Raw genomic sequence first — 72,089 nt, 5'->3', positions numbered from 1 at the left:
GGAAATATTGCTGGATCACTGAGTTCCTGTTGTTCATGTCTTCTTCCTCTGCTTCCTCGTCTTCACTATCCACAGGCTCCACAGCTGCAACAACACCGCTATCTGGACCACCCTCCTGCAGAAAAGGCACCTGTCGTCACAATGCCAAGTTATGAAGCATACAGCAGGCCACGATGATCTGGCACACCTTCTTTGGTGAGTAGAATATGGATCCACCTGTCATATGGAGGCACCGGAACCTGGCCCTCAGGAGGCCGAAGGTCCGCTCGATCACCCTCCTAGTTCGCCCATGGGCCTCATTGTAGCGTTCCTCTGCCCTTGTCCTGGGATTCCTCACTGGGGTTAGTAGCCATGACAGGTTGGGGTAACCAGAGTCACCTACAAATGGCGAGGGACAAGTATTAGACACACACTAACCTGTATGGTAACCCCAGACAACCATTCCCACTGTCTTGCTTCCAGGTGCTCACCTAATAGCCACACACGGTGCCTCTGGAGTTGACCCATCACATAAGGGATGCTGCTATTCCGCAGGATGTAGACATCATGCACTGAGCCAGGGAACTTGGCATTTACATGGGAGATGTACTGGTCTGCCAAACATACCATCTGTACATTCATAGAATGATAACTATTCCGGTTTCTGTACACCTGTTCACTCCTGTGGGGGGGGGACCAAAGCCACATGGGTCCCATCAATGGCACCTATGATGTTGGGGATATGTCCCAGGGCATAGAAATCACCTTTCACTGTAGGCAAATCCTCCTACTGAGGAAACACGATGTAGCTCCGCATGTGTTTCAGAAGGGCAGACAACACTCTGGACAATACGCTGGAAAACATAGACTGGGACATCCCTGATGCTATGGCCACTGTTGTTTGAAATGACCCATTTGCTAGGAAATGGAGCACTGACAGCACCTGCACTTGAAGGGGGATTCCTGTGGGATGGCGGATTGCTGACATCAGGTCTGGCTCCAACTGGGTACACAGTTCCTGGATTGTTGCACGGTCAAGCCTGTATGTGATTATGACATGTCGCTCCTCCATTGTCGACAGGTCCACCAACGGTCGGTACACTTGAGGATGCCGCCATCTTCTCACATGTCCCAGCGGACGGTGCCTATGAAGGACAACAGCGAGCACAGAGTCAAACAACTCAGAGGTACGTACCCACAGTTTACACAGAACACCAATCATACACAAAAGGTGGCCTGTATGTGTGTTGATTCAAGGCCTAGGTATGTGTGACGCAGTTGGAAATGAAACCATGTGGGCCCCTGAAATGGCGGCTGCCTGATCTCTCAAGTGGGACAATGGGATCTGAGGTAACTGCGCTAGCGTTGTACACCGTCGCGGTAGGCGGTCGAAGACTGCGGCGCAATGCTGCATTGGTTAACATTGGACCCTATGGGTCCCAGGAGCCAATGACGATGTGCGCCGGCGGTGACGGTACGCACCTCCACGGACGTGACCTACATTTTCTATCTGTTCAATCACTCGATACCTGATCTTCGACAGGAGAGGACCTACACTGCAAGTGCTGCTGTGACCTCGGTCTGGAAGAGACAATGGCTCGAGTGTCTGGGGAAAGGGCCACTTGCCTTCACATCGGAGGAGTTGGAGAAGCTCATGGATGGGGTCCTCCTCCAGTACATGCTACTCTACGGACCTCCAGACAAACAGGTAAATACACTGTGAGCATGCTGTATGGGCTATGACTGTGTGGAGTGGGGTGGATGAAAGATGGGGGGAGATTGAGGCGTGCATGAAACGACGGTGAGTGCATGTGCATCATGGCAAGGGTCGGGATGGGGGCCTATCACTTTGATGGTGCAGTTGGTAATAACTACTCTTTTTCCCCTGTACATGTCATGTAGGTCAGCGCCCACCAGAAAAAAGATATTTGGCGTGCCATCGCCAAGGACGTAGCGACCCTGGGAGTCTACCACAGACGGAGCACCCACTGCCGTAAAAGATGGGAGGACATTCGCCGCTGGAGCAAGAAGACGGCGGAGGCTCAGCTGGGGATGGCCTCCCAACATGGGAGGGGTGCCCGTCGCACCATGACCCCCCTGATGTTCCGGATCCTGGCTGTGGCGTACCCGGAGTTGGATGGGCGCTTGAGGGCATCACAGCAGACACAAAGGTGTGAGTACACTCTCATTCTGCTGACTTTGCGCGCAGTGGAGTTGTCTGGGTGTGGGAGGTGGGCTGTGGGTTTCCCTAGGCCAGGACGAGTTCTGTAGGCAAGGCCCCTCCGTAAGGCAGGCCATGTGGCACCCCAGCCCACCTCTGTAGATTGCCAAGTACACCTAGTCATGCCCCTGTGTCATCTATGTGTGCAGATGTCGTCCATAGCCTTGTAGGCCATTTCCCAGGAACTGAACAGTGGAGCCCATGAGCGCGGCGTAGTGCAGGGGGCTTCTGTGTCTGTCGTGTCCCCCAACGGTAGCGGTAATGCATGCACTCAACATGTCTCTCTTCTGTCTTCCCACCTTTTTGTGGTCTCCCTGTTCTTGTGTGCATTAGCATCCTCAGGCGGAGGTGCAGTGGCACGGAGCAAGAGGGAGCTGCATCCCACATGGCCCTGGAGGGCGACACTACGGAGTCTGAATTCACCAGTGGGACGGAGGGCGAGGGGAGCTCCACAGTAGGGACAGGAGCTAAGACCAGCGACACGGACTCGTCCTCTGATGGAAGCTCCCTTGTGGTGGCGGCAACATTTGTGCCCCCTGCATCTACAGGTAGAGCCGCCACCCCCCCTACCAGCACCGCCCTCCCGGCAGCCCCTCAGGCTTTGCCCCGTGCCCGCTCACCCAGGAGGGTGGGCATCACCTTCGCCCAGGCACCTCAGGCCCTGCCCCAGTCACCACTGCTGCCCTCAGTGAGGAGGCCATTGACCTCCTCAGGTCCCTCACTGTTGGGCAGTCTACCATTTTGAATGCCATCCAGGGTGTAGAGAGGCAGTTGCAACAAACTAATGCATTCCTGGAGGGCATTCATTCTGGTCAGGCGGCCCTTCACCAAGCCTTTCAGACTCTGGCCTCAGCACTGATGGCAGCCATTGTCCCCACCTCTAGCCTCCCCCCTCCAACTTCCTCCACCGAGACCCAATCCCCTCTACCTCAGCCCATCCCAAGCACACCTACAGACCAACATGCACACACGTCAACACCCAAGGGTAGTTCAGGCAAACATAAGCACCACACATCCCACAGGCATTCACGCAAGCATCACACACATGCAGACACACCAACATCCACTGCCTCCACTGTGTCCCCCTCCTGCTCATCTCCCTCCTCCCTCCCAGTGACGTCTACACTCACACCTGCATGCACTGCCTCTACAGCCACTACGTCCCTCTCCACCACACCCACCACCACACCCGCTCACGTGCAGTCACCACCCCCACTACCATTCACACGTCCCCTGTGTCCTCTCCCAGTGTGTCTGTGACGCCCCCTCCCAAGATACACAAACGCAGGCACAAACCCACCCAACAGCCATCCACCTCACGACAGCCCCCAGCGCATGCACCTTCACCCAAAGTCACCAAACGTACACCTCCTACAACCACCACCTCTTCCTCCACTCCCAATCCCTCTCCAGCTACCCGTCCCAGTGTGTCCCAAAAACCTTTCCTGTCCACCCTTGACCTCTTTCCCACACCTCCCCCACCCCGTCCATCTCATAGGTCCAGAACTAGCACCTCAGCCACAACATCTCCGGGACCAGTGGTGCCTGTAGTCACCGGAATCGGGAGTGCACCGGCCACCAGGGCAGCCAGTGTGGCACGGAGCCGCAGCACAGACAGTCCCCCACCTGTGAAGCATCAGAAGTTGGCCAGTGCCCGGCGGGAGAGGGGGAAGACTCCAGCCACCAAAGCTCCCAGGGGTCCCGTGGGAGTGTGGAGTCAGCTGTGACACCTTCCAAGGTGGGGAAGGGCCACAAGAAACCTGGCAAGACTGGAAAGAGAAGCACAGCGGAGAAGACCGCCATCATCCCCGCTGCCCAGGAGGCCACCACCAGCACCAGCCCTGCTGCCCAGGAGGCCACCACCAGCACCAGCCCTGCTGCCCAGGAGGCCACCGCCAGCACCAGCCCAGCTGCCCAGGAGACCACCGCCAGCACCAGCCCTGCTGCCCAGGAGGCCACCGCCAGCACCAGCCCAGCTGCCCAGGAGGCCACCGCCAGCAAAAGCCCTGTTGGGCCATGAAGGACCTCCAGCAAAAGCCCCGTTGGGCCATGAATGACCGCCAGTAAAAGCCCAGTTGGGCCATGAAGGACCGCCAGCAAAAGCCCTGTTGGGCCATGAAGGACCGCCAGCAGCTGAGACCCTGCAATGGAGACCGACATCTCAAGCACTGCTGAACAGGGCACCGCCATCTCAAGCACAGCTTAACAGGGCACCGCCGTCTCAAGCACCGCTGAACAGGGCACCGCCGTCTCAAGCACTGCTGGCCCATGAGCGGCAAGGGCACTGACGCAACTGAGTCTGTCACGGGGTTAAGGATGCACTCTGGGCACCATGCCCCCTCCAGAACCAGTGGAGAGATGCATCCACGACCTCTATCCTTAGCAGGATGAAGCACTCTGGGCACCATGCCCCCTCCAGAACCAGTGGAGAGATACATCCACTCCCTCTGTCCTTAGCAGGATGAAGCACTCTGGGCACCATGCCCCCTCCAGAACCAGTGGAGAAGGCATCCACTTTAGAGACTGTGGCTTTGCACTCCCCGTGATTGAACAGTGGGCAACCCACCCACTGTAGAGACTTGAGAGACTGTTGCTTTGCACTCCCCAGGATGGAACAGTGGGCAAACCACCCACTGTAGAGACTTGAGAGACTGTGGCTTTGCACTCCCCAGGATTGAACAGTGGGCAAACCACCCACTGTAGAGACTTGAGAGACTGTGGCTTTGCACTCTCCAGGATTGAACAGTGGGCAGCCCACCTACTGTAGAGACTTGAGAGACTGTGGCTTTGCTCTCCCCAGGATTGAACAGTGGGCAGCCCACCCACTGTAGAGACTTGAGAGACTGTGGCTTTGCACTCCCCAGGACTGAACAGTGGGCATGTGGCCCTCTCGTGGAGTGTGTAGAGGTGAGCGTTTTCCCTTCGGGATTCCTGATTCCGCCGTGTTTTTATCCGCGGTGAATCCACCCCGGAAAAGGTGGCGGATTGGCCTGTCATAATAGTGTGGGCGGTACATTGTCTCCCGCCTGTCTGTTGGCGGTGACCGCCGCGCTGTTTGTTTGTACCGCTGTGGCGGTCGGAGTGTTAAAGTGGCTGTCTTTGTTGGCGGTTTCCGCCACGGTCGTGATTCCACATTTTTTACCGCCGGCCTTTTGGCGGACTTACTGCCGCTTTAACACCGACCGCCAGGGTTGTAATGACCACCATAGTCTGCATTTCTGTGTAATAATAGAGACTAAATAAAAACCTTGAAAAGAAATACAAAACAATTAATTTCTTATTCTTCAGTGGTCATAAGTATTCCTGTGTGTTCCTTTGTGTCTCTGCATCTTTCATTTTTTTGCATGCAAATCACTGAATAACCACTTGCTCCTTTCCTGAGATTAAGAATTGATCTGCACTTCTGCTTTAGAATACTAACATGCAAATCGCTGAATAATAATTTGCACCTTTATTCTGTAGTGTCAGCATGTAATTCACTGAATGATAATTTGTTCCAACTGTATCTTCCTTGAAAACTGAAAGTCAATTTGCATTTCAGCTTTATAGTATTATTGTGCAATTCTCTGAGGATAATCTGCTCCAATTGCTCTAATTGGACATTTCTTATTACTAGAGCTGATTTGCACTGTTGGTTTAGAGTCCTAGGGCCAGATGTAGGTAAGTAAAAAATTGCAACTCGCAATACGAGATGCAGAAAGGTGTCTCAGACACCTTCTGCGACTCGCTATGGGGTCGCAAAGACCCACCTCATGAATATTTATGAGGTGGGTCGCAGTTTGCGACCCCATAGCGAGTCTAGGCACTCACAGGGATGGTGGCCTGCTGGAGACATCAGACCACCATGTCCGTGACTGCTTTTTTAATAAAGCATTTTTTTTTTTTCTTTTTGCAGCCTGTTTTCCTTAAAGGAAAACGAGCTGCAAAAAGAAAAAATACCGAAACCATTTAGTTTTGTTTTTTTCAGAGTAGGCCTGCTCTGAAAAAATATTTTTTGGGCATTCACAAAGGGGAAGGGGTCCCATGGGGACCCCTTCCCTTTTGCGAATGAGTTACCATCCACTTCAAGTGGATGGTAACTGCGAGTTGGTTTGTGACCGCATTCGTGGTCCCAAAGCAACTCTGCATGGCGATGCGGTCGCAAATAGGAAGGGAACACCCCTTCCTATTTGCGAGTCGCAGCCACAAATTGCGAGTCGGTACCAACTCGCAATTTGCGGTTGTGCATCGCGTTTGGCCTTTTGCGCCTCGCAAACTGCGTTTTTCGCAGTTTGTGAGGCGCAAAAGGCTTGCTACATCTGGCCCCTAGTGTGCAAATCTCTGGGTGAGAAAAACAAACTCTTAAAGCGGTCTGTTTGTACAGTCTCTTCACTATTTCTGGCAGAAATGCGTAGTTCTTTATCGGTGTTGATGTCCTGATATGACGGAAAGATAAACTGGACTCAGCCAGAACAACGTGCCTGAAAGCTACTGGCTTGTAAGTTACTCTTTTCCCTTTTTGTTCCATAAATACGAAAGAGGCTTGATTATGCCTACAAACACATTCCAGAACAGATGGTTGCAAACAGTCACAGTGCGTCATTGAAAGTAGAGTTGGGTGCCAAGAGGGTTGCAAGCATTTGAAACTGCTGAGGGTCACTCGCAAATGTATGTGTTGGATTTCCATTAGAAGTTAAAGATTGTGTTTCCATGCACTGACCAGTGGTCAGCGGTAAAAGTAGTTAATTACAAAATTGTGCAACTTTGACTACACAACTGCGCTTCTCACCTTTAACCAAAAAGAAATGTAAGCGATCCCTAGATGCTGGGCAGTCTGCTTTGAGTCATGTAACCAGTCACCCTCTGCCCCCTGCAGCAAAGCTCTCCTTGTGTGCACGATGATTTCCGCTCATCACCAAAATTGCAGTAATCGCTTTCACATCAACTTTGTGCACAAGTATGACGTTTATTGCATTGGAGTGACATGTCCATACAGCAAAAGAGGCACACAGTAACTAATGCACCTGGAATTCAGCTGTACATGAAATCGATGCATTCTATGATGCATCAACACTAAATGCCACATCACCTCAATAGGTCTCTTAGGTCATAAACACACACTAATAGTCACTTTTTTCAGGGATTATTCAATGTTTCTCTATACCCCCTCCTGTCATAGATCTCTGAGCCTTAGGCCATAGCTGCACACCAGCATTCCCTTTTTTAAAGATTATTCAATTTTTGCTGCATCCCTTTGCTGCCATAGATTTCTTAGGCCATGGGAACACACAATTATTCACTTTTGTAAAGGATTATTCTGTTTTCCCTGCAGCCCCAGCCAGCCATAGGTCTATTGGGACATAGGCACACACCAGCATTCACTTTTTTAAGGATTATAATTCCTTTTTTCCTGCACCCCATGCATGCCAGGGGCCTCTTAGTTCATAGGCGCACACCTGCATTCACTTTTTTAATGAATATTCCATGTTCCCTGCACTCACAGCCTGGCATAGGTCTCTGAGCTGTAGGCCATAGGCACACACCAGCATTCAATTTTCTCCGGATTATTAAATTTTTCCCTGCTCCCCCTGTTTTCCTTTGGTCTCTTAGACCATAGGCCCACACTAACATTCACCTTTGTTAAGGATCGTGCAATTTTTTCTGCACCCTCAGCATGCCATAGTTTTAGGCCAGAGGCGAACACAATCATTCACTTTTTAAATGATTATTCCATTTTTCCCATCACCCGCCTCCCTGTCACATGTGTCTCACCTTAGAGGAACATCAAGCAAACTAAATATGTATGTTGTTATCCTAACTGAAATGTACAGTTTCAATGAATGCTTTGTTTGCTTAGGTGCAGAAGAGACATGACCTACAGTACTGCCAGCAGAATGCCGACACAAAGCAAAACCACATCACCATTTTAGTCCTCTTGTGCTTGCTTCCGCTTGTGAAGCTAAGTGCCAACTGACAAAGCTTGAAGATGGCCCAAAAGAAAGCTGTTTCTGCCAAAAAAGTGGCCAGTGAGGAGGAGAAGAAGAAGTAGATTTTTACCAGTGACATCAGGCCCTCCACCTTTTTCAGGTAATGTGGCTTGCCTGCCACACCATCTTTCAGACAGCAAGCTGGGAGCAGAATTCACATATCTAAACATCACCCCAACCTAAGCCCAAGCCACTGTAATCATTACGCCAATTAGGGAGTCTGATCTCCAGCAGGACAAGGATAGGATAATCCACCATGTTCTCCAAGCGCCCCTCTTCTGGTGATCTGGACAAAGATTAGACCCCGGCCGAGTCCAGACCTACCAGGAGAGACAAGGGATACGGAAAGTTCCTGAAAGCCTTATAGTTATGGAAATCAACAGTGATGAGGACATGTCAGTGATTATCAGTGTGGAACACAACTCAGAGGACACTGCAATTACCCCTCCTAGTCAACCTGCTCAGAGGAATGTGGCACTAGTTCCACCACTGCCACTGCCAGCCTCAAGATTTGAAAGGGCACTGCTGTTACCTCCATCCACCACTACCTCAATTGAAGTACACACCCACCTACCTTAAGTTCTTCAGGCACTGGCATACAAAAAGACTTCTCCTCCCCAGTTTGGAACTTCTTTATGAGGCATGAGGATTACATAGCAATATGCTCCATTTGCCACACAAGTGTTCATTGAGGTAAGTCTGCTTCACACTATAGTACTGGAGACCAAACACCACATATGGAACAACATCATGCAATCCGCTGGGAGGGGCACCTTGTAAATTTAGCTGGTGGTGGTGGTGGTAATGAGATAGAGGAAGTAGCTCTGAACACAGTGATAGAAGGAGGTAATGAGGAAGAAGAGGATGACAGCTTTACACAAAGCAGCCCTGTCCTCTGCAGAGTGCCAGCATCATCTACATCAGCAACCTCCAAATGGCACAAGACTCAAATGCAGACACCACTATATACAGTGATTCCCCCAGGATGCACATTAAGGGGGTCATTACAACATTGGCGGTAAATGCCGCTTACCACCGTGCAGAAGACCGCCAACACCCCCCCGCAGCCGCGGAATTCTGCCACAGCTATTACGACCCACAGCTCGGAATCCGCCAAAATCTAGACACCCACACAAGTCCGCCACACCAAAGGTCAGTGAAAAACTGGCGATAACAAAACCTCCACCGTCACGCCAACAGGAATACGCCCACACTATCACTACCCACGAATCAAGGCAGCGGTCTTTCAACCGCGGTATTTCATTAGCGGTACACACCGCCGCACTCAAAATACATACACATTTACAAAACACTACCACATTGGACAATTCGAAATACACACACCTGATACACATACACACACCACTCCCACACACCCAATACAATATAAAACACACACCCACATTACCCAGAAACCCTTACTACCACAATTGCGACTGAAGGCCAGAGAGAGACACCACCATCTACAAACTAGCATCCACAGGCACTCAACATCATCACTCACACAACATCCAAGCACAAAACACCACACACCCCTAAATATCACCGACACATCACAACACACCCCACCCCACACATCACCCACACCACCCCATGGCACCGCAAATACACCCCAGGCTCTCTGAGGAGGAGCTAAGGGTCATGGTGGAGGAAATCATCTGGGTAGAGCCACAGCTATTTGGAGCACAGGTGCAGCACACCACAATAGCTAGGAAGATGGAGCTATGGCGCAGAATCGTGGACAGGGTCAACGCAGTGGGACAGCACCCAAGAACACGGGATGACATCAGGAAGAGGTGGAATGACCTACAGGGGAAGGTACGTTCCGTGGTCTCAAGACACCAGATTGCAGTTCAGAGGACTGGCGGCGGACCACCACCTCCTCCCCCACAACTAACAACATAGGAGGAGCAGGTTTTGGCTATACTGCATTCTGAGGGCCTCACAGGAGTAGCAGGAGGAATGGACTCTGGTAAGTCAAATCCTAACTATTACATCCCCCACCCTACCTGCATGCCATCACATACCCCCACCCTCACCCCCCTCACTGCAACTCCTCACATATGTCCCCCTATCACAAACCACACATCCCAACACACAGCCGTGCATACAACAACAGAGCATGGACACCCATCACCAATGCATGGCCACGGCACATTCCCACATACACCCCTAAACATTTGGCACACAAGGTCCTACACAAGATTGCAAGCACTGGGGTACAGGGTCACCCACCCATTGCACACCATGGCACACACACATGCAATAATCATGCCTTTACACCACTGCAGGACCCCTACCCAACGTCACCGGACAGGAGGGCCCATACATGTCCACTCCACCCCCAGAAGAGGCCCACAGTGATGACAGTAGCTCTGTCCAACTGGATCTAGATGACCAGCCCGGCCCATCGGGGACCTTGGGACAGTCGGTTCCCCTCACACAGTCACAGGCCACCACAGAGCCTCCCCCCTCAGGAAACACCAGCACAGCACCCACCCAGCAGGCCCATACCTCTGTCCCCAGGACACGTCAAGCAGCAGTGTGTCCACCACTACAGGGAACCCAGGCTAACCCACCACCCCAACAACACCAGGGACCTGGGGGCAGTGGCAGTGGGCACATGGTTCAGGGGACAGAGGCACAGGAACACAGGGGAACTGGGAGGGCTGCTGTGCGACAGAGGGAGGACAGGCCTAGGGAACCCAATCTCCACGAGGCCCTCTCCAACATCATGGGAGCCTACCACCATTCCCAGGAGACGATGGCAACGGTACTGGCCAAGTTGCAGGAGACCCAGCGGCTACAGGAGGAACAGTATTTGGGGTTAAGGGAGGAACTCAAAAACATCAATACCACCCTGGGCACCATTGTAGGGGTGCTGAAGGAACTCGTCAACACCAGGAGGGACACTGTGGCACAACAAGGGGCCCCTGACACTAGCATGGACGATGAACTACCAACCACCTCCGCCGGCGCTAGTGGACAGGAGGCACTGCCACAGGACCACAACACCAGCACCCCACCCCCTGCAGATGGAGAACCACCCCGCAAACGGTCCCTGAGATCCAGGACAAAGTCAGAGAACAATGCCAAGACCCCCGCCAAGAAATTAGACCACCCTGATTGTCATCCTTTTGTCCCACTTTGTCACCCTGTCCATCCATCAACTGCCCCAGCTCCACTTCCTATGCACCTTTGGACAATGCACCTGTGAAACAAATAGACTGGACTCTGCCATGAACATTCCTCCACCATCACCCCTGACCATTTTAAAACACCCTCCAATGGTTTGCACTTAAATAAACACCCGTAAATCACAAAACAATCTGGAGTCAGTCTGTGCTTTCCAAAATGTGTATTTGCAATAACTGTGGAACTGTGGAAAACTGCTATACCCATTGTATTGTCAACATACCTATGTCACACAGCTCTAGTCCATGAGGAAACAAAGCAGATGTCACACAGTGGGACCCACATCTGTGAAATGGAAAGGGAAAGTGACAACTCAGTGTCCATACACTGGGTGAAAGTGACAGACAGATGAGAGGTAGAACAAGGGTATCAGATGTAGCATGCAGTGATGTCTTCTTACCTGTGTCTCATTGGAAATATTGATGAATCACTGTGTTTCTGTTGTCGATATGCTCTTCTTCTGGCTCCTCTTCTTCACTGTCCACAGCTGCCACAACACCTCCATCCGGACCATCCTCCTGCAGAAAAGGCACCGGTCGTCGCAAAGCCAAGTTGTGAAGCATACAGCAGGCCACGATGATCTGGCACACCTTCTTTGGTGAGTAGAATAGGGAACCACCTGTCATATCGAGGTACCGGAACCTGGCCTTCAGGAGGCCGAAGGTCCTCTCTATAACCCTCCTAGTTCGCCCATGGGCCTCATTGTAGCATTCCTCTGCCCTTGTCCTGGGATTCCTCACTGGGGTAAGTAGCCATGACAGGTTGGGGTAACCAGAGTCACCTGCAAATGTCGAGGGACAACTGTTAGACACACACTAACTCTTAGGGATATCCCCAGACCCAGACACCTAGTCACACTGTATAGGGTCCATGTCCTCACCTAATAGCTACACACAGTGCCTCGGGAGTTGCCCCATCACATAAGGGATGCTGCTATTCCTCAGTATGTAAGCGTCATGCACAGAGCCAGGATACTTGGCATTGACATGGGAGATGTACTGGTCGGCCAAACACACCATCTGCACATTCATCGAATGGTAACTCTTCCTGTTTCTGTACACCTGTTCACTCCTGCGGGGGGACCAAGGCCACATGTGTCCCATCAATGGCACCTATGATGTTGGGGATATGTCCCGGGGCATAGAAGTCAACTTTAACTGTAGGCAAATCCTCCACCTGAGGGAACACGATGTAGCTGCGCATGTGTTTCAGCAGGGCAGACATCACTCTGGACAACACGTTGGAGAACATAGGCTGGGACATCCCTGATGCTATGGCCACTGTAGTTTGAAAAGACCCACTTGCCAGGAAATGGAGTACTGACAGCACCTGCACTAGAGGGGTGATTCCTGTGGGATGGCGGATAGCTGACATCAGATCTGGCTCCAACTGAGCACACAGTTCATGGATTGTAGCACGGTCCAGTCTGTATGTGACAATTACATGTCGCTCCTCCATTGTCGACAGGTCCACCGGAGGATGCCGCTATCTCCTCACCTGCCCCAGCGGACGTGCTCTATGGAGGAGAACAGCGAGAAGAGAGTCAGCCAACACTGAGGTACGAAAATACAACTTAATTCAACATTTTTTTTAATCCGCTATGTGCCTGTATTAGTGTGAATGCAAGGCCTAGATATGTGTGACGCATTTAAAATAAATGCCATGTGGCCCCCTGAAATGGCGGCTGCCTGACCTGTAATGTGGGACAAGGGGATATGAGGTAACTGTGCTGGCGTTGTACACCGTCACAGTAGACGGTCAAAGACCGCTGCGCAATCTTGCATTGGTTAACATTGGACCCTATGGGTCCCAGGAGCCAATGACGATGTACGCCGGCGGTGACGGTACGCACTGCTGCGGACGTGACCGCCATTTTCTATATGTTCACTCACTTGATACCTGATCTTCCACAGGAGAGGACATATACTGCAAGTGCTGCTGTGACCTCAGTCTGGAAGAGACAATGGCTCATGTGTCTGGGGAAAGGGCCCCTGCCTTCACCTTGCAGGATTTAGAGAAACTAGTGGATGGGGTCCTCCCCCAGTACACGCTACTCTACGGTCCTCCAGACAAACAGGTAAGTACACTGTGAGCATGCTGAATGGGCAATGCCTGTGTGGAGTGGTGTGGGTGGAATATAGGGGTGGAGAATGAGGCGTGCATGAAACGACGGTGAGTGCATGTGTGTTATGGCAAGGGTAGGGATGCGGGCCAATGACTGTGACGGTGCGGACGGTTATATCTTCTCCTTTTCCCCTGTTCTATTCCTGTAGGTCAGCACCCACCAGAAGAAGGATATTTGGCGTGCCATCGCCAAGGAAGTCTGGACCCTGGGGGTCCACCACAGACGGAGCACCCAATGCCGGAAAAGATGGGAGGACATTCGCCGCTGGAGGAAGAAGACGGCGGAGGCCCAGCTGGGGATGGCCTCCCAATGTGGGAGGGATGCCCGTCGAACCATGACCCCCCTGATGTTCTGGATCCTGGTGGTGGCGTATCCGGAGTTGGATGGCCGCTTGAGGGCATCACAGCAGCCACAAGGAGGTGAGTACACTCTCATTCAGCTGATTCTGCACGCATTGGAGGTGTCTGGGTGGGGGAGTTGGGCTATAGGTTCCCCTAGGCCAGGGCGAGTTTAGTAGGCAAGGTCCCTTCGTAAGGCAGGCCATATGGCACCTCTCCCCACCAGTGGTAAGAGCCAACTACACCTATTCAGGCTCCTGTGACTTCCATGTGTGCAGCAATCGGGCATAGGCCTTGTAACCCATGTCCCTGTGATTAATTAGGGAACTCAAAGTGCACGGCGTAGTGCAGGGGGCTTCTGTGTCTTTAGTGTCAGCCAACGGTAGTGGTATTGCATGCACTCAACATGTCTTTCTTCTTTCTTCCCCCCTTTTTGTGGTCTCCCTGTTCTTGTGTGCATTAGCATCTTCAGGCGGAGGAGCAGTGGCACCGGAGCAGGAGGGAGCTGCATCCCAAATGGCCCTGGAGGGCGACACAACGGAGTCTGAAGCCACCAGTGGGACGGAGGGCGAGGGGAGCTCCACTGCGGGGAGAGGAGCTGAGACCAGCGACACAGACTCCTCCTCTGATGGGAGCTCCCTTGCGGTGGCGGGCACCTCTGTGCCCCCCGCATCTACAGGTACAACCGCCACCCCCCCTACCTGCACCACCCTCCCAGCAGCCCCTCACCGTGTGCCCTGTGGCCGCTCACCCAGGAGCCCTGCTGCTCTCAGTGAGGAGGCCATTGACCTCCTCAGATCCCTCACTGTTGGGCAGTCTACCATTTTGAATGCCATCCAGGGTGTAGAGAGGCAGTTGCAATAGACAAATGCATACCTGGAGGGCATTCATTCTGGTCAGGCAGCCCAACAGCAAGCTTTTCAGACTCTGGCCTCAGCACTGATGGCAGCCATTGGCCCTGTGTCCAGCCTCCCCCCTCCAACTTTCTCCACCCAGACCCAAACACCTGTACCTCAGCCTATCCCAAGCACACCCTCAGACCAGCATGCACACACCTCTACACACAAGGAAAGCTCTGGCAAACATAAGCATCACACATCCTACATTCACTCACACAAGCATCATACCCATACAGACATACCAACAGCCACTGCCTCCACTGTGTCCCCCTCCTCCTCGTCTCCCTCCTCCCTGCCTGTCTCGTCTCCACTCACACCTGCATGCACTACATCTACAGCCACTACGTCCATCACCAGCACACCCATCACCACACCCTGCTTACGTGCACTCACCACCCTCACTACCATTCACACATCCCGTGCCCTCTCCCAGTGTGTCTGTGAGCCCACCTCCCAAGGTACACAAACTCAGCCACCTCACAACAGCCTCCAGCCCATGCACCTTCACCCAAAGTCAGCAAATGTACACCTCCTACAACCACTACCTCTTCCTCCACTCCCAAACCCCCTCCATCTACCCGTCCCAGTGTGTCCAAAAAACTTTTCATGTCCAACCTTGACCTCTTCCCCTCACCTCCCCCACCCCTTCAGTCTCCTAGGGCCCGCCTTTCCAGGTCCCAACCCAGCACCCCAGCCACCACATCAGCGGGAACAGTGGTGCCAGCAGTAACCGGCTTCTGTAGTGCGCCAAGCAGCAGGGCAGCCAGTGTGCCAAGTAGCCAGACCACGGACAGTCCCCCACCTCAGATGCATAAAAAGTTGGCCACTGCCCGGCGGGAGAAAGGCAAAACCTCTGTCAACAAAGGCTCTCCCAGGAGTACAGTTAGGAGTGGGAAGACAGCTGCGCCACCATCCCAGGTGGGGAAGGGGCACAGAAAGAAAGGCAAGTCGCCGCAAACCTGCACGGCGGACAAGACCACCACCAGCACCACTGCCAAGGACACCGCCGCCACAAGCACCGCTTCAAAGGACCCCGCCGCCACTAGCACCGCTGCCAAGAAAACCGCCGCCACCAGCACTGCTGCCAAGGACACCGCCGCCACCAGCACCGCAGCCGCCGCCACCAGCACCGCTGCCAAGGACACTGCCACCACAAACACCGCTGCCAAGGACACCACCGCCACAAGCACCACTTCAGAGGACACCACCAGCACCGCTGCCAAGGACACCGCCGCCACAAGCACCGTTTCAAAGGACACCGCTCCACAAGCACCGCTGCCAAGGACACCGCCTCCACAAGCACCGCTTCAGAGGACACCGCCGCCACAAACACCGCTGCCAAGGACACCGCCGCCACAAGTACCGCAGCCAAGGACACCGCCGCCACAAGCACAGCTTCAAAGGACATCGCCGCCACAAGCACCGCTGCCAAAGACACCGCCGCCACAAGCACTGCAGGCCAATGAGCTCCGAACGCTCCGACGCTACTGAGGCCGCCACGAGCAGGATGAAGCACTCTGGGCACCAAGCCCCCTCCAGAACCAGTGGAGAAAGGCATCCACTACCTCAGTCCTTGGCAGGATGAAGCACTCTGGGCACAGCGCCCCCTCCAGAACCAGTGGAGAGATACATCCACTACCTCAGTCCTTGGCAGGATGAAGCACTCTGGGCACAAAGCCCACTCCAGATCAAATGGAGATTCATATCCACTACCTCAGTCCTTGGCAGAATGAAGCACTCTGGGCACAAAGCCCCCTCCAGAACCAGTGGAGATTCACATCCACTACCTCAGTCCTTGGCAGGATGAAGCACTCTGGGCACAAAGCCCCCTCCAGAACCAGTGGAGAGATACATCCACTACCTCAGTCCTTGGCAGGATGAAGCACTCTGGGCACAAGGCCCCCTCCAGAACCAGTGGAGAAAGGCATCCACTACCTCAGTCCTTGGCAGGATGAAGCACTCTGGGCACAAAGCCCCCTCCAGAACCAGTGGAGACTGTTATCCACTTGAGAGACTGTGGCTTTGCACTCCCCAGGATACAGCACTGGGCAAACCACCCACTGGAGAGACCTGTGAGACTGTGGCTTTGCACTCCCCAGGATAAGGCAGTGGGCAAACCACCCACTGGAGAGACCTGTGAGACTGTGGCTTTGCACTCCCCAGGATAAAGCAGTGGGCAAACCACCCACTGGAGAGACTTGTGAGACTGTGGCTTTGCACTCCCCAGGATAATGCAGTGGGCAAACCACCCACTGGAGAGACTTGTGAGACTGTGGCTTTGCACTCCCCAGGATAAGGCAGTGGGCAAACCACCCACTGGAAAGACTTGTGAGACTGTGGCTTTGCACTCCCCAGGATAATGCAGTGGGCAAACCACCCACTGGAGAGACTTGTGAGACTGTGGCTTTGCACTCCCCAGGATAAAGCAGAGTGCAAACCACCCACTGGAGAGACTTCTGAGACTGTGGCTTTGCACTCCCCAGGACACAGCAGTGGGCATGGAGGCCCCTCGTGAATTTGGCATTGTGCACTCATCCGGCTGAGGTGCCCTCCCTTCCCTTCCCCCTGAGGTGCCTGTTTTATTTCTATCTGATGCCCCTGCAGTGTTCTCTCCATTTTGATCGGGTATTGAGTGTGGGCCTCGCCCATGCATTTTGGGCCCAGTGGTCCACGGACTTTAATGGTGCAATACCTGGACTTGTATTCTTGGTGTATATATTTGTTTATAGTGTATATATATTTTTGAGTACTGGATTTTAATAGATTACAAACGTTCAAATCATTTCCTTTTGTCTTTGCATTCTTCCGGGGGGTTGGGGGGTGTAACTGTAATATATCATGATGTATTAGTGTGTGTGTTGTAGTGGGTGAAAGTGGGGGTGGGGGTTTTGCGTGTTGCGTGTGTGTCACTCTCTTTTCCTTCCCCCCTCCCCTGTGTCGTAGGTGCAGTACTCACCGTGTCTTCGCCACCGGCGTTCGTGCTCCTGGTAGAGGAGCAGGAAGACAAAGGCAGGGAGTATCTGGAGATCCGGTTCCATGGCGTCCTGGTTCCTCGTGGGGTGTGTAGAGGTGAGCGTTTTCCCTTCCAATTCCTGTTTCTGCCGTGTTTTTGTTTGCGGTGAATCCGCCCCGGGAAAAGGTGGCAATGTGGACAATCAGTTCACAACAATGAACACACATCTGGGTAACCTGACAACCTCCATAGATAATTTGGTCAGGGAACTGGTGTCTGACAGGGCACAGGCACGCCGCAGGGAGCGCAACACTGCCCGTTTAGACAGACTTTCTGCATCCATAGGGCACCTGGCAACAAACACGACCTGCCTGTCAAGGCGCACTGTCAGCCTGCAAGTAGAACTGGGGCATTTTGCAGGAGTTGTGGCATGTGGACTTGGCCGCATCAGCCATGTGGTGGATCTGCTGGAGACCAGAGGTGAGGGATATGATCAGCTGGGTGTCATCGGCATAGGAGATGATGTTGAGGTTGTGTTGTCGTGCGACGTGGGTGAGGGGGGCCATGTAGATATTGAACAGTGTCGGGCTGAGGGAGGATCCCTGTGGGACGCCGCAGATGATCTCGGTGGTTTTGGAGTGGAAGGGTGGGAGGCCGACGCTCTGGGTTCTGCCGGAGAGGAAGGATGTGGTCAAGGCCGGGGCCTTCTCTTAGATACCGGCGTCATGGAGGCGTGCTGATAGGGTGCAGTGGCAGACCGTGTCAAAGGCTGCTGATAGGTCCAGGAGGATGAAGGCGGCTGTTTCTCCTTTGTCCATCAGAGTCCGGATGTCGTCAGTGGCGGCGATGAGGGCGGTCTCGGTGCTGTGGTTACTGCGAAAACCGGATTGGGAAGGGTCCAGGATGTTGTTAACTTCGAGGTGGCGGGTCAGCTGTTTGTTGACAATCTTCTCGGTCACTTTTGCTGGGAAAGGGAGCAGGGAGATGGGCCGGAAGTTCTTGAGGTCCTTGGGGTCCGCCTTGGGCTTCTTCAGAAGGGCGTTGATCTCGGGGTGCTTCCAGCTTTTTGGGAAGGTTGCTGTCTCGAAGGAACAGTTGATTGTTTTCCGGAGGTGGGGCGCGATGGTTGCGCTGGCTTTGTTGAAGACGTGGTGAGGGCAGGGGTCCGATGGGAATCCGGAGTGAATGGAGTTCATGGTTTTGATGGTGTCTTCGTCGCTGACGCTGGACCAGACGGTCAGGCAACTGGTGCGAGTGGTAGTCGCAGGGGTGGTGGACTCGGTGGTGGGTGCGGGGGGGTCGGAGTTGAAGCTGTCGTGGATGTCGGTGATCTTGTGGTGGAAGAAGGTGGCCAGGGAGTCGCACAGGTCTTGAGATGGCGGGATGTCTTTGGTGTTGGAGCTGGGGTTGGAGAGTTCTTTCACGATGCTGAAGAGCTCTTTGGTGTTGTGTGCGTTGTTGTCTAAGCGGTCCTTGAAGGCGGTCTTCTTGGCGGTCCTGATGAGTTGGTGGTGTCTGCGGGTGGCGCTCTTGATGGCTGAGTGGTTGTCTGGTGTTCGGTGACATTGCCCCAGCAGCGGCGTGGTAGCTGTTGGGTGCGGTGGTGTGTGGTGGGTTTTCTGAAGGTGAAGTGGACGCATCTGTGGTCGGTCCAGTGTGGTTCGGTGGTGTGGTAGAAGGAGACGTGGGGGCTTGTGGAGAAGATGGGGTCGAGCGTGTGTCCAGCGGTGGGAGTAGGTGTCTTTGGTTTTTCTTTCAGAATTTTCCATTGTTGCAAATATTTGCAAATAATTCATGGAAATTCGCGAACATTCGCAAAGTTTTGCAAGTATCTCGCACCAATGCAATGCACAGTTATGTGATCAATAATTTAACTGCAGATGTTACAGTGCCTTTATCAATAATGTTATCAAAGATGTCATGAGCGCTGCAATTTGTGGGTAATTAGTTCATGGCGAAGGTGTGAGTTATAGTTACTTTGGGGCACGAGTTATAGTTACTTTGAATAAATCTAGCTATAACAGGTGAATTGCTATGGTTGTGTACGAGTAAATTCAGAACTTAACTATAACATCCCTGTAATGGTTTCTTCAGTGAATTTCTAAGTTTTTTCAATTCTATTTCTGAACTATAACGTCTCTGTAACTTTTTTTTGTGATTTGCTATGGTTTTTTAAGTAACTCTATTTCTTAACTATAACTGCCCTTTAACCTTTGTTTTATTCAGTGGTTTTCTTTCTTTTTTTTATGTATAGTATTTTTCATTACTATACGTTCATCCAACCACCGTCGCGCACGGCTTTCAGCCAGGCGCGGCGGCAGTTGGCAGCCAGTCCTGGCCCACGACCAGGCCCTGAGGCCAACCACCTATAAGTACCCAACCTTGCACCACGCACAGCCTTTGTCCATGTGCAGCAGGGGTTGCCCGCAAGGCCTGCCCTGCAGCCAGTCCCTGCGGCCAACACCCCCTAACCTCCCAACCCTACTCTGCACACGGCCATTTGGCAGTTTGGAGTTGGCCGCAGCTTATCCCTCTGGGTGTGAGAATAGGTGTAAAAGGGTGTATCTGGGGGTGACTGTGTTTGGGCGTGAGAGTGCATGCATCAGTGTCTTAGTGGGTGCGTCAGTGTTCACGCAGGTCTGTGAGTTGGTGCATGAGAGCGTCAGTGGGGCTGTGAATGGCTGCGTGAGTGTCTGAGTGTGTCTGTGAGTGGGTGCGTAAGGGCCTGAGTGAGACTGTGAGTGGGTGCACGAGGGTGGGAGTGGGTGTGTGAGTGGGGGAAAGAGATTAAAAGAAAGAGAGAGAAAGAGAGTGAGAGGGAGATATAGAGAGTTTGTTAGGCTTTGATGGATGATATACTTATAATGAGATATAGCTGCACAAATGGAAAACAAAAATGTCTTTGTCAATTAAAAACAGTAAGATCACCTTTCAGTATGAACCTTAAACATTTCCAGTTGAACACAAAAAAGGAGGGAAATGACCAGAGATACATCTTGACTCAAACCCTCGGCTCTCAGTGTGAAGGTCTGTAACTTTCACACCTAAGCTATTCTTTTTTTTTAATATAGATATTTTTTAGCCCTTTATGGGCTATTTGGGACCGCAGGGGGAGCCTCAAAGCCTCCACCGAGGTCCCTGACCATTTTGTAAATTTATTTTATTATGTGCCCTGTATGGGCTTTCTGGGCCCGTGAGGGGGGAGCCTCAAGGTCTCACCGACTGTCCCATTGCTCCAGCAAGCAGGCAGCTCCTTTTAACAGCAGTTCCCTTGTTGCTGGCGCAGTGCTTCGATCTCTGTTCCCTCATGCATACCTGTGGGCCGGGAACAGAGATGAAAACGCCGCTTTCTGACAGTAGGACCTGTTTGACAGTAGAGTGTTTCCTGTGACTTGGCTTCAGCTGTCCAAGCAGCAACCATGCCACAGCAAACAGCTATGTCCAGAGGGTGGGCACCCCAGAACATAGCAGTAGCTACCCCTGTGGGGTGGTGGTCCTAAGGGCCATCAGTGGCTCCTCGAGGGGGGCCACACGGGCCACCACCAATGGGGCTAAGGGGGTCCAAAACTGACTCTCTTTCTATTTTTTCCAGGTTACCTCAGAGAGGTGGTGGTCCTCAGGGCTGCGGGGAGACGCCCATGCCCCCCTGCACACAATCAGATGAATGCCCTGGGAAGGTGGTGGTGCCCGGGGCTGTAGCCAATGGGCCTCCCCTACACAATTAAAGCATTTTCCCCTCGGGAGGTGGTGGTCCCTGGGGTGTGAGGAGGCCATGGCCTACCGTACATATCACAAAAATCCCCTGGGTAGGAGGAGGTGGTCTCTGGGGCCGTGGGGGTATACGGCAGGCCCCCCGGCATTCAATATTATGAATGCCCTAGGACCTGGCCCACCTGGGGGCTTATTAAAAAACAAGAGCTAAGGTTTTTTTGGGGGGGGTTTTGCTGCAAATTTGCGAATATCATGAATCTGTGACAAAATGTATATTTTTTTAAATTATTTTTTGCTCTGGTGGGTTCCCTCTGGGACTCCACCACCACAGTTAAAGGGTCAGGGTGTCTATACCCTGGCCCTTTTCTTTTTTTTTATGTTTTTTTTCTGTGACATGGCTGAAGCCGAGTCCCGAGATGGCTGCCAACACTTCCTGGTTTGAATTGTCAGCCAATCAGAGCTGTGCATTTCCGTGCATGAGCTTGTCTTTTTTCGTGTATACTTTGCAGCCAGAAATATACAAATTTGGATTTCCTCAATTTTCTCAAAAACAACTTGACAGATTGCACCAAATAAGCTAAAGCACAATCTGGGTACTGAAAGCTAGCTTTTTGATAATTTTGGTGTAATTCGGTCCAGTGGTTTGGGCTGTAAACGTCAAGGTCCTATGGGAATTAACATGGGAAACACAACTTTTTTCACACAGACTTTTTCTCGGCTCCGCTTGATGGATCACCCCGAAACATCCATGCACAACATGAATCACCACAACATTTTTTTGGGAAAATGTTGTTAAGATTCTTCAAACAGTGACAAAGATATAGGCAAGTCAAAAACACTTTTACTAAGGAAACATGGTTCTAGTGGCGACCACCATATATATAATATGCTGTGGCAGCCGTTACAGGACTCTGGGACATAGACCCCATTGAAATGCGTTGTAGTGAATGGCAGGTTTTAAGGGTTTCAAAAAGAAAAACATAGAAAGGGTGATAACAGATTAACAATATAAATCATTTGTTTAGGTACCTTACTAATTTTAGAAATTGTGGTGTGCTCTAAAGTGATTTCACCCTGTGAAAAAGCCTTCTGCCGGGATTTCATGAATCATGTTTGAGAGAAAACTGTTTTCTCATAATTTTCCCATAAAGGTTATGGAAGGTGTTCCAGAAGCTAAAATGAGAGCATATTTTCTATAAATTCACACTATCTTTCTCAGCCATATGAGAATGAAGTCCGACATTCTCAGTAAAACATGTACATCCAATAGGAGAAGCATGTCTGTTGATTCCCTTGTGTTCCACTGCAGTCTCCCACATTGTTCTAAAGAACAACTAGAGCATCAACAGTCTGGCACACACTTGAAACTATCTTGTTTGAATCAAACTGGTAAAACTTAAAACATTTAGGCCCTCATTATGAACACAGCAGTAAACACTGCACCACCGGGGGTGATGGGAACAACCGCCAACAGACGTGTGGTCTGAACCGCCAAAAAATGAACCAACTTAAACACAGACAGCCTGAAAAACACTCACCGCCAGCAGAGGAGTACCGACAACGATGGCAGAGCCCGCCCACAGGCCGACGGAAAGGCCCTACCTGCCCATCAAAGAATGAAGCACTAGACCACCGTCAGTTCCGGGGCGGGAACCACTGCCCCGCAAAGCTAGGTGGAAACCAACCAAATAAAAGGACACACTCACCTTAGGCACACACAACAAGCCGAAGCAGACATGGATAGAGAGTTGCAGATCATGCCAGCCCTGCTCCTTGCCATATATCTTCACGACTGAGACCGCTGATAAAGAGGACAATGGTAAGTACGCAACCTACTAAAAAAGGAAGAAAGGGCACAGTTACATACCCACCCACCCTGCAACGCTCCCACAACCCTTCACAGCAGCACAAGCCATACACCCCACAGCAAGAGGTACTTACCCGAAACAAGGCAAATCCAACCTGCCCAAAGTACACACATGTGTCCAACACCCCCAAACATTGAAACTATGAACCACGGATCCTGAGTGTGCCATAAACAACACAGGCCACACATGAACTTTATTCAGCTCAATGGGCAATATAAGTACAACTAAAGGCCAATGGCCAGTCCAGTGTACACAGTCCGATGGGCCACCTTGGCCCCAACTTGACTCCCACAAGTGCAAAGGTACTCCACCTCATAGGGGCAACAATGGGGCATCCAGGCAACCCCAGGGAACAGGGGCAGAGGGTGGTGGGGGAGGGGACTTACGACAGGGGGGTGGGCTTTGATTTACATTTGGAAGGTGGAGGGGGCTTGGATTTTGTGCTTGCAGCTGGTGGAACGGACTTGGCCTGGGATGCAGCAGATGTTCCAGGGCCAGCACAGGGTCTCTTTCTCACAGGGGAGGTAGCACGGGAATGGGAAGGGTAGACAAGGGCAGGCTGCGAAGTGGGAGGAGGGGACAGGGCAAGGAGGTGTGCACGTTTAGGGATGAGACAGGGTGGGCCAGTGGGTTCAAATAGGTCTACATGGGATAGGAAAAGTTTCTTGAAGGTGCAGTGCTTGTGGGTGTGCATGTAGAGGGGACAGACAGGGAGGCTGAAGAGGGGGACACACTGGGGGAAGTGGATGTTGATGTGTGTGCATGTGTGTGTTGGCTGTATGTATGCCTGTGGTGGGAGGTGTGGTGCGGTTTTGAAGTGTGCTTCTTGTGTGTTGAGGTGTGGGCCTGCGTGTCAGAATGTGTGCTTTGGACGGGTGAAGGGAGTGGGGTACTGGAAGGGGTAGAGGGAGTTGGAGGGGGAGCGGAATGACCAGGGACACTGACTGCCATCAAAGAGGAGGCTAGAGCTTGAAAAAATCTCTGTAGGCCAGACACGGCACTGTGAATGCCATCCAGATAGGCATAGGTCTGCTGCACTTCTGAGGCTAGCCTCTGGATGGCATTGACAATGGTTGTCTGCCCTACAGAGATGGTTCTCAGGAGGTCAATAGCCTCCTCCGTGAGGGCAGGAGGGCTGACTGGGGCAGGGGAGGAGGTGCCTGGGGCGAAGGAGACGCCCACCCGTCAGGGTGAGTGGGCACGGGCAACTCGGTGGGGAGCAAATGGGAGGAGGTGAAGGTATGGGGAGTGGTGGAAGATGACACAGAATGGGTGGGCCCACTAGGGTCCGCCACCGCCAGGGAGCTCCTATCGGAGGAGGTATCAGAGTCACTACCTCCAGTGGTAGTTGCCTCCCCGTGGTACTCCCCTCGCCCTCCCACTCACTGGTCACATGGCGTCGGACGACTCTGCTTCCGTGGACCCGTGGGCCGCTGCATCCCCACTCGCCGGTGCCTCAGCTTCCTCGGCAGATGATGCTGATGTACACAGACAACACAAGAAAACAGGGATGGGGAGACAAAACTGGAGAGACACTTGTAAATAGCTGAATGGAGGTACATAACTGGTTCACACATACACCCACCCTGAAAATATTCCACCAGGCAGCACCTACCGCTACACACATGGCTATACCCCTGCCTAGTGGCCAGAACCCTGCTCTACAGCCATTCCCCACAGCACTGATGGACCTGACGTACTGCAGACCTGACCCTTACAACCCTACTCCCCACGGGGCCATTATGAAGATGGACATCAGTCAGAGTCCCTGCCACTAGACAGCATACATACGACCACACACACACACATCCATCAAGGAGCCAAAGTATGGTATTTGTACTCACCCCGTTGTGACTGCTGTGCAGCCTTCAAGTGCCCATCCTTGTCCGGGTACGCCACTGCCAGAATGCGTCGCATAAGGGGGGGTCAGTGCCCGACAGGCACCCCTTCCTCACAGATCTTCCTCACCCAGAGCTGCAGGTCCTCCCACCGCTTCCTGCAGTGGGTGTTCCGCCGGTTGTAGACCCCCAGGGTCCGCACCGCCCTGACGATGGCCTGCCAAAGTCCCCTCTTCTGATGGGCGCTTACCTGAAAGGGACACACAGAATAAGTAACACTGAGGTCAGATAATGGCCAATAATATACTGCTGGCTATACGTCCACTATGGGACGGACATTTTAAACAGCCTAACAGCACACACACACGCAGCATGTTAAGAACCCAGGACTATACTGTGTCACACGTGCACACATGTATACAGCCTACCACCATTACACACATCCATGCCCCCAATCCTCCTACTCACCTGTACCTCTGGCTGACCGCAGAGCGTGACGTACAGGGGCAGGACCCCGTCCATGAGCTTCTCCAATTCCTCTCTGGTGAAGGCTGGGGCCCTTTCCCCTGCCACACATGCCATTTCCATGACCAGAGGCAGGACACAGCAGTACACTCAATGGAGTACCTGCATGCACAAGAGCCGGGAGTCAAGTGAAGTGTCACCTTCGGCGGTGATCATGATACGCTAAGAATGCCCATTGACAACCATGTTAGCCAATGAATTTGCGCATGGCGGTAAACCCAGCCTTACGCTATTACGTCAACCGCTAGCGGTATGAGGTCACTTCCACTATGACACTTCTGGATTACAGGGGGCAGACATTTTGGCATTAACTACGCAGTTGTGAATTCCTCATCTGCACCATGCACCCCCTATTGTCCCCACACACCCATAGGCATGAAACAATATATATTAGCTCACCTGAACAGTCCTGTTATATCATTGTGGTCATGTTGCTATATTTTGGGTTATATTATACTATGCGTTTGTGTCGTCGACAATCATACCAGCAGTGCTGAATAGGAAACATTGTGTGCAGATGTATGCGTGTTCCTCGCATTTGTTCTATACTCCTCCTAGGTGCAGAACCTTGTGGCGAGGGAGGGTCCCATCAGTGAACAGACCACTTGTTGAATTGTGGACCATGGTGGAGCGTCACATCATTATCAATTACAGACTCACTTGTGCTACTATTCATGAACTTTGTGCATTACTGGATCCAGCACTGAGACCGGCTAATCGTAATCAGCATGCCATCCCTACTGAAGTGCAGGTGCTCTCTGCACTCCATTTCCTGGCCACAGGCTCATTTCAAGTGACATTGGGCATGGGTGCAGGTTTTTCACAGCCGATGTTTAGCATTATACTGTCCAGATTCCTGAATGCATTTGTACGAAACCTGCAGTCCTATGTGAGGTTTCCACAAAGAGCTGACCTCCCTGCCATCAAGTCGCACTTCTATGCCTTTGCCAACATACCCCATGTGATAGGTGCCATCGATGGCACCCACATAGCTATCATCCCCCCAAGAGTCAGTGCACAGGTGTACAGAAACAGGAAGAACTTTCATTCCATGAACATTCAATTGGTGTGTACTGCAGACCAGTATATCTCACATGTGAATGCCATGTTCCCTGGATCAGTCCATGATTCCTTTGTGTTAAGGAACAGCAGTGTGCCACACAAGATGGAACAAATACAAGGGGACAGAGGATGGCTCATAGGTAGGTGTGTCTGACACTTATTACCACATAGAAGACAGCCAGGCTGTCTGCCACTGAGGGTTGTCATTGACAGTCCTGTTTTGCCCCCCTTTTTAGGTGATGCTGGCTACCCCAACATACGTTGGATCCTGACACCAGTGAGGAATCCTGGTACAGATGCAGAGAGGAATTACAATGAGGCCCATGGAAGGACAAGGAGGGTGATAGAGCGCACAATAGGTCTTCTGAAGGCTACATTCCGTTGCCTACATATCTCTGGTGGTTCCCTGGCCTATGTGCCTGAAAAGGTGTGTATAATAGTGGTGGCCTGCTGCATGCTGCACGACGTGGCTGTGAGGAATTCTATACCACTCTTGGAGGAGGTGGTGCTGTATATTCAGACCTGCTTCCTCAGAGAGAGGATATGATTGATGGTGATGATGAGGAGGGGGAAGATGTACATTCCAGGACCCAACTGATACAACTCTACTTCCAGTAACTATGTGGGACTAATCGATGAGATTTCTGTCTGTGCAGCATACTGTCAGTGTGCTTTTTCATCTATGGGGGTGTTGAGTCAATAGTCATTGCCACTGTGACCAGGTCTGCATAGAACATATAACATTATAATATCATAGTTCGACACATCGGTAGGCACAAAAACATGTTATGCGTGGGTTGCAAATCCTGCTGCTCAGATAAGAACAAATTATTAATAATACAGTTGCATCCATACTTCAATTTGTTTCAACATAATGACAGGGGACATTGTAACTGGTGTTTTATTGGGTGCAGGGATTACATCGTGCAGTTTACAGTGATGGGAGTGGGCTACTGGTGGTTGTGCAATACGGCAACATGGTCGCAGCATTTGTTGCCAGTAGTAGTATGTCCATCTATGTATTCCAGTGTTTGGTGTTGTTTTTACACGGTTTGGTCATCGGTTCAGTGGGACACTTGGAGGACAGTTCTTGTCAGAGTCACTTCTTTGAGGGGGCCTTGGTCTTGGCAGGCATTCCCGTGCCATATCTGGGCCTGAGGGACCGTTTGGATGCCTGGTGTTGGCCTGTACAGGTTGAGATGCATGTTTCCTGTGTGTCCTGAGATGGTGGAACATGTCCAGTTGCTGCTGCTGATGTTGTTGTCCGGTCTGTATCCTGGCCTGTAGTAGGGGCTTCCTGGTCTGTGTGGGCCTCAGGCTATGTTGGAACAAGGTGCAGCAGCGCACCTGCTATGGTGGCTATTGTGGCATTGGGCAGTTTCCACTGCTCCATGGCCTCTTGGTGGTGTGTTACCTGCATCCTTTGACTCTGCTCCAGGGTGGACACTATCTGGGCTGGGTTTGGTGATATGCTCCCAGGACCTCAGATATCACATCCTGGGCTGCAGCATCAATCCTGTGGCCTCCCCCCTGGGCCAGTGATGCCCTCCCACTGGGCCTTGCACCCTGTGTCTGAGTCCCCTGCACAGGTCTGGCAGTACCACTTGTACTGGGGCCATTGTCTTCCTGCCTGGTGGTAGGGAGTGACTGTGGCCTCTGTCCATGTGTTCCACCAGTCTGTGGCCTAGATACACAGGTGTGGGTACGGTTGCCCTGGGCTGATGTTGTTGGCTGGGTGGTAGGGGTGTCAGTGGTGTCCTGGGTGGGGCTGCTGGATGATGACAGTCCAGGACTGTGTGAGGGGCCAGGGTGTTCTTCAATGTCCAGGGTTCCATCTCCAGTGTCCTGGGAGGTGCCTCTGTCTCCCTTTGGGGCACTGCCACTCCTTGTCCTGTCCGTCAGGATGGCATGGGTGGTGGTGCCTGTTTAGGGGAATGGACATGTCTGTTACAATTGCATGATCGGATGGGGTGCACAGGACCGGGCTGTTTTTTGCAGGTTTCACACTTTGGAGCCATGCAGGGTGCCTTTGTGAGTTTTGCACTGCATTTTGTTTTGGATGTGGAGGTGCATTGTGGATAGTGTAGTGCCATTGTGTTCATTGCAGGGGTAGGTGGCTGTGCACAAGGGGAGGGATGTGGGCCTGTTAGTGGGTTTGTGGGCATGCAGGGGGACTGGATGTAGTGATTGTGGCCTGGGTGGGGTAGTGGTCCTGGTGGATGTTGGAGGGGTGGGGTGGTGCATGCATTACAGGTGTGATGGATAAGGGGTCATTGTAGATGACTTACCCGAGTTCTTTCTTCCAGTGAGTCCCTCAGGGTGCAGGATGGCCAGTACCTTTTCCTCCCAGTCAGTGTAGTCGGGTGGTGTTGGTGGAGGTCCTCCCCCAGTCTTCTGGACTGCAATGTTGTGCCTGGATGCCATGGAACTGACCTTCCCACGCAGGTCGTTCCATCTCTCCCGGATGTTGTCCCTTGTGTGTGGATGGTATCCCACTGCATTGACCTTGTTTACTATTGTCTGCCATAGCTCCATCTTCCTGGCGATGGGTGTGTGCTGGACCTGTGCCCCGAATAATTGTGGCTCGACCTTCAGTATCTCATCCACCATGGTCCTTAGCTCCTCTTCTGTGAAGCGTGGGTGCTTGGGGGGTGCCATGGTGTGTGTTGTGAATGGTGTCTTGTGTTGATCTAGGTGAGGGTGCTGTTGTGTGGTTGGGTGTATGTATCATGTATTGTGGCGTTCGGTGTCTGCTTCCGGGGTTCTCTGTATCAGTCCTAATTTTGTTGCAAAGGTTTGTGGGGTTTGTCTGTGAGTGTTTTATAGTGTTGTAGATGTGTGTCAGGTGTGTGTGTTTCAAACTTGCCAATGTGTGCATTTCTTACTGTTGGGTCTACTTGACGCACGTGGCGGTCTGTACCGCCAATGGTCGTTCGGCCTTCTACTGACCGCCGCAGTGATTTGTGCTTCATTATTTGGAGGGCGGGGTGTTTGTGTGCTCGATGGTGGGGGGTGGGAGGTCCAGCATTTCCGCCAACAAGGTCCTGGGGGTGACTGGTGGCATAGAGATTTTTGTCAGTTTCTGATTTGTGCATCATTATATGGCGGGTTTCTGTTCACCGCCAATGGCGGTCTTCTGTTCGCCATCACCACAGCGGTCGACGGTGTTTACCGCTGTGTTCATAATGAGGACCTTAATTCAGAAAGGAACAAAATGAGGGGGTTTCACTTTGTCATAGAAATCATGGTCAGTGCTGTGGAAAGAAACGTTAGGACGTGTTTTAAGTGAGTTCACAAATATCTCCCTCTTTTATTTCATTGAAACATTCAGACATGCACACTGAAACATGCACTTTCCGCACCAGCAGTAGACTGCCAGTTAACTCCTTGGTGATCAGTAACTTTACTACAGCATTCTAATGAGCAACTAGAGTGCTAACATTCTGTTTTTATGCCAAGAGTGTGGCACATCTGAAGGTTACCTTGACTGAATCAAAGTAAAAAACTGAAAGCATTTTCTACTGAGCATACTACATATAAATGAGGAAATTAGGGAGCTTTATAACAAATAAGTCTCCTAAGCTGGCCACCAGAGAAAAAACTAGCCAAATGTAGCACAGATATCACCTAAATATAAACTAAGTATAGCCCAGTGGCGGAAGTGTGCAAAACTATTTTTATTTTTTTTATTTTGCAGTTGTATATAGCGCAGACTTGACCCAAAGGTATTGGAGTGCTCAACATGAGCATCTGTTACATTACGCAAGACAACATTAATTTTGATGTTAGGCATGAGGATATTAAATGACTTGTCTAGTATCACAGACTGTCAAGCTGATGCATACCACACTTCTGTAATAAATATAGAATGCTAGCAATCTAGTTGTTCACTAGAATACTGTGTGGAGAAAGAGGTCCAGGGCAGGGACTCAAATAATTGAGGGCAGGCAGGAAGGTGCATAGGCAACAAGTTGATCACCCTGGGCAGGCCGGAGGGGCAGTGGCAGCATAACATACCAGGAAAGGCAGGGGAAAGAGGGGCAGAGGCAACAACGAGCTATGCATGACAGTCAAGAGAGGCTGTGGCAATATAACAGACCGTTGAGGGAAGAAGGAAGAAGCAGTGGCAATACAACAATACATGTCAACAAACCTGATTCAGGCATGAGACATGATGTTTTTAAGCCTAAAAATGCTTTTTTTTATCTGTCTCCTGACGAAAATCTCCTCTTTTTCAATGTAAGTTAATGGGGAAAATCAGTTTCCAGGTTTCATTTTCTTAAAATCTACTTCTTACCAAGTTCAAACTGTTGGCAAGTATGGTACAATGGATCATGGAGGGCAAAAGGAATGGGGTAGGGATATGGACTCGGATAGCAGAGGGCAGAAGGGAGATAGGTAGGGGCACCAAACCTACCTTATAGGGCAGGCTTCAGGGTTGCAGCAGCACAATACACAACACAGGGCAAGTGGGAGAGCAGTGCAGCACAATGGACTGTGGAAAGCAAAAGGGAGGGAACAGGGCCATGGACATGGAGAACAGACAGCTGAGGGAAAGGAGGCAAGGACAGCAAGCTGGCCATACCGGTAAGACAGGAGGGACAGCTGTAACATAATGGGCCATTCAGGGCAGGAGGGAGGAGGCAGGGGCATGACAACGGACCAGACAAGGCAGGAAGAAGGGGATAAGGGCCTGCACATGGAAAACAGAGGGCAGTGGGCAAGGGGGCTGGGCAGAAGCAGCAAGCTGACCATGGAGGGCAGGCTGGATGGACAATGGAAACACATCATACCATGGAGGGCAACAGTGAAACTATAATGGCACACACAGACAATGGAGGGAAGGTGGGTGTGGATCTCAGGCAGCAAGCTGACCATACAGGGCAGGTGGGAGGGGCTGTTGCAGCACAGAAAACCATGTATGGCAAGCAGGAGGGTTAGTGGCAGCACAACGGCTATGGTGGGCAAGAGGGCGGGGGCAGGGGCATGCACAAAGAACCATGGAGGACAGAAGGGATGGGTGGGAGCTGGACACCCACAAGAGAGGGCCGGGAAAAGGGCTTCACAACAGATAATGCAGGGCAAGCAGGAGAAGCAAATGCAGCACAACAGAGCATGGAGATCAGAAGAGAGTTGCAGCAAAATGGACCATAGAGCACACGAGGGAGGGAATAGGGGCATGGAACTCGGAGAGGCAAGTGGAGATGGCAGGGACAGGCAGCAGCCATCTGACCATGCTAGGCAGGTAGGAGGGCAGTGTCAGCTCAACAGAACACTCAAAGTAGAGGCAGTGGCAGGTCCGTGGAACATGATAAGCATAAAGGAGGGAGCAGTGGCATAGAGACAGCAAGCTAAGCAAAGACACTAAGAAGGAGGGCATTGATGGGGCATAGAATTGGGCAACAGAGGGCAGGAGGAGCGTGCAGGAAAAGCAAGCTAAATGGAGGGCAGTGGCAGCCCACTGGACCATGCAGCGCAGGAGGGAGGGGCTGGTGCATGGACTTGGACAACAGAAGGTAGGGAGGAGGTGGATGGGGCAGCAAGCTAACGGTTCAGGGCAGGTGGGGAGGGCAATGGCAGAGCAACGGCCACACAGGACTATGATGACAGCGTAGGGCCCATGGACGTGGGCAATGGATGGCAAAAAAGGAGGGTGTAGTATAGAGAAATAACTCTAACTATAACAGCTGAATTTCTAGGGTTTTGTGTGAGTAACATCTGAACCTAACAATGACATCCCAGTAACCTTTTGTTTTTTTAGTGAATTCTTTTTTTAAAATATATTCTATGTCTAACTATAACATCCCCGTAACCTTTGTTTTTTTGCAGTGAAAATATATTATTTTTTTCATGGAAAAAACTAAGATTAAAGGGACATTATTGTGAGGAAATAGAATTTAAAAAACTGAAATTCACTCCAAAAAACAAAGCTTACAGGGACATTACAGTTAGGCTCACAATTTAATACACACACAAAATTTACATCATATAATAAATGAACTAATTGGACACACTGACATTGCTATAGATGAACATATTTATTATGTTTAATGTGCACATTATTTAGGACTAAGGAATATGCACACTATTGTTAACCGGCATAACATATACTTATTAAATAAAGTATATATGCAAAATATAATATACAGAAGTAGTCAATGAATGTATACATATATATATATATATATATATATATATACTTGCTTCGTTCCACTTCAATAAATAATAAAATCTGAAAAATCACTTCCTACCTAATTTAGTTTTGAGGTACATCATTTGTTTAATGTGTATATATATATATATACATACGAGCAAGGTATCTGTGGATTGCTAGGTATTGTGTTATGTAGTCCTTTGTTTGTGTTTACTGTTTGGCAAGGGCATTTAACATGCATAGTGAGGCACCAGTGTGTATGTGAACAAGGCTACGGCTGAAACGCGTTGTATGTGAGGAGACATTTTGCATTTAAATATATAAATCTTCTTTGGACTTCTTTGTGTTCGAGCATTAGTCGAAATATAATTGTTGGAGAAAGTTTGGAATATATATATATATATATATATATATATGATCGTGCTGTCCTTAATTGGCATGCTCTGGCGCACTTACATTCCTCGGTGGTGCCAGTTTTACGGTCTGACAAACCGTTATTGCATCTGATGAAGCAGAAAATGAAGGTTTTGATTTATTAACGCATAAACGTAGTGCTGACATAATCGTGTGTGACATTAACCGAATTAATAAAGATTGTACGGGGACAAAATGTGCCCTCAGAGTAGTTTGCCATCATTTATATGCGTGCTTTATATAACGTGGTGTATTAGAATTGCACTAATCCGACATAATCATAAACGTGTGCTACGATTTGCTTATTTGAAATGCCTTAGCTTAGCATTACTTTAGCGGAGGCTTTGGCCTAGTTGCCTGGTCTCACCGTTTAAATGTTCGTATTTTTCCACTGTGCTATTAAACGTGTATTTCTGCTTGAAGCTGTACTTTTCCACAGAGACTGCTCACATGCTTATCTTAAAGTTGGTGCCAGCATGGCATATTTTCTCTTAAATTCAAGGTCGGCTTGCAGGTGCGGACAATGGAGGCTCTGAGAGTAAGCTAATGGAGAAACAATGTTGCAACTTGCGTACCCGTCTCCAAGGATAATGTATGCTTAAGTAAAAGCTTGAGAACTGTCGTTTTTGATTGGTCAATTTGAAGCTAACCTATGAACCCACCAATGGAGACCCTACAGGACTTGAACTGTTGTCTATAAAAATCAGGTGCACGAGAGAGAAGCTCTCTATCTTCGGACATCCCGCCATTTTGACTTCGTAGCTACTATGACCCATTTTGCTGCGACGCCATTTTGAGAGACTTTGATGCTTTCTCTAGTCGAGAGAAAGAGACTTTAATGATTCTTGCCCTAGAGACTTTAACTTTGATTTGCCCCTTTGCATGAAGTAATAGCCTTACTTTGCCGCCGTGAGGCAATTGCCCCGTTCACCCCTGCCCCTTAGTTCCGTCCCATGCTGATCGAGAAACGATACCTGTGAGACGAAGACGTTATTGATTGCTGATTAGAATTGGTAAATATGAAAGGAAATTGTAAAATTGCATTGTGTTTCTTTTAGGTAACCAACTGCTGATTTTGATAAGGACCCTAGCTAGGAGTTTTCCAAATTGATGTTGCCAAATTGTTTTGCATGAAGTCCCACATGCTGATGCTAATTTGAGGTTAGACGAGGATTCCATATGTCGCACGATGCAATTTGAGATCTTGTTATGCTGACTAAATGTACGCAATTAGCCCATTACAGATTATCGTATTAGTGCTTTGCATTGCCACTATCGAATGTCTTGTGATTCAAATGCTACATAGATTACACTTGTTCCGACGATATGGACAGCTATTAATGTTCATTTATGTTTATCATTTGGTGTTGAGACACATCTATATCGTGCTAGCTTTGTTAATATAGGGAAATAAACTCACTAACTTTGCAATAAACTGGTGTGGTTATTCCTGGCTGAAAGGTCAGGGTTCGCCGAAAATGTATTCTGGATTAATTGTTAAGTGTTATGTTGTTCAAGGTGTTGCTTATGTTCGTTATTGATTGTTGATAAGAGGTGATTGATCGATTAACAGTACAGAGAGTTCCCACTTAGTCAAAAGATTCATCGACCTAAAGAGCATCCGAACGCAGGTAAATTGTTACCACGTTCCGCTCTATCAGTAGATGGTAGCAGAGGACGGTTACGTCTTTTGGGACCCTGTATCAGTAGAGTACATGGTGTTGAATTAACGGTTACGCATTTTGAGGCCTCATTCGAGAAGTTGAATTAGATTTTCTTGGATGAAAATAATTGACAAGATGATGATGGGCTAGGTCCACCGCGACTTTCCCGGGATCTCGGAGCTTGCGAATGGAGAGAAAGGAGATGTGGAAACAGCGTCGGCAGTACTAGTGATGGTATGAGTGAAGTTAGGGTTTTGCGCTTGCACAGCTTATTGCCGCAGGGTGTGTGAAAAGGTTGCGAGGATCTTCTTTTAAGGATAGCGGAGGTGCGACTCCGAGGGTAGAAGTAGAGAAGTCGTCGAACTTCATAGAGTTAGCGGAGGTGCGGCTCCGAGTGTGAGAGTAGGGAAGTCGTCGAACTTCACGTGCGTCTGGCGCTTTGTGCATAAAAAGGTCCACGTGGTTGTTGTTGTTGAGGCGGGCCCTGCGAGGTCAAGAGACTCCGGAGTATGTTGATCCATGTTGTGGTCTGGGCGGTTTAGTAGGTTGATCGGGCGTGGTCAACGAGTGGGTACGTGTGTTAGGGAGTGATAGGAACTTCGACTTCGGGCTTTGACAAGATTCTAAGTGCACTAGAACAGATCATTGACAAGTTGAGAGTAGGTCTGCGGGTCAGATTTGCTTGCGAATGTGGGGACTGAGAAAGACGGAATAGCGGCCGAGGCTGGTGAAAGAGATCGAATAGTGGCCGAGGTTAGTGAAAAGTCCCTAAGGTCCTGAAGCGACTGTGTTACCCTTCCTGTAGTAAACCGACAGATCTGTTTTAGTTTTGTAGCTCGCGATACATGCAAAGAGTTGTTACGGGAGGAGATGAGTGAAGGAGGACTAGCCGCGAGGCTTTGTCAGCCGCAGTGTGTGAGTGTGACGTCACTAAGAGCCGCGCTGGGATAGGTTGGTTGGAGAGAAGAGTCGCGCACGGATTGGACGCAGTCCGTGGCACTCGATTGGAAGGGGAAAGGCAGGTGAAGAGTATTCCGGGAATTAAAGTCACCTATTGATTACAAATTTGGTGGAATAACAGTGACCTATTGATTATAAACTTTGTGAATTAAAAGACGAGAAAATGAAATTCCTTAAAGCATTCAGGAGCGCGATGAAGGGAGAGTCTTACATCAAAGCGAGCGTAGGGGAGGAGACGCCGCCCGAGGGTACACCAGCTTACATTGTAATGGAGGAAAAAGGGGTAGCTCCGTGTCTTTGGCTAAAGCAATGGCACAAGTGGACAGAGAAACATGGGAGCGTAGCATTCCCGATACATGGGACATTCAATATAAGGGTCCTAGAGAATTTGAGATTCACGATGTATGACATGAAAGTACCTCCAAGGCCAGCACAGTTTGAGGCTCTAGCAATATGGGAACTCATGGCTAGGCAGCAACAGAAAAACAAGTTTGAAACAAGGATGAGGAAGGTAGAAAAGACACTAGCGGATGCTAGATGGGATAATGCGCAGAAGGTGTGGAGGTCAGATGTATTGCAGGGAATAAAATTGTTCCCCGCAATTACTAAGGATGAAGAGGAGACAGGTAAGAAAGCTACCTGTAAGACAGACAGGAAGTGTTCCAAGGACAGAGAGGACGAGGAAAAGTTGAGAAGAGAAGAGGAGTTAGAGGATGAGGAGTTGATAATGCAATTGCTGAACGACCGTCCACCACCTTATGCAGAGAATGGACAAGGTCCAAGTACCAGTTCTGCCCCTCCGGCATCGGTACAGAACAGTGAAACGCAGAATCCAGGAGCACCATCGGGATCTAAGGACCCGAGCTTACTGCTCACCCCACAGATACCGCAGGTCAGGAGAATGTATCCAGATGTGCCCGTGTTGAAACCAGCAGAACATTATCAGCCGCAGACGCCAGGGTACTACAGCAGTGACAACAATGGAGGGATGGTTCTAGATCCAACCGTAAGGGGCGTACAGAATGGTTACAACCCAACAATGGCACAAGCTGAATCAACTCAGTTTATGATGTCTCAAAAGCAGATGCAGGGAGGAAATGTTCATGCTCAAATGACGGGGAGTCAGATGGGTATGCCGGCAATGATGGCCCATAATATGGGGATGAACATGCCTCAGAATATGGGAAATGGACAAAATCCAGATGCGATATCACTGCCCATTACTGTAGGTCCAGTGGTACCTTTGTATAGTCAGCCTAACTTAGGTATGAGCAGTCAGGGACAAATGCTGCAGAATGGGACAGAAAGAAAGTGCACAGAAAACACTCCAGGGATAACCCCGATAGTGGCTCAGCCAACTGGGTCTGGGTCCTTGATGGAGTTTAGTCCCGCATGCGCTCAATCAACACTGGTGAGGTCGAGCCCCCCACTGATAATACCATTAACATCGAACACTGAAAAGTTGCCGCAACCATCGATGGCAGTCGATGTGAATGCCACACTGATGGGGGTAAATGCGCAACAGCTGACACAGTGGTTCAACAGTCTAAATTCCACACAAAGTTCAGACAGTGGGAAAGGAGACGATTACTTGAGCAGGATGAGGCTGAACATGGAAGCACAAGAATTGGTGGAAGGGAATATGGGTGTGAACAGGTTAGAATCCTACACGGAAGAGGAATTGAGGTATCTATGTCCAAAGATCACGAAAGAGGTAAACAAGGTACATAAAAGTTTGCAGGAAGTGGCAGACAGGAACGGGATTGACATAGGCAAGACGAAACACTTGAGCAGGAGCTATAGGTTGGATTTTGGGACCACAGATTTTGAACACATGAGATCAGCAGGCATGAAGGCACACCTTAGAGAATTGTTGCAAAGTGCCCAAGTGTGGAGGTGCTTAGACAAGTGGGAGAGCAGATGGGTAAAGAGGAAGGATAAGAGGAGGGACAGTGCCACAGAGCACAATGAGAAAGGACCGCAGAGTAGTGATACAGTAACTATGTTACCAATGAGGGAGACAGCAGGGGGAAAGTTAGTACATGTACCATGGCACAGGAGCGATATTCAGTCCTTTACGAATGATTTTCCCAAACTGAGAGAGAAGCCGATCGAATGGTATCAACAGACTGATAGGTTTGTGAAGCTTGCAAAATGTCTCTGGGAAGACCTGAACACTTTATTCGAGATTGTGGTTCCGGCAGATTTGTGGGAGGATTGCAAAAGAGCTGTAGGTTGGCCGACAAGTGAACCAGAGAGAGACAGAGAGACAGGTGCACCATCACCTATGGTGATGTGTCTGTACTATAAGGTGATTGAGCATTTGAAGACGAAGGTTGCCGCGAAAAATGTGGATTGGCAGAAAATTGATCGAACTGCCCAAGAGGCTAAAGAATCGATTCATAGTTACTATGAAAGGTTGTTGAAGGCGTTCAAGAATTACAGCGGCACAGAAGCAATAGAGGCGAAGGATATGCTTCATTTTGTGTTCAGATTTGTGGAAGGGCTGAGACCAGAGATAAGTCAGATGATAAAATCGCATTTGATCTGCTGGCAGTCGAAACCGATTGATGAAGTCTTGACTTATGCGAAATACTGTAGCGACGAAATTGAGGTGAAACAGAAAAGGCTGAAAGAGAAGGTGATGATGATGCAGCTTAAGGCGGCTCAGACAGGCTTGCAAGGTCTGCAAGGACTGCAAGGGTTACCAGGGATGCAAGGGTTCCAACAGCAGGTACCGCAACAGCAGCCGCAGTTGCAGGGAAACATGGTGTTTCAGCAACAGCAGCCGCAGTTGCAAGGAAACATGGCGTTTCAGCCACAGGGCAGAGGCAGAGGTAGAGGAGGTTTTGTGAATAATGGTCCGGATTTGAACACTGTTGTGACAGGTGTGCAGGCAATGAAGAAAGTGATGCTGTGTCATGCGTGCGGAAACGTAGGTCATTGGAAACGCGAGTGCCCGATGGTGGTGCAGGAAGGTGCAGGTGCAGGTGTAGGTGTTGGTCAGCAAAACAATGATGTCAATGCATTTCAGACAATGAGAGGACCAAAAATGAGAGGTCTAAACCCAAATTTTCAGACCATAAACCAATTGCAGGGATTACAACCTATGCAGCCGCAGCAGATGCAGATGCCCCGTGTGCAGATGACGCAGATGCAGCCGATGCAACAGCAGTTACCTATGGTACCTAATCAGCAAATGCAAATACCTTTGGCACCAATGAGTCAGCAGCAAATGATGGTTCCTCCACAGGTAACGGGTCAGGTAATGAGCACAAACGGCACAGTACAACAGTTCCCATTACACAGTGAGAGTGGAATAAACAATGTATGGGAGAGTGAAAGCTCGGAAGAGGAAGGAGATTGTGTGCTTGCGGCATCCCTAGAAGTTGATCAAAGGGGTCCGTACGTAGAAGGAAGAGTAATGGGTCATCGTGTCTCATTCTTGGTTGACACGGGAGCCACACGTTCAACTGTTAAGAGCAGTGAAGTACCAAATTTGCCACTCTCAGGGAGGACAGTTCAAGTGGTGGGGGTAGCAAACAGACATCTGACGAACCCCATAACAGATCCGATACCAGTCAACATTGGTAACTATCAAGGGGTACATCAGTTTGTGGTGTGTGACTCAAGCCCGATAGCACTGCTAGGAAGAGACCTATTGTGTAAATTGGGTTGCTCGATCATGTGTTCAAACAAAGGAATAACAATAGAGACGAGCAATGATGGGGAAGACAAGGACAGTGTAGAGGGGGATGAGATAGAAACAGTCGACGAAGAGTATCCTCTGATTTGTCTTTTACCGATGATAACTGAAGAAGATATCCCAGCAGAATTACGGGAGACAGTCGGAAAGGAAGTGTGGGACATGACAGGGAAAGAGGTGGGATTGATGAAAGGAGTAGAACCAGTAAAAGTGATGGTAAAGCCCAATGCGATCTTTCCCCAGACCCCACAATACCACATGCCACAAGATACCCTCATGAAAGTTGCCCAACTTATTGACGAATTCGTGAAGCAGGGAGTACTGAAAGAAGTATTAAGCAGCCCATGTAATTCACCGATAATGGGACTAATAAAGCCAAGTGGGAAAGTCCGACTTGTACAGGATTTGAGGAAAATAAATGACATCATAATCAAGTGCTGCCCTGTCGTACCGAATCCGGCTGTGATAATGTTTCAGATCCCTTGCGAAGCTGAGTGGTTCTCAGTCATCGATTTGTCACAAGCATTCTTTTCTGTGCCTCTTCATGAGGACAGCCAATTCCTCTTTTGTTTCAAATTCCTAGACAGAGTATACAGTTGGTGTCGAATTCCTCAAGGGTTCTCTGAGTCACCGTCGATATTCAATCAGGTTCTAAAGAAAGACTTGGAAGAGTTAGAGTTGCCATTCGAGTCAACCCTAGTACAGTACATTGATGACTTACTGGTTGCATCAAAGACAGAAAGTGGCTGCACAGCCGATACCATTGCTCTGTTGAACCATTTGGGAAGGAATGGACACAAGGTGTCTCCTTCCAAACTGCAGTTCTGTCAGAAGAAAGTGAAATACTTGGGTCACCAAATAGAAAAAGGGTCACGGAAAATAATGAAGGAAAGAATTACCAGTGTACTTCAAATGAGTCCACCAAAGACAAGGAAGGAAGTGAGGAAGTTTTTGGGAATGGTGGGATACTGTCGCCAGTGGATTCCCAACTTCTCGTCTCTAGCGAAGCCTTTGCTGAAATTGACCCAGAAGGATGCCTTGGATCAGATCGAACTGAAAGGGGATGAGATGGATGCTTTTGTTGAATTAAAGGAGTGCATGTGCAGGGCTCCAGCTTTAGGTATGCCTGATTACACGAAGCCTTTCACATTGTTTTGCCATGAACGTGATGCATGTTCTTTGTCTGTCTTGACTCAAGCCCATGGTGGCGTAAACAGACCAGTAGCGTATTTTTCAGCTACTCTGGATCCGGTTGCAGCAGCACTCCCAGGGTGTTTGCGTGCCGTAGCAGCAGTTGGTATCAGCCTCACTCAGAGTGAAGGAATAGTGATGGGACACCCAGTAACAGTCATGGTCCCTCACTCAGTTGAGATACTTTTGACCCGATCCCGAACGCAGCACATGACTGGAGCAAGACTCACAAGGTATGAAACGACTATTCTGGGCTCACCGAATGTGCAGCTGAAAAGGTGCACTACGTTGAATCCAGCTACCTTGCTTCCTGGAGAAAATGCTGAAATTGAGAACGCTGAAGACGTCGAGCATGACTGCCTTCAGGTGACTGAATTTTGCACAAAACCCCGACCGGACATCAAGGATACAAAACTTGATGAAAATGACCAAATTCTTTTTGTTGATGGTTCATGTCTAAGAGATGGGGTGGGAATTTTGAAAGCAGGATATGCTGTATGTACTGTAACAGGGGTCTTGGAAGCGGGATGGCTCCAAGGAGTCTATTCTGCACAAGTAGCAGAACTTGTAGCCCTTACTAGAGCATGTCAATTGTCTGCATTGATGAAAGTCACCATTTACACTGATAGCCAATACGGGTTTGGGATTGTGCATGACTTTGGACAACTGTGGTCACAGAGAGGTTTCCTGACTTCTTCAGGATCCCCAGTGAAAAATGGGGAGAGAATAAGGGAGTTGTTACATGCCATTCAAGTGCCAGCTGAAGTTGCAGTGGTAAAGTGCAGTGCTCAAACGAAAGGACAGGACTATGTGTCTCTGGGAAATGCCTATGCAGATCAAGTCGCAAGATTTTGTGCCTTGAACAGTATATTGTTAAGGGATGATTGGAATATAATAAGTGAACCAGAACTCGAACCAGCCGAAGCATTTGCCTTGAAGGTCGTAGATACAATAGAAGAACTAAAAGCACTACAAAGTGATGTCAGGGAGGATGAAAGAGATTCCTGGATTAAATCACAATGTTTAAAGAGACAAGACGAGCTATGGGTTTCACATGAGGGAAAACTTGTTCTGCCAAATAGTCTCTTATCACAGCTTGCGCGGTTCTATAATGGGCAAGCTCACCTAGGGAGAGATGCCATGATGAGATTGTTCAAAACCGATTGGTTTAACCCTAGATTTCGTCAAGCTGCAGAGGCAGTTTGCCATCGATGTGTCACTTGCCAGCAGATGAACCCAGGAAAGGGGACAGTTGTGAATGCGAGTCACATTGGTAGGGCAAGCGGTCCTTTTAGCCGTATGCAGATGGACTTCATTGAGATGCCTGTGCATGGAGGTTTAAGATATGTGTTGGTGATTGTGTGCATTTTTAGTCACTGGATTGAGGCATACCCCACACGTAGAAATGACAGCCTTACAGTTGCCAAGCTATTATTGAGGGAGTTAATACCACGGTTCGGATTCCCGATCTCTTTAGAATCAGATAGGGGAAGTCACTTCAATAACGAGGTGATGAGGTTACTTTGCGAAGCACTGAACATTGAGCAAAAGCTGCACTGTAGCTATCGCCCTGAAGCATCAGGATTGGTGGAGCAGATGAATGGTACGCTGAAGTAGAGAATGGGAAAAATATGTGCATCAACAAATTTGAAATGGCCTGACGCATTGCCCTTAGTGCTAATGTCAATGAGAAACACTCCGGATAGAAAAACTGGATTGTCTCCGCACGAAATTCTCATGGGCAGGGCTATGAGACTTCCTGCAGTTCCCGCAAACATGCTTTTGAATATTACAGATGATATGGTGTTAGACTACTGCAAAGGTCTGGCTGACGTGGTTCGCTCTTTCTCTCACCAGGTGGAAGCGACCACCTTGCCACCGATCCAAGGTCCAGGACACGCCCTGAAAGCAGGTGACTGGGTCGTGATAAAGAAGCACGTGAGGAAGTCGTGTCTGGAACCCCGTTGGAAAGGCCCTTTCCAAGTGATCCTGACAACAACTACTGCTGTGAAGTGCGCGGGGGTTCCCAACTGGATTCACGCCAGTCATACAAAGAAGGTGCTGTGTCCCACAGATGAGGAAGTTGAAGCGCTGAAACTACCAGTGCCTGATAAAACGGTGCCGAGTGCTGAGACAGAACAAAAGCGAACTGAAAGCGAACAAGCAACAGCAAGAGAAAAGGAGATATTACTGGAGAACGAAGAGTCCGACTCGCTTGGGGAAGACCAAGGAGAAAGTTCAGACAGCGACGAAGAAGCTGCAGGTGACAAAGAGCCTGAAGCCGCTGAGGGTAGCAAAAAGCCTGAAGCAGCTGAAGGTGACAAGGAGCCTGAAGCAGCTGAAAGTGATACAGAGCCTGAAGAACGTAACGGTGACGAAGGGCTCGAAGAGAGTGAGAAAGCAGGAGAGCCTGAGCAAAAGGGGGCTTTCCCAGAAATAGATGATACAGAAAAAGAAAAAGAAAACGTGACCGACTTCCCTGAAGGTGGGGACAAAGAAGAGCAGAACGAAAAAGCTCCAACCTCTACAGAAAAGATCGCAGGTCCATCAAATGGACACGGTGCAAAAAGAAGATTAAGTATCTCACCGATAAAAGAAAAGGGTAAAGAAGGTTTGAACGAAGGAGGAAGGCCGAAGGTGAAAGAGAAAAGAAAGGAAGTGACTGTCGTGGAACAATCGTCAAGTGAAGAAAAAGACTTGGCGAAGGAGGAGAGTGCCAGCGAAGCAGAATCAAAGAGAGAAGCAAAATTGAAAAGGAAAAGGATACCAAACAAGAGGTATTCCGGTCCTGAATGGGCATATGCAGTCAATGATGATTGGACTGATGAGTTTGTATCTCTAAGCATCGAGAACGAGGAAGAAGAAGAGATACCAATAGAAAAGAAAAGTTTCATAGACTCTGTTGATTGAAAGGGTAGTAAATGACATTGCTTGCTGCAATGTAACGTGAGACAAACAACCAGTTGAGACATTGCTAAACCGAATTGAGACAAATGCTGCTAACCGATAAGTGACTGGCCTTTTGAAGAAGACGGTGTGAACATTGTGCTCGTTCAGCTTTGTAACTGAATTGCTAAGTAGTTTCATTTATAAGTACTTCTAGCTCTCTGATTCTATACAGATCATGCCTGGGTACGCTATGCAAAACAATAGAAAGAAGTATTGTAAATACGTTTGTATAGGCTTGGTACTAACATGTGTACTAATAATAATGGCAATTGTGTTTGGAATGCATGGAAAGGGTGAGAAGGGGACTATTGCTGCTTCTACTATTGTTCCTGTTACTGAACTAACACCATTGAAAAGACTAGCAATGGATGAGAGGCTCTTGCACGATAAGAAAGAGCTTTCGTATAACGTTTTCTATCGCTTACTAACAGAGTATGTTGAGACTATGGATGCGAAAGATTGTTATGTGTGTACACAGATACCGACATCAGTAAAGGAAGGGGTGACATATCACCACATGCCTCTTACATATGGGATTACATGTAGTATAGTAATGTCTAGGTTTTATGGTCAATCTAACATACAGTATTTTTTCTCAAATTATGATGTTACCTTTGCTTATGTTCCTATAATAGCGCAGCTAAGCGAGACTGCAAAATATTGGGATTACAAAATTATGAGGGACTTTTTCGAGCCAATGCAACCTTTTGAAACGGCTCATGCCCATAGGGAGAACCTTACTTGCTCCGTCTCTGCTGTAGAAATAAGCTTTTTAGATCGCACAGATGATAGAAGGGCTCAAATGAAGGCGAAATTAGAAAAAGAACTGCATAAGAGGACTTCAGTAGATAATTATGACTTTGCTGCTATAAAGACACAAGGAAAAATTGCTTTAGATGCTTGGCATGTAGGGAAATTTTGTATATATCGAGGTGAATCTTACTATGACAATATTTTTGTAGGAGCGAGTGAATGCAAACATACGTTTATTTTTAAGGCCAAATGGACATTCATGATGGACGGGCTTGACCCTGTCATTCCAGGGGTGTATTACATTTGTGAGCATAATGCCTATTATCGTCTTCCTAAGGGATGGTGGGGAAGATGTTATCTGGGTATAGTGTTTCCAAAGGTTTATCAACTGGATGACATATCGATGATTGAAAAGACACCTGGATCCCATCGTATCCAGAAAAGAGAGACCGCAGCTGCTGTGGTAGGTGATATATTTGGAGCCATGATTCCTTCATTGGGAGTTGTGCTGAATTCCATCAAAATAAGAAAGTTGTCTACTATAGTGGATAACATGTTGACAAAGTTTTCAGGTGCTATAATCCTGATGGATGCTGAACTTGCAGCGGAAAGAGCTATGACTCTTCAAAATAGGCTTGCTTTAGACATTCTTTTAGCAAAGGATGGAGGCGTTTGCAAAATGATTGGTGCACGTCACTGCTGCACCTATATACCTGATAATAGTGTGAAAATTAAAACTATGCTTGCTAATCTAACAAAAGAAAGTGCAGATTTGAAAGAACTGAAAGAACCAGGAGTGTGGGAAAAGGTTGGAAAGGGACTTGCTTCAGTGGGACATTGGATTGGGGGAATTTGGAATGGAATATTATTGAAAATAATAGAAGGAATATTAATAGTAATAATTTGCATATTTGGAATTTGGGGAATAAAAAGGGGAATAATAATGATTATGGAAAGAATTAAAAGAAGAAAGGAGGAGAAAATAATGAAAAGAATGGCAGAAGAATACAAAGCGCAAACTAGGGGAACTAAAAGGAAAAGGGAGCTGACAGAATTTTAATGGGATAAAATTTGTGGGCTAAATTTGTGTGATGACAAGTAGTCATCAGAGGAGGGATTGATGAAGCAGAAAATGAAGGTTTTGATTTATTAACGCATAAACGTAGTGCTGACATAATCGTGTGTGACATTAACCGAATTAATAAAGATTGTACGGGGACAAAATGTGCCCTCAGAGTAGTTTGCCATCATTTATATGCGTGCTTTATATAACGTGGTGTATTAGAATTGCACTAATCCGACATAATCATAAACGTGTGCTACGATTTGCTTATTTGAAATGCCTTAGCTTAGCATTACTTTAGCGGAGGCTTTGGCCTAGTTGCCTGGTCTCACGGTTTAAATGTTCATATTTTTCCACTGTGCTATTAAACGTGTATTTCTGCTTGAAGCTGTACTTTTCCACAGAGACTGCTCACATGCTTATCTTAAAGTTGGTGCCAGCATGGCATATTTTCTCTTAAATTCAAGGTCGGCTTGCAGGTGCGGACAATGGAGGCTCTGAGAGTAAGCTAATGGAGAAACAATGTTGCAACTTGCGTACCCGTCTCCAAGGATAATGTATGCTTAAGTAAAAGCTTGAGAACTGTCGTTTTTGATTGGTCAATTTGAAGCTAACCTATGAACCCACCAATGGAGACCCTACAGGACTTGAACTGTTGTCTATAAAAATCAGGTGCACGAGAGAGAAGCTCTCTATCTTCGGACATCCCGCCATTTTGACTTCGTAGCTACTATGACCCATTTTGCTGCGACGCCATTTTGAGAGACTTTGATGCTTTCTCTAGTCGAGAGAAAGAGACTTTAATGATTCTTGCCCTAGAGACTTTAACTTTGATTTGCCCCTTTGCATGAAGTAATAGCCTTACTTTGCCGCCGTGAGGCAATTGCCCCGTTCACCCCTGCCCCTTAGTTCCGTCCCATGCTGATCGAGAAACGATACCTGTGAGACGAAGACGTTATTGATTGCTGATTAGAATTGGTAAATATGAAAGGAAATTGTAAAATTGCATTGTGTTTCTTTTAGGTAACCAACTGCTGATTTTGATAAGGACCCTAGCTAGGAGTTTTCCAAATTGATGTTGCCAAATTGTTTTGCATGAAGTCCCACATGCTGATGCTAATTTGAGGTTAGACGAGGATTCCATATGTCGCACGATGCAATTTCAGATCTTGTTATGCTGACTAAATGCCACTATCGAATGTCTTGTGATTCAAATGCTACATAGATTACACTTGTTCCGACGATATGGACAGCTATTAATGTTCATTTATGTTTATCATTTGGTGTTGAGACACATCTATATCGTGCTAGATTTGTTAATATAGGGAAATAAACTCACTAACTTTGCAATAAACTGGTGTGGTTATTCCTGGCTGAAAGGTCAGGGTTCGCCGAAAATGTATTCTGGATTAATTGTTAAGTGTTATGTTGTTCAAGGTGTTGCTTATGTTCGTTATTGATTGTTGATAAGAGGTGATTGATCAATTAACAGTACAGAGAGTTCCCACTTAGTCAAAAGATTCATCGACCTAAAGAGCATCCGAACGCAGGTAAATTGTTACCACGTTCCGCTCTATCACATCTCACTGTTTCCTCTGATTTTCGAAAGAAGAAACCGTACACCAAAGTTGTTAAATAGTATTTATGCTTTAATGCTGAGCTCAGTTCAGTTGAGTTCAGTTTCAGATTGTGAAATTGAAACAAAATAGACTTAATAGCGTTTTCTTGATGGAAACAAGAGAGATTAAAACCGATTAGTATGGCAGAATCGGGATATAAAGCATGGTTGGTGTTATTAATGAGGTTTCTCTCGTACATAAACACTGAGAAGGGCACAACAGGAAATGCCTGTGAGCAAGGTCGGAATGACCAAAACACGTCGGGCGTTTTTGTAATGGCTGAGGACTGAACTGAGCTCAGCATTAAAGCATAAAGACTATTTAACAATTATGGAGTGCGGTTTCTTCTTTCAAAAATTGAAGGAAACAGTGATATACAGATATTATATATATATATATATATATATATATACTTATGTACTTCACTTATGAATTTTTTTTTATATTATATATATTTATATATATATATATACAAATATATATAGAGAGAGATATAGATATATAAAGTTGTCACATAAACTTACTTCACATGTGATTATGCTGCTTGAAAAAACATTTTTTAGAAACAAAAATATTAATTTATTCACTGAGCTCCTGCAAGGACATCTGTCCGTTGGTGAGTCAGCTGCTGCTGGGTGTGTGTTACGCCAGTGCTAAGGTGCACACACTGCTGCACTTGTCCACAGAGCATTCTAAACTCCCACAGGGAATAGCCCTTTCCTGCCTATTGCTGCCTGTTGCCAGCATGCGGGAAGGTTGCAGTACACCCAGCAAATGAGTGCAGCCACCTACCCCTTCCTGAAGATGGGGTAGAACCGCACCCCTCACTGTCTGCATCGCAAGCATGGGCTGCGGGTGGCGCTCACAATGCCTGTTTCTGCCACTGGGAATTTTGGAGTGGGACTGGAGTTGGGAGGGAGTTGGACTCGAATAAAAAGAGAATGGCAAGGAAAGAAACTGGAGGATAGACACAGAGGACCGGCCAGGAAAGGAAAACAAAAAACAAAATACAAAAAAACTACAGAAATGTAAAATAAACACTGAAATAAACACAGGGAAAGTGCGAAAATAACACTATATGAACACAAAATTTGGGATTTAGAAAAGGGAAGAGCAGATGGAATTAGATTAGGTTGGACAGAGGAAAAGGAAGCCAGCAAAGAGAGAGAAAATGAAGCAGGCAAAACAAAATGGTTGCGTTCTTGTGAACCATGTGGTGTGGTTTGCACAGATATTTCGGATCAGAAAGCACTACTGGCCTGAAAAAGCAGCATGAATGGCCGGAATAGTTTTTCTTTGCCTGTTCATGGAATTTCAGTTTTTTTGTAACTCCTAAGAATTCCATGGAGCAAAACTCTGTAAATTCCACCCAGGCCAAGTATAGACTCTGGCCTCCCTCCCGCATAATCATTTAAACCAATTCCCAATAGAGAGAATGGTGGAGACAACAAAAGTATACCCTATCAAGTGAATAAACCTCAGTTCACAGAGCTTATCTGGGTGAATTTCCCTTTAAATGTTATTTGCAATTTTTGTCCTTATGAACTGGTTTGTATGATAAACAGAGTTTGCACATTTGCTAAATATTTGTACTAACATCTCCTTAGTAAAATAATGGTCTTCATAATTTAATGTCTGTACTTATATATGTACTTATTTATATATCAATTATGTATTTATTTCTTTGTTTTTTTCTTTCATGTAGTCATTCATTTTTTGGTTCACTTAGAAACTCAGAAATGAAAGTCAAAATGCAAAAATATAGCAACATTTTCTAAGAAATGTTATAGGAATGCAAAATCCAAACATAAACTGTGTGAAATCCTCTCTGGTAATTCTGAATTAGCAATATGTACTCTCATATCAACTTATAAAATGGAGAATATTCAATCAATCAGCATTTGTAGAGCACTGCTAATTACCCATGAGGGTATCCAGGCACTAGGGTCCTGCTATGATTAGTCGAAGAGCCAGGTCTTGAGGCCCTTTCTGAATTCCATGAAGGAGGAAGATGTTCAGAGGTAGATGCGAAGGTTGTTCCCAGACTTGCCAGCGAGATAGGAGAAGGAGCTTTCTTCACTGTAGCTTCAGTAAATGCAGGGTGTGTGAGTGAGGGAGGGTGAGTACAGGTGTCTGGAGGGTTGGTGGTAGTTCAGGCAGTGGTTGATGTATGATAGTTCTAGGTCATGTAGGTCCTTGTAGCCATGTATCAGCATCTTGAATTGTCATCTCTTCTGGATGAGGATCCAGTGGGGATTACTGAGGTGAGGTGATTTGGGTTCATTTGGGGAGGTTGCAGATGAGTCTGGTGGCTGAGTTCTGTATAGTCTGAAGTCTCTTTAGGAGTTGAATGGTGATTCCAAAATAGAGTGTGCTGCCGTAGTCGAGTCAGCTGGGGATTAGGGCTTATCTGATGGTTTGCCTTGTTTCCACAGGGATCCATCTGAAGATCTGTCAGAGCATACATAGGGTGAAAAAGCAGGAAGAGGTGACCACATTGGTCTGGCATTTCATGATGAGTTTGAAGTCCAGGATGATGTCAAGGTTGCTGGAATAGTCTGTCAGAATGGGTGTTGGTCTAAGTTCAGGGGGCCACCACGTGTCATCTCATGGGGAGATGTTGTTTCTAAATATCAGCACTTCAGTCTTGTTAGCGTTTAGCTTCAGGCAGTTGGTCTTTATTCAATCAGTGATGCTAGTCATCCAGTTGTGGAAGTTGGTCCTGGTAGTGGAAGGGTCCTCTAAGAGCCAGAGGATGTGCTGGGTGTCATCTGCGTAGGAGATGATGTTGAGGCCGTGAGTTCTGAGGATGTTGGCCAGGTGCATCATGTAGATGTTGAAATGGGTGGGGTTGTGAGATGAAACTTGCAGGATGCCACAGATGATGCTCCTGGGTTCTGACGTGAAGGGGGGTGGCAGATTCTTTGGGTTCATCCTGTGAGGAAGGATGCAATCCATTTGAGGGCATCTCCTTAAATCCCTATGTAGCGCAGTCTCTTGATGAGAGTGTGGTAGGATATGGAGTTGAATTCTGCTGAGCTGTCGAGGAGGATCAAGAAGGGTTCTGATGTCATCATTGGCAGCGATCAGGGCAGTTTTGTAGCTGTGGTTGGCACAGAAGCCAGTTTGTTAGATGTCCAGCAGGTTGTTGTTCTCCAGGTATTGAGTGAGTTGTCAGATGATGGCCTTCCGAAGGACTTTGGCAGGGAAGGGGAATAGAGAGATGGGGTGTTAGTTCTTGAGTTGGATTGGAAAAAAACAACCACTTTGAAAATACTGCATCCGTATCTTTATTTAAGTTGGCCCTGAAATGGATCACCATTACGCACAAGTAAAATTTAAATTATGCTTGCAACATTTATGAATTTTTAGAATTTAGTGTTATTTCCGTAATTACACTATTATACCTCTTCATATAATTTCACATAATTTCATGTCATCTGTAGAAAAAATTACCAAAAAAGTGCCATTTGCAATAAAAATGTACTGCAAACACATGGGAACAACAACATTTGAGTGGGTGTGTTTTGTGGTACTTTTGTTTTTGCATTTTTTTTTACCACAAACTGCATGCTCTTGTCAAAAATTAACACAAGGATGCATTTTGTACTTAAGTCTTGCATTTCATCTAAATACGTGGAATTTAGCATAATTTTCAGATTTTTTTCATGCTTATGCAAAAGCTAATTAAGCAGGTTTCAAACACACTAATCATTGTAAGTACAGTATCCTAGTCAAACTATAGGTACTTTAATGATGACACTATCCAATCACTGTTAACAACAAGAAAAATCACAAGACTATTTTTGTGGTAGTTCTGTTATTGAGCAATATATGACAAAGATAAACCTATCAAGAAAGAATATGTATAGGCTCAAAATCAATGCTTTAAACAAATCATTTATCTCAAAAGTAAATTAGCTAGAAAATTATTCCTCAGATTTTATTATTCATTGAAGTTGAGCGTAGCAAAATGATTGACAAAGTACTTTATGAGGTTTCTTTACAAAAAGGGCTGAATAAGTGCTATGCCAAAGTCATTGACCATAAAAATCATTGGCAATTTTGCTGATGCTTTGAAGATTCAATAAATGATGCTGAAGGTGACCTTAGAGTTGGAACGAAATATTTTAGCATAAGCAAGGGGATGGGAAATTACTACTTCATGTAAAAATAAAGGTTCTTTCAATCCAAAATGCACCTTGTACTGTGGTGGAGTTTTATAGATAGCAGGCTAAATTGTCTACGCATTGTAGTGATGTATAAATGCAGCAAATACTATGTTGCACCATTTTTGCTATTTGCACAATGTGTAAAGGAGCACATATATGTTGGTTCTTTAATAAATAAACATTTTTGCATCAAGGCAAAATGGAGGTATGAAACTGTAAAATACTTGTAACATCTACATGACACATATTTTAGTTATACATCAAATAATGCCATGAAAGTAATGGCTTTTCTTTAAAGTAAAAAAACACAGTAAACAACTTCTATAGTAGTTATGCTGCCTTTGAAATCAACTGATTACTATCCATGATCCTCATTATGCCAATTACCCTTTTCTTGTACAAATACTTATTGTAGAAAGTGACCTCCTCCCTTCCAGGCACCACATAAATCAGCCTATGCCAAGTAAAAAAAACTAGCCACTCCACTCCTACTCTTGCTTTAAAGATTATCTGGCCAGTAAAGGGGCAAGAGGCAAATATACTTCATGTCATTCAAAAGCCTAAAGGAAATCAAAGTTATAAGGTGGGGGGTGATTGTAAAAAGTAGTACATTAAAAGGAATGAGAATAACCAGTATTTAACTTGTTTATTACTTATTTAAACCCTTCTGTTATTGTTACTTTCTGTGTAAGAATATACAACAGAAATGAACAACAACCCAATTCCCAGAACAACAGGTCTCCGAGTTGATGCAAAAAATATATTTAGGAAACTCCTATAACTACTCTATTTTTTCTCAGTGATAATAACGTTGATCCAGTGATTATCTGGGAAGCCTTCAAGGCCAATAAATGAGGTGTATTTATCTTCTTAAAAGCATGCCAATGTAAAATGAAGCTCCAGAAGTAGATAGATTGTAGTTTTCATTGACGTAGATTTAAGCAAATTATATCAGAGGTCCCCCACATAATTCGGCAGTGTAATTGGAGTTTGCTAGAACAGCTCAAAGGGAATTTTATACATAAAAAGAAATTGGTAATAATTAAACATATGAAAATCAAGTGTGTGAAGAAGGAGAATAGATTGGCTGGTTTTTGGCCTGATCGCCTAGAAAAATGGCAATTGACAATCTAATATTATCAATTAATATGTCTGGGTGAATAAGGTCATAAGTGAAAAGAATACAATTTCATTTTTATTCTTAAAGCATTACAAAACAATGTACAATGAAGATTGTATAGAAGCTGAGTGAAGAAATGCTTTATAATCAATTTCAATTTACCAACGCTTTCTGCCAAAACAATGGCTAAAATAACTAGACCTTTTTCTGTTGCAGGGATCAAGAAAGCAATTTTCGAATTACTAAATGGAATCCCCTCCACCCCCCACCAAGGAAGACGATTTGGGCTCCGAATTGTAACTCCTTAAGAAAGAGATGGAATACTTTTTTCAGGATGACGGTACAGCTGATTATGGGATTGCCCGGGAAGCCGACAAGGCTCTACAAGGTGGGGCAATTTTATTTTTTTAATTGTTAACCTATCAAAATTAACTGTATGAGAAGGAGATTGGTTGGTTGGTTTTTCAGCTGACCGGCAAGACAAAGGCAAATCATAATCAAAGGTTAACAATTCACCAGACCTTAGGTAAAGGGGGTGTTGTAAACTTTATAAAGCCTGGAAAAATCCTCCTAGAACCATGCTCATATTTTGCAATCTTATTACTGTACACCAACTATAAAATAAGGGACAACACTATTACCAGTAATTTTTTGTCAGTAGAGTCCTTTCTTATGTATAAAGATGAGATATGATTTTGCCAGGAAGGAGGTTGGCTTATGCAGGGAGCCTTGCTATAATATTGTGGAAAAACTGGTCTGATTGCAGAACCTCTCTAACTTTTGCCCCTATTTTTCACTTTTTCCTTATGTTTCCTGACTCTGATGGTGCCCTGGGTACTGCTAAACTGTCCCAGGGCCTCTGCTCTGATTAAAATGGTTATGCAAATTAGGCTAATTACAATTGGCTGTGTCAACCTACCTATAAGTGCCTAGCATATGGTAGGGAAAATAGGTTTAGGGCCCACATCATAAGTAGTGCACCCATAGGTGCACTGCTGAGGTACCAAGTGTCATTTTAAAGGCAGGCCTGCTTTGCTGGCTGCTTTTACATTTAAATTACTTTCAACTTCGACTTTGGAAATAAAGGTTCTTCCAAAGCTTTAAACTACCTTATTTTTACATATAAGACATCCCAAAGATGTGCCCTAGGTGCCCCCAGGGTAGGGTGCTGTGTAACTATAAACAGGGACCTTATAAAAGATGTTTTATACGCCCTAGTAAGGGAAAATAGCCAAATGTATTTTTCCCTCATTGTAGTGAATGGGTTCCGCAGGCTAAAATGGGGAAACTCTATTTTAAATTAATAAGGTCCCAATAGGAGCAAAATATTTCTTGTTTGTTATAAACGTTCTTGATATAATAAATCCAACAATTTGCCATTGTTGAATTTAATATAAATAGTACAGGGAAAGAGTTTTAGAACTCTACCTGGAAGATTCCAAATTCAGCTCTGTAGTGCCTTTCTCTGGCCAGCCTCTGGCAGCCTAGCCAGGCTGCCTTGATGAGGTGTGAAGTGGCCTGGGCCAAGGACAACGGAAATGACTGCCTCAGCAGATGGTGAACCAGGACGGGGGGAGAGCAGCCAAACTGGTATTCAAAGGAGGGAAGGACATTTGGAGCAGCTCAGCTCCAAATCTCCAGATGTTGGAGTTCCCCCATTTCCTGCAAACCCAGAGAATCAGGTGCCCACTTGATTAGATTAGGAGAGGGCAGAAAAGGGGTGTGTTAAGGAATTTTAGCCACACTAGTGGGTGGCCTCAGCCAGACCTAACTTCCAAAATTCAGATTCTGCCATTTTGTATTTTTAAAGAATGTGCTCCCTGAGATTGATTTTTGACACACTTCCCAGAAAGTGGTAATCCAAGAGGGTGGTGGCCCGCCTGTGACTGGACAGGTACAACATCAGAAGAAGAAGGACTGCCCTGCTGGGTCCACACCTGCACATGGACACTGCACTCTGAAGGACTGCGCGAGCTGAACACTTGGGCTTCACCATAAAAATGACTTTGCCTGGCTTCAACTGATTCAGGAAGGGACTCTCTCTCCTTGCTACATGTGAAAACTAGCTAACCAGAGTCCCCTGCATCAAATTCTGAAGGAACTGAACAGCTGATCACTGTCCATTGGTCATTTTGGAGTTTGAGCCAGGTGCATTCTGGGAGTTGCAATCCTAACCTTCAAGGAGCAACTCAAAGCTTCTAGAAGCTTGGGGTGAGCTGTGGACTCCTAAAGGACCTTCAAAGACCTACTGGAAGAAGATCCAGAAGTTTGGAGAAGTTTTGGAAAAAAGCTCCAGAAACGCACCAACCCGACATCATGAGTGAAGCCGGCTTCCCTAAACTGCAATCCGGCCTGACTTGCGGGTTCATCCCTCTGAAAAGCTCCAGAGCCCCCGACTTCCAGGATTTCACTGGGGGCTACTGGAAAGGCAATCCGACAACGTCGACTTGAAATCGGCTTGCTGTGAAGGGTCACCCGACAGTGCAGAGAAAAAGCTCCAAAAAAGTGACAAAGTCCAAACATAAAAAGTTGACTGCGAGTTCCCACTTAGCGTATCTGAGAAGGGCTCCAGGAACATCGGATCAAAATTCAACTTCGGCCTGGATGAAGATTTCCATCCTGAAAAATCATCTAAGTCCGAAGGTAGTATTCTTTTCCGAGGTCTCCTGGGACGCGTATCCGAAAAGGGCTCCAGAAAGGTCAGAACGGATTGGTGACTTGGTCCCGGTGAGGAAAATCTTCAAGAAAAAGACTAAACGCATCATAACGACCCTGGAGATCTAGAGATCGCCAGGGTCGTGGTTGCACCACTGCCAATATGGCGGTCTGGCAGCCATATTACGTCGGTGGCAGTCACGCCAAGGTCGGACTTCCAGCACTGCCAGATCCCAACTTTTTGTTGGTCTGGCGGTGCTTTCGGTCTTAATCCACCAGGGCAGCGCTGCCCTGGGCATTACAAGTCCCTTCTCCACCATTGTTTACATGACAGTCGCCCGCCATGTAAATGCTGGTGGAGATGGGGTGTAGGGTGCCACAGGGGGGGCCCCATTGCAATTTTCGCTGTCTGCTTTCCAGACAGTGAAAATCACAATGGGTGCTGGTGCACCCTAGGCACTACAACATTGCCGCCGGCTCCATTATGAGCCAGTGTCAACATTGAAAACCTTTTCCCGCTGTGCCAGTGGGCGGAAACTCTGTTTCCACTCGCTGGCCCATCAGGAAACTCTTAATGGGGCCTGCAGGAAGGGGACAGCACTGGTGGTAACCTGACCATGGGAGTTTGGCGGACGACCTTTTCTGTCTGCCAAACCCATAATGACCCCCTGAGTCTGAAGGTAAACTTTTGACCTTGCTGTAGCTGAGCAGGGCTCCATCACAGACTTCCTCAAATTTTGACTTTGCCCCTGTTGAGTGCGATCAGATGACCAGATTGGTGCTTTTAGTTTCTATGCTCTAGAAAACATTAATGCTTTAAAAAGTCATATCTCCGGTTCCCCTTATCTGATGTTAATCAGTTTGGTGTCATTTTAAATATAAAAATATAATCTATTGTAATAAATTGGTGGTGTTTTTTTATTGAGTTTTGTGTTTTACTTATTAACTGTTTTGTGATTTTTAGATGATTTACACACCTGTCTCTGAAGTTAAGGCTTGTCGCTAGTTGCCAAGCTACCAAGAGTTGAGCTGGGATTAATTTATTGAGAACTAACTGGACTTAGTGGGGGTTAGTGTCCTATTGCTAAGTATAGGAACTTTTCTACCCTTACAATTAATCCACGTTTCAACAAATATGTAATTTAAGAAATATGTAAGTTAAAAAATGACAGTATATAAAACAATTAAGATGAAAGTGCTTTGCAGTACCAGGGGCTGGTAATTTGTGATGCTTGACATCCTACAAGGTTTGTTGTACAAGTGCCATCTTTTGTGCCTATTAAAGCTGGCGTGGGGGGGCGTGGCTAGCCTGCCGGCAAGATGGCCGTCACCTTGTGAGGCTCTGCCGGACTTAGGGCTATTTCTTCACTTATCCTGACGGAGCAGCGTTAATAGCGCTCCCCCTGCCAGGAGACTTGCTGGTTGGGACGGTGCCTTCGTCCGTCCCGAAAATCCAACTGCCTACGGCCCTGGGGGCCGGGGACGTGGAGGAGGGCTCTGCCGGCGTCGGGCCTGTTTGGCAGTGGTGTGCTCGGCTCAGACAGGCTGCTGTGTGCTGCTGCAGGCGCGCTGAAGGAGGCTCCTGCTGGAGTGGGATGTGGAGTGGCGCTGCTTGGGGGGTCGTTCAACGGTCTAATCGGGACGCGGCCCCCCACGGCCCTGTAGCCCCGGTCCTCTGGTGTTTTGCAGCCTTGCGGCGCGCGGCTGCCGGACGGAGCGCGGCTGCCGGACAGCGCGGGCTGGAAAAGTGAGGCCTGTCCCGCGTTGGTGTCAGCGGGATCGGCGGCGGTGGTTTGGCCGGGTTGACGGCGGCTGGTGGGGGCCCTCTTAGCTGCGGTGACTTTGGAGTGTGGGGGCCCCCATGATTCGGTGGCTGAGTGGTTCTCCTGCGTGGTGGGGGGACCCGGCTTTGGGTCCTGAGGCTGGTTGGGCTCACCCTGGGCCTCCTGGTGGTGGGCCCCTGCTGCGAGGGCCTGATGGCATTTGTCGCCGGCCAGGTCGGGCCGGGGGGAGTTTTTTGGGCCTTCTGGTGACTGCAGCCACTTTTCAGACCGCATTTACAGTTTGCTGGTTTGTTGGTTACGGCAAGGGTCATCTCGACATTTGTGGAGGCCAGCACAGGACTTTGTCTTGCATTTGGCTTCCCTTGGGAGATGACTGACCTGCCTTGAGGATATATAGTACTTACCCCTTAGGAGCGAGTGGCTGCCGGCTGGAGGATCTCGAATAGCTACTGGGGGTCATTTGCGGGCCGCCGCCCAGATCCTATACTTTTTGTGTGGCCCGCCTGCTTCTTGGAGCTTGGTTGTGTGTTCATTGCTGGAGCTTACAACAGTGGTCGCTATGGGCAAGGCGGAGCAGTGGCAGGCCAAGCTTTCCGTCAATGGTGGCAAGCGGAGGGGGGGTACCCCTCCAGTTAAGTCTATGTTTTTGGATCTCAAGAGTAGCTTGGCCGGCATAGATGCCAAGCTAGACCACTTCACGAAGCAGATGAACCGCATTAGGGCCCGGGTGGATGAGCACGATGCTCGCTTTGAGCAGCTTGAGTCGCACACCTCAGAGATGGAGGATCAGCGGCATGGCGAGAGAGAACGCTTGTTGCAGATGGAGCGAGTGCTTGAGGTAATAAGGAATAAAAATGAAGATTTGGAGGCGCGGTCTCGTCACAACAACATCAGGATGATTGGCCTTACCGAGTCCATGGACATGGGCAGGATGGAAGACTTCATGGAGAAAATGCTTGTAGACTTGTTCCCTGGTGAGCTTTCTCGAATGCTGGTGGTGGAGAGGGCTCATAGATCGTTGGCCCCCCGGCCCCATCCTGGAGCTCTGCCGCGACCCATCATTTTTCGCCTCTTAAATTATACGACAGAGACACTGTGCTGCGGCTGGCTAGAGAAAGACGCCCGGTGCTCTACAGAAATACAGAGCTGCACTTTTTTCCAGACTATACTCCAAGTGTGCAGGCGGCATGCAGGGCGTTCCTGCCGATCAAGCGTTCTCTAAGTTTGAATGCAGCTCGTTTTTCTCTTATCTATCCAGCGAAGCTTCGGATACAGCATGGCGGCACACTGCATTTCTTTACGGACCCGAAGCTGGCGGCCAAATTCCTTAAGACGCTCCCTCTGCGGTCTTTGGCTGAGGAATCGTGAGATCCTGGCTCAGAGCAGGCGAATCTTAGTGACACTGATTGACTGCCTTTGGGGCTGAGGCGCTGTTTGGCCCTGATTCCTGTCAGGCGAAATTGCTGTGGTGCTGTTGGTTTCCTCTTTAAGAGCTGCTGTGTCATTGTACCTGTTTCTCTAGCCCTTTGTCCCTTCCAACCCGTCTGCACTGCTGATGGGTTGGGTGGCTAAGCTTACAACCCCTGGATAAGTCCTTTTACTATGCTGTGGGTTTCTGATCTCCTCTCTTAGAGGATGGAGGGACTCTTTGCTCTGACCCATTTGGGGGGTCTGCGTGGGTGGGGGTGGGTCTGTGTTCAGGTTCGTTATTTCTGTGTTGTATGGACTTCTTACTACTGTCCTTCTGTGACGATTTGGGACTCGGTAGGCGGCGGCGGGTGGCTCTGTGGCGGGACGAATGGAAGTGCTGTGGTGATGAGGCTGTTAGCTGCCTTACCTGGAATGTGCGTGGCTTGAATGACCAGCGTAAGGTGCGGCTCATGTCTGCTTATATCCAGCGTCATCACATAGACGTGTGTATGCTCCAGTAGACCCATTTGGTGGCATCCACGTTGAATCGGCTGAAGGCTGGGTGGATTGGTGAGTGTCATGGAGCGGTGTACTCGTGTTACGCTAGAGGGGTGGCGATTTTGTGGCGCAGGGGGCTGCAATGGCGAACGCATCGAGCAATTGTGGATCCGAATGGGCATTACGTTTTGTTGAGTGGGGCACTGATGGACAGGCCCTTTCGGCTGGTGTTGGTCTATGGCCCTAATGTCGATGACCCTGGATTCTTCTGTGAGGGGTGGCACCTGGTTCACTCAATGGGGACTGGGGCTTTGATGTGGGGGGGAGACTTCAATGTGGTTCTGGATCCGGAGATGGACCGGGAGAGTTCAACTAGGCCGCAACATTCTGCTGCAGCTGCTGCCTTAATGACTGTAATGAGCGATGGCGCCTTAGTTGACTTATGGAGGGCAAAGCATGGTGGTCAGAGAGAGGGCACGTGTGTCAATTATGTGCATAATAGCTGGTCCCGTATAGATCGCTGGCTGGGAACTAGGGATGTGGAGATGTGGATGCAATCGGTGGAGCATCTGGCCCAGACCCTCTCGGACCACTCCCCGGTTAAGCTGCAGTTGTCGATACCTGGGACCCCGGGTGCTGCGTTTGCTTGGCGTTTTCCACAGGGAGGTCTTAGGGATGCAGTGTTCCGCGAGGAGGTCCGTGAGGCCATCCTACATTTTTTCACTGAGAATCGTGGGTCGGGGGGCTCGGCCGGAATGCTCTGGGAGGCCTTCAAAGTGGGTATTCGAGGAGTGTGCCTCTCTAAGCAGCATGGTGTGCTTTGCGCTTTGCGTCAAGAGTTAACCGAGCTGGAATCGCAGATTGTGGAGCTGGAGGCGCAATTGGTGGCGGACTGGGCTAGTGAGACGCTGGCGGCTCTACGAGACGCGGTCTCTCAATATGAAGAGGCCTCCTAGCGGGAGGTTTGTTTCTTGGGGAAATATGCCAGGGCTTGGCATTATGGGGAGGGAGACAGAGCAGGACGAACGCTGGCGAATATGCTATGCGAACCCTGGGCAAGCGGATATGTCACCGAAATAGACGAGAAGGGGGGTGAGCGGGCGGCTGGAACGGAAGGTGTCATGAAGGTCTTTACGAGATATTTCGAGGACCTGTATTCAGCTCCTGCCGAGCTGAATCTTGATGTGGCGCAAGCTTATTTTTCAGAGATTAGTCTGCTTTGGTTTGACGATGCACATAGAGCTTACTTTGATGAGCCCTTCTCGGTGGAAGAGGTTAAGGCGGTAATTAGCGGACTGCCCGGGGACAAATCCCCGGGATTAGATGGCTTAACCCCTGCTTTCTATAAAAAGTACTCCGCTATTTTGGCTCCCTATTTACTGGAGGAATATGCCAAGGCGCTGGAAGCCGGGTCTCTGCCTGCTTCCTTACGGGAGGCTTTGATCGTTACGATTCTTAAGCCTGGAAAGGATCCCCGTAGCTGTGATTCGTACCGCCCACTCTCAATGATCAATGTAGATAATAAAATTTTGGCTAAGTTAATAGCGCTACATCTGCAGCCATTGATGTCGCGACTGGTGCTTCCAGACCAGTCTGGTTTTGTGCTGGGGTGGTCGACGATGCATAATTTGCGCACGTTTTTTGCGGTGCTGGGTGGCCTTGCTGCGGAAGATGAGGCTGCTGCAGTGTTTTTAGATGCAACAAAGGCATTTGATTCTTTGGCCTGGTCATATCTATTTGCGCTGCTGGGCAGGGTGGGCATGAGCGCCCGATTCATAAGGCTGATTCGCTTGTTGTATACGGACCCGGTCGCGAGGCTGCAGATGAATGGCTGTGTCTCAGGCCCCTTCCCGGTGGCCCGGGGGACTCGTCAGGGGTGCCCTCTATCCCCGTTGCTTTTCGCTATCGTGATGGAACCGCTGGCGGCCTTTTTGCGGCAACATCATAACCGCAGAGGGCTGCAGTTCAGCCAAAGCCCGATTTTAATTTCGATGTATGCTGATGATATTGCACTGTATATGCGGGAGCCGAGTAAGAACCTTGATGTCTTGCTTACTGAGGTTGTCCGCTTCGGTGCCTTCTCTGGCATAATGATGAACTGGTCTAAATCGGTCGTGCTTCCCCTCACTGGTGGCACTGTGCGCTTCTCGTTGCGACATCCCTTCGAATGGGCGGACGGCCCGGTTCGCTATCTGGGAGTCTGGCTGAGTTGCGATGCAGAAACCCTATAGCTTGCCAATTATGGCAAGTTAGTAGCCTGGTTAGAGGACAGGATTGAGGTGTGGCGCTCGTTGCCACTTTCACTTATTGGGCGCACTGACATTGCTAAAATGATCGTGCTGCCAAATTTCCTGTATCTTTTTGTTAACCTCCCCTTGGTGCTCACCGTGAGTTTCTTGAGGAGGCTTCGATCAGCTTTGGTGTGGCTGGTGTGGGCGGGCGGGCAGCACAGGATTGCCTGGGAGAAGCTGACACTGCCGTTTGAGATGGGGGGCCTTGCCGCCCCTGACCTGGAGCGTTATTATTATTGTGCGCAAGCTCATTTTGCGTATCTCTGGATTCGCCCCATAAGATACTTACCTCATCTTGCGCCTGAGAGTGACGCGGTGAGGCCGGACAGGCTGTCGAGGGTGCTTGGATGCATGTCTTGGACTCGATCCCGGGGAGTGGATACCGTTGCGTGTACTTCTGGAGCTTGGGCGGCTTTGTTACGCCGTTTAGGGACGTGTGAACCCTTTGCCCCTGCGATGCAGGTGCTGGATGTTGTGGATGAGAGGATGTCCGAGACGCACGACTACAAGATTTTCTCGCTGCTTCTGAGTTGTCATTGCTGGGAGACTGGTTTGTGGGCGAGCGCTTGCTTTCGCCGGAGGAGGCGCTGAGTGCTGGAGCTGATAATGCTTTGCATCAGCTATATGTGCTGCGTGTCTGCGCGATGCTCCGTGCGCGATTCGCTGGCCTCCCGACAATGCCTAAGACCTGCCAGGCCCTTGAGATGCTGTGGCGCGCGCAGTCGCCGCATAGGCTTATTTCCAAGCTGTGTGGGTGCTTGCAGGAGCAGCGGAGGGCGGTGGTTGAGGCTGCTAAGGTTAAATGGGAGATGGATGTAGGGGAGGATATTTCTGAGGCAATGTGGAGAAGCTGTTGCGCACACATGAGAATACTGTCGCCTAACTATAGACTGCGGCACATACACTTTAAATTCTTACATCGTTTAAATTACATCCCCCGCAGTCTTGTGCTATGGGGCTGCATGATGATGCACACTGCGAAAGATGCCATGCGCCGGACGCCGACTTCTTGCATTTGGCTTGGAATTGTGGAGAGGTGCGCGCCTTTTGGGGGGAAGTGATGCATGCGATAGCCGTAATGACTGGTTTGGATCTGACTTTCTGCCCTGTGCTGTCGTTGCTTGGGCTGCTGGATGGGGTGCCATCGGAGTGGAGGCGTCTGGTGGGCATGCTGCTTTTGCTAGCAAAGAGAAGAGTGGCGATGTGCTGTGGACGGGGCAGGGCCCCGCGTGGGTCTGATTGGTTGCGTGATGCTGCGTTCTGCCGGGAGCAGCTGTCAACTTTTTGGGAGCTGGCCACTGCATGCTCTCGCCCTAGAGACATTTGGGCACCTTTTTGCTCCTTTTTGGAGTCTCCTAGCTGAACTGTGAGGGCCTTTTCTATATATGAGTGGCCATGCACATGGTGGATTGGATTGGTTCGTTGCTCCCCGCCAGCGCTGTGTGAGCTGTTAGGTTGATGATCCTGCTACATGGGTCAGCTCTGCTGCCTCCATTATTATATTGTTGTGGTTGTTGTTGGGTTTTTATACACTGAAGAGCGCCAGCATCCAGATTTTATCCTAGAGGTGTACTTCATGTTCTTGCTCTTGTCGAGCGCATGGGATGTCGCTTGAACTTGCTGATTTGGGCATGCTGGGAACCTTATTTTCGTTGTACTACTCTTTTGGTTGATCCTAATGATATTGTACGTACACTGATGGACTCTTTGTGCTGCATTTGCTAGCTCTCGGGCTGTTGTTGCTGTTTTTTATTGTGTTAAATTTGTATAAATAAATAAATTAAAAAACAAAAAAAAGCTGGCGTAGAAATAGAAGGATCAGTAGAATGGTATTTTGCAAATAGCAATTGTCTTACTCTTTTAAATGTGTATTTATGTATTGGCATATCTCTACCTAAACCCCACAACAACTACAATTTCCCCTAGCCTCACTACTGGATCTGGCCTTCTCTACGGAGTTCACCCCCAAACTTTTGCCTCACCGCCTCTAATTTTACTGACAATATTTTTGTTGGCCTTAGGACTGTGCACTTTACCACTGCTTAACAGTGGTAAAGCGTTTATGCTCATACCTCTCAAACATGATAAAATGGACCGATAGCCAATCGTCATATTTAATTTACCTATAAGTCCCTTGAAGAGTGGTATACCATATACCCAGGGACTGTAAATTAAATGCCACCACTGGGCCTTCCGACTTAAGTAGTTCCTCAAAACATGTCCCAGGCCTGCCGCTGCAGCCGAAATGCAATTTTAAACGTTCATGTCGACTTGGCATTGAACCCCCTTGCCAAGCCTTAAACTCTCCTTTGATTACATACGTCACCCCTAAGGTTGGACCTAGGTAGGCCATAGAGCAGGGTGGTGTGTAATTTAAAGGTTAGACAAGTACTTTTAAGCTTTACATGGCCTGGTAGGGTAAAACTTCTATATTTGTTTTCACTACTGTGAGGCCTGCCTCACTTATAGGATAACATTGGAGATTCCTTAGTATACTTAATAAACTGTAATTTCCAATTGGGAGCGAGTAGCTATTTATGTTTGGTGTCTTTGGAATTGTAATAAAAGCCCTATTTAATGGCAAAGTTGAGTTTTTGATTACCATTTTGAAAATGCCACTTTTTGAAAGTTGCCATTTTTATGCTCTTAGCTCTTTTGTGCATGTAGCTTGTTTTGGGTCACATGACTGGGTGTAACCAACAGTCAGACTTTGTTAATTCCACCCAGACAGTCATACAATAAAGGGATTAGATGTGACCGGACGGGCCGTCTGCTAGCAGGATTAGGGGGCAGAGATGAGCAAAACGCCCCACTTGCAACTGAACACGGAGTGCTCTGCCTTCACACAAAGGACTTATCCCCTCCACATTGTCACTGTGGGTCAGCTTGGAGCCAGGGCAGTGGCTTTGGGGAATTCCATGCACTTTAAAGTCACTGGCTAGACGCTTCTCCCACCTTTCATACAGAGGACCCCAGGGTATAAAAGTAGAACCTCAGATACCAACAGTTCAGTATACTTCTGGGTCTATGGATACTCTGCCAGAAGAAGGACTGCTAAGCTGCTGAAAGGACTGCTGCTCCACTGGGCTGGTTACCTGCTGGTGACTTGCTGTATTGCTACCTTTTGGCCCTTCTGCCCTCTTGTCTGGGGATGAAGGACTGGACTTACAACTGGAACCTAGGATCACCAGAGTGACTCCAAAGGGTTAGATTGCTAGTTTCCAGATCTGAGCCTCAGGGACACAAAAGGCTACATTCATCTTGGACCCCTACCTGAACCCAGCCTGAGTGATTCCTGACCCTCCAAGTGGTGGCCCGCCAGTCCTGAAATCCTGGAAGTGGTTCTGAAAGTGACCACATAGCCTAATTCCAAATGTGGGGAATTGCTGCAAAAAATTGCTCTGAAAACGAGGAAGAGACCAGGACCAACCTGCTCATCTGTTTTCTTGAGATACGTCGCCGATTGGATTGAATCTGCAGCTTTTCTTGCTTTGTTTTTCTCCACAACTGGAAAACTCTTCGGTGGTCCTTCCCCAAAGGAATGTCCAGCCATGTAAACTGTCTTTGTCACGCCGGAGATTTTTGACTTCTATTTCAGAGACTAAGGTCAGTTACTCCGTCACCAAGGTGACGGATATCCCATCCGCTAAAATATTAATTCTACTATATCTTATGGGATTTAAATTTCGGTGGACGGGACATCTGTCACCGTTGTGATGGAGTAACTCACCCACTGAAATATAAATCATGCCCTAAGTCTAAATGTAGAAATCTTCACAATGGCTTCGACCCAAGGCTATCACATGAGGCTGCTACCCACTAAACTGGGCCCAATCCACTTTGTGTATCCAAACTGCACTCTATATTTTTTTTACTTTGACCCTGTCTCGCAGGACTATGGGCCTGATTCTAACTTTGGAGGACGGTGTTAAACCGTCCCAAAAGTGGCGGATATACCACCTACCGTATTACGAGTTCCATAGGATATAATGGACTCGTAATACGGTAGGTGGTATATCCGCCACTTTTGGGACGGTTTAACACCGTCCTCCAAAGTTAGAATCAGGCCCTATATGTCCGCATTTGGTGCTTTGATCTTTAAGGCAGTCATTTTTTAACAAAACTTTAAGAATTCATCACTTCAGGTCTATTGATTGGATTTTTGTTGTTTTGGTGTCAAATAATTTATTAAAATGTACTCTTGTTTCTAACTTGTTTTGGTATTTTTCTTGTGTTGTGTTTCACATTATTACAGTTTGTGTGCTGCATAAATACTTTACACATTGCGTCTAAGTTAAGCCTGACTGCATTTTGTGCCAAGCTACCCAGGGTTAAGCACACTGGTTAATTTAGTGACTTTTTTGTGGTTCACCCCGTAAGAGATTGTGGCTTTTGCTTGGCCAGGGCTCACACTCGAGTCAACCACAGTCAAACAACATCCAAATTTCTCACAATAATCGTGTGTGTTTGACAATTGTCTTGTTTTATATATGTATTAGCTACTGGCAGTCGCCAGTAGGTAGTTATAGTTAGGACCATGTCTCCATAGAAAAAAACATTTTTGACTTGCCTATATCTTTGGCGCCATTTGATGAATCTTCACAAAATCTCCCAAAGAAGTGTTCCCAAGAATCTTGTTGTACATGAAAAGTTTGAGGGTGAGCTGTCAAGCAGGGGATGAGAAAAGGGGGGGGGAGTGCATTTCCCATATTAATTCCCAACGGAACTTTGAGCACGACTTCCTGATTGAAGTGTTGGCAGCCAATCAGATCTCTGCATGAGATCGGAAGGACTCACAAAGCCTTTGAGCCTCTAGATACACAAATTTGGTTTTCCTTTCATTTCTCTTAAACTACTGAACATATTTTGTACCAAATAAAAGAAAGCATAATCTGCATACCGAAAGCTACCTTTCTGCCAATTTTGTGTAATTCCTTCGAGCGGTTCCAGTTATGGTCGTGTTCAATGGGAATTAACACGGGAAACACACTTTTTTTGACCCACTCCTTTGTCTCGGCCCCCGCTTGACAGATCACCCCAAAACTTTCCATACACAACAAGAATTACCTGTGCACGTTTTTTCAAACATTTTGTGAAGATCCATTAAAACGCACCAAAGATGTAGGCACATCAAAAAAAGCTTTTCCTATGGAAACATGGTCCTAACTATAACTATATATTGGCGACAGCTGAAGTGTTGCAGCTGCCATTTCATTATATGGACAGGGTCCCCGTGATCAAAAAAACTGTGGGATCTGGTGTAAGGAGTCAGGTTAGATATTACTTGACCCCATGGGTGTTTTTTCAACATATTATAGGCATAAAATGTTGAAGAATAGGTTTTTTCTCCCTACGTGTGGTATTTGTGAATTCGTTGCAACACCCAACGTGACACTTCTATGAAATATTGTGATGAATTCACGAATATCAGAAAAAAAATACATTGACTCACTTACAGACACTCGTGGACCCAGTCATCCACCCACAGAGGTACTGATGCACACACTCACCGACACACTCAGAAATTCATGCATGCACTCATAGACTCACAGACTTATGCACCCACTCACAGATCCATTTAGAGACTCATGCTCCTTCTCACACACCCACTGAGGTACTCATGCAGACACTCACAGACCCAGTCAGAGACTCATGCATGCACTCTTAGACTCAGTGATGCACCCACTGACATACCTACTCACACACTCATGCACCCACTCACAGACCCACTCAGAGACGTATGCACCCACTCACAGACTTGCACACCCCATTTCAGACTCACATAGGCACTCACACACCCACTCACAGATCCACTCAGACACTCAGGCACTCACTCATAGACCTAGTCAGACCCTCTTGCACTCACTCACAGACCCATTCAGAGACTCATGCACCCACACACAGACCCACTCAGACACTCATGCAACCACTCACAGACCCACTACGACACTGACACACCCACTTACAGACCCACTGAGGGACTCGTGCACCCACTCACAGACCAACTCAGACACTCATGTACCACTCATCTTACAAATCAGAGACTCATACTTCACTCACAGATCCAGTCAGAGACTCATCTACCTATTCACAGACCCACTCAGAGAGTCATGCAACCAGTTACAAACTCACACACCCTCTGAAAGATCGTCTGAAACAGTTATACACCCACTGACAAATCTATTAAACTATGATGCACACAGTGACAGACACACTTGGGGGGTCGTTACGACTTTGTTGGGCTCAGCACCGCTATGTTGGCAGCTGTGGTCGTATCGCCAACAGGCCGGCGGTGAAGACCGCCACATTATGACCATATGCAATCATTCCTACAGAACACAGCCAAACTACTGCCAGTGCTGTCAGGCCGCTGCGGATGGCGGTAGGCACTTTCAGAACGGCGAGGATCATGTTCCCGCTGGACACATTACGAGGCCACACACCGCCAAGCTTTCCGCTATGGTCGCACCGCCACCAAAATCCTGGCAGAAACCAACAGAGTAAAAGGAGACACTCACCTTTAGGCATGCATGTACCCCCTGACCAGTACACTTACGGCATTCACCCTCACACACAACACTATCGCACATGGCAATGACACTGGGCTCACCTGCTTCACTGATGCCCCATACAGCTGTCCATACAGGGGTAGGACCCCTTCCACCAGCTTCTTCAGCTCTTCTTGGGTGAAGGCTGGGGCCCTATCACCTGCAGGATGTGGCATGATGGCTCCCAAAGACAGTACACTTCAGCTTACATCATGGAGGTCTTTCTTGCAATAGTATCAGGAGTCAAGTGAGCAAGGCTGCAGAAAATGGCGGTCGCGGCTGCCGCGTACAGGACTGTCACCGCCGGCGGTGATTGCCCTTGGCCCCAGTTTCCCATAGGTAGCAATGTTAACCAATGAGAAGTTGCACGGTGGTTGGGACCGTCAACCGCCATGACGACATCCGCTGGCAGACGTGGGTCACTTCCATCTGTCCAGTGCATGCAGGACAGGCGGCTGCCATTTTATGCACATCTCATGCCTTGCTGCAGCAAAATAAGTGTGACATACACGTTTTTTGTCCAGAATACAGAGCAGACCTATGTTGTGCCATTATGGTTACTCTTACCAATGTGACCAATACAGTATGTGTCAGCAGTGCGAGGCATGTCTACAGTGTTAGGTGTGTTTGATAAGGACATGTTCAGCTAACATGTGTAGAGTGCTTATCACATTGTACATTCTCTCCTGTCTGTCCTAGGTACCCTGGCATGAGGAGATTGAGAAATGCACCAGTGTACTGTCCGCTAGTCGACCTGGCAACCCTGGAGAACAGGCATATTATCATGACCTATCATCTGATTTGTCACACCATCATGGATCTATGTAACCAGTTGGAGCCAGATCTATTGCCTGCCATACGTAATCCCTATGCCATCCCGCCCACACAAGTCCTATCAGTGCTACAATTTCTTGCCACAGGCTCCTTTCAGAATACAGTGGACTTGGCAGCAGGGATGTCACAGCCCATGTTCAGTTTTGTGTTGAATGATGTACTGTGTACTTTCTTTAAACACATGGGCAGCTACATTAAGTTCCCGCAATTGCCGGATTTGGCCTATGTGAAGGCAGACTTCTATGATATGGGACACATCCCTCAGGTGATAGGGGCCATAGATGGCACCCATACTGCTTTGGTCCCTCCCTGTGCCAATTAACAGGTGTATACTGTAGGAACAGGAAAAACTATCACTCTATCAATATTCAGGTGGTGTGTGTGGCAGACCAGTACATCTCCAATGTGCTAGCCACATTTCCTGGTTCTGTTCATGACTCCTATATTCTGAGGAACAGCAATGTCCCCCAGATGATGGCACGACTACACAGAGAAAGGGCTTGGCTCATTGTTATATATACATTTGGAAGTGTGTGTTTCTGTTATGGCACCTGTCATCACTATCTTCCCGGTGGCTGTACCTCTATTGTAAAAGGTCCTACCTCTGTGCACACCGGTGACTCTTGCTATCCTAACCTTCCCTGGCTGTCGACACTAGTAAGGTACCTTGCCACAGAAGGGGAACGCCATTCCAATGAGGCCTACGGCAGGACAAGGCGTGTAATTGAAAGGACATTTGGCCTACTGAAGGCCAGATTCAGGTGACTGGACGTCTCTGGAGGTTTCCTCCTCTACAATCCCCAAAAGGTATGCCAGATCATAGTTGCCTACTGTATGCTCCACAATCTAGCCCTGAGACATCAGATACCATTACTATCTGATGATAGGGAGGCAGCTGGACCAGTGACTGGTGATGCAGACATGGAAAGTAATGAGGAGGCAGATGAGGAAGGTGCTGCTGACTAGGACTGAGCTCATCAATCAGTACTTCCAGTAACATTCAGGTATGATGTGTGTGTATTTGCAAGTGTTGTATTTACATATTGATTGGTGACAATGGTCCTCACGATTTGGATCATCAGTGGTGGGGTGAAGTGTTCCAATCCCTATGTGTGTGTTGTGGGAGGTGACTGATTGCATGTAAGGTGCAGAGGTATAATATCTAATCTCTAACATGTGTTCCTAATAGCATTTTGGGTTTGTGACCCAATACTGAATCAATTAGGGCATTCTTTCCATATACTGAGCCGAATTGGTAGTTCTTAATGTTTGGTTGAAAAACATGAATCTTTTACCACTCCTCAAAGGAGGTGGTAAGCCGTTCACAAATGGGAATGGGTCCCTCCCCAAAGGAATGTTGACAAAAACGTCCTACTCTGAAATAATTTTTAAGCGCATTCTGTTTTCTTAAAGGAAAATGAGTTGCATTTAAAAAGAAATCTTTACTGAAAAGCTATCACAGACATGGTGGTCTGCTGACTTCAGCAGGCTACCATCCATTTGATGAGTGCAATTCCTGATTGGTCGCAGTTTGCAACCTACTCATTAATGTTGTTTTCCCTGTCACTAAATCGACCCTGTGACACTGCACTTGGTTCTTTCTCTTATATCTCCTTTTCCTAAGTGTAGTAGACATGTGAGGGCTTCATTGATAATATGCAGCATCCAGAACCAGCACCACAAATAATAGGAAAATAAACACCAATATGCACCAGGAAAGGGGTATTTTGTGGTCACTATTCCCAGAAGGAAGGCCTATGGCTCATGTTACATCCCTTCTTTTCCTTTAAAAAAATGAAAGAAATGGTTTTTTTGCCCAGACCATGCATCCCACAGCTATGGGGATATGAACCCAGCAAGTATAGGCTGCTTCCTACACATATCATGGCCTTCTTTTAAATCTACAAAGCTGTCAGAACATGCTTCTCGTCCCTCTCCCAGTCGTGGGGTTCAGAGCTCGTTCACTCACCACACTGGCACACCTCTCCTGAGCTGTGGTAAGCTTCTGCATCCCATCTAGTGGAGTCCACCACTCCTCGTACCAGGTCTCTGGGGTCCCTCACATCTCGCTGGCGTCACCTGCTCTCTCTTCCTTGGCTCTGGGTTGGGTGTCTTTATGTTCCCCTGCCTTATTCCCTTGAATGTAACTTCCATGGCGTTCTCCATCTGCATTCTGTTCTCCGTCCCGGAACCCGGAAGTCTATCATCCTCTCTCGTCTTGCCAATCTTCCTCCGTTTTCTGAAGCCTAGTCCCGCTCCCCTCTTCCTGTAGGGAGAAGTCTGTTGTCAGTGTTGCGCCTGGTGTTCTCCCTGCCTGCCGATTTTCCTCTAATTGTTTGTCCTCTTTCTTTTCCAGGTTCCAGCACTTGCGGAGGGGAGAGTGGGAGGATCGTGGCTGCATTCACCAGGTAAGGAGAGAGAACAGGAGGGTAACCCATCACATATCTTCTTCCATACTTTCTTCCTTGGAAGAAAGAATTTCAAATAATATTGGGACAAAAAGTCAGCATTGCCCTGTTCCTATCCCTTGCAGTACTGGGTTTTGAAATACAAGGGCTGAAGGTCCAGAACCACCATTTTATGCGTGTGTTATTACTCTGGTTATGAAACATCCACTAAAGAGAAGTGTGGGCAGTGTATAAGGTGAATTCTAATCCATCAAGACAGTAACAGTTTCAATAGCCCATTTAATGTCTGGTGCCCCTTTTTCCACAGTATCATAATTATTTTCCTGAGGAAACAATTTTCGACTAACATATAAAATTGGTTTCTCATCATTCAACTCGTCTTTTTGTGAAAGTAATGCCCCCAAGCCAACCCCGAAACCATCTGTCTGTAGGATGATGAGTGTGAAATCAGGGCTATGAAGGATGGGCTCTGATGTGAAGGCATTTTGTAACTCATGGAAAGCATCTAAAGTTTGCTGAAAGGGATGTCTTAAACTTAGTTCTGCTTCTTTATTCTTTTTTAAGATGTCAGTCAAGGGAGTGGCTATTTGAGAGAAATGGGATATCTATCTTCGGTAATAGTCTAACTGCTCAAGGAAGGCCCTGAGGTCTCTTTTTGTCTTTGGTAAGGGTATTTTGAGAATGGCTGTGCTCTTTTCTTCTTGGGGCAGCCTTAGTCCTTCCCCAAACAAATATCCCACGTATTTTACCCATCTGGCTGCCATGTGGCTTTCTTACCGGGTTTACCGTCAGGTCTACAGAGCCCAATGTCTGAAGAACATTTCGTAAGTGCTGTATGTGAGACTCCCACAAGGGACTATATATATCAATATCATCGATATAGGCTGCTGCGTATAATTTGCTGAAAGGTGGCTGGGGGATCATGTAGTCCGAAAGGGAGAAAAGTAAATTGCTACACCCCCGTGTGGTAGAGATTTTTTTTTTCTTTCTCCTGAGGATTAAGAGGGACCTGCCAATAACCCTTACGTATCTAGGGTACTGATGCACTGGCCTTCTCCGAATCTTTTTATCATCTCATTGACCTGGAAAATGGGGTATGTGTCTAATTTCAAGATCTCATTTACATCCCTAAAGTCAATGCAAAAGCGAACTGAGCAGCCTGGTTTTGGGACTAGGACAATAGGTGAGTTCTATTCATTTAAGGAGAGCTCAATAA

This window comes from Pleurodeles waltl, chromosome 11 (genome assembly GCF_031143425.1).
Source record: "Pleurodeles waltl isolate 20211129_DDA chromosome 11, aPleWal1.hap1.20221129, whole genome shotgun sequence".
NCBI lineage: Eukaryota > Metazoa > Chordata > Amphibia > Caudata > Salamandridae > Pleurodeles > Pleurodeles waltl.
This window is presented reverse-complemented; position numbering follows the sequence as displayed.